This window comes from Schistocerca piceifrons, chromosome 3, assembly GCF_021461385.2.
Source record: "Schistocerca piceifrons isolate TAMUIC-IGC-003096 chromosome 3, iqSchPice1.1, whole genome shotgun sequence".
NCBI lineage: Eukaryota > Metazoa > Arthropoda > Insecta > Orthoptera > Acrididae > Schistocerca > Schistocerca piceifrons.
The window spans coordinates 454,238,176-454,310,264 of NC_060140.1; the positions used below are offsets into that span (position 1 = coordinate 454,238,176).

At 42.8% G+C, this 72,089-nt stretch overlaps 1 protein-coding gene across 1 annotated transcript; it reads left to right on the forward strand.

Moving 5' to 3' along the window:
- Positions 1-1,625: 1,625 nt before the first annotated feature.
- Positions 1,626-44,008, forward strand: LOC124788738 (neuropeptide F receptor-like). The gene is made up of 2 exons (XM_047256021.1): positions 1,626-1,715; positions 42,581-44,008. Exons 1-2 carry the CDS (start codon positions 1,626-1,628, stop codon positions 44,006-44,008), a joined length of 1,518 nt encoding a protein of 505 aa, XP_047111977.1.
- The last annotated feature ends 28,081 nt before the right edge of the window (positions 44,009-72,089 follow it).

The following is a 72,089-nucleotide window of genomic DNA, read 5'->3' on the forward strand; positions in this document are numbered from 1 at the left end:
GAATTGTAAATAAGATTATATGCAGTCTTGAAAACTCAGTTCCACTAATTTTGTTCTTTACTGATGATATTTTTGATGATGAAAGCTTCACATTGAGTTTATTTCACATTCTTTGATTCACTAATCACTAAGAAATCCTAGAAATCACGTGTTTCTTAAACGTGGAGGTGCAAAAATGGTTTATGTGAACAATTTTACATAAAATAACGGTTTTTTCCCTTTTGTCTTGATCGCAAGAGTTTTTCAACAAATTAGTCTGTTCGGGTTATGTGAAAACCATCTTCAGAACCTTTCTCCAAAATACTTTGAATTCAGGACAAATGAATAAGAAATGGTACTCGTAGCATATACTCTGAAGTGTTCAGTGGTAAAATCTACGTGACGGACACAGACAACAGTTTTACAGCACGTAACCACCAGATGACGGGTTGACATGTTACTTTCATAACAAGCTACTGGTTCTAAAGCTGTCTCTATTCCGTTTGATTCACTAGTGACTTAAGAAATCTTAGAAACCATTTATATGTTAGACGTAAAGATCCATTAGTGGTATATGTATGTAATTTTACGTTAATTTACAGTTCGGAGATAGACCATATGATACTCCCTAGGTTAGCCGAGAGCGCTAATGCGCTGCTTCCTGCACTCTGGTAGGTGCGCTGGCCCCGGATCGAATCCGCCCGGCGGATTAACGACGAGGGCCGGTGTGCTGGCCAGCCTAGATGTGGTTTTTAGGAGGTCTTTCACATCCCACTATGTGAATACCGGGCTGGTCGCGTGTCCCGCCTCATTTACACGACTCGCAGACATTTGAAATACGTTCACACTATTTAATAGGTTACAGTTGACGCAGACACCTGGGGTACACTCATTCCGTCCCGTGGGGTATGGTTTGGCGGCAGGAAGGGCATCCTGCCACCCCTTAAAATTAACTACGCCAAATCTGACCTTAGCCATGCCGACCCTGCGCAACATGCGGGCCAAGGCACTAACAAACGAAGAAGATGGACCATATGAAGTAAATAACTATTTTTTTGTCTTGTCCGCAAGGTTATTTTGAACAGAACTACCAATTTCGGCTATGCGATATCCATATTCAAAATGTTTTCTTTTTTTTTTCTCAAAATACCTTGCAACAGGACGAATGAATAATACTGGTATTCTTAGTGTATACCCTCAAGTGTTTAGTGATTAAATCTACATCTACAACATGAATGCGACGATTAGATGATGACTGGTCTTGCTGATTTCCTAATAATATGCTGGTTCTGACAATGACTTGACTCGGCTCATCTCGAAAAGGTCTGTCATAATACCATCAAATATGATTAAGACATGAGTGACGAAAAATATATTTTTCACGATAGTTCGTATGCTGGAGTTTAATAACGTCAAATTCGCCCGGTTCGTCAACTCGAACTCATTTCAATAAGCAACGAGCGCCGCAGAAGGACCCTCCCTGCGCTAAGCGGCATTCTTGAATTAGCTGCAGGCGTAGATGTGAGAACGCGCGCGTACGCACAGTAGATGACAGATCTCACAGTCCAGGTAGCATGCGTGCTGTCGACGTGTAATGCTGGCTGGAGTGTCAACGCGTAAGGCTCGCCAATGGCCAGTGTGCGAGAATGGGCGGCATGCGTAAGAGGCTTGCAGAGGACCCGGCCGGCGCCGCGCTGACAGCGGCTGATGAAGTGGCCCGGCGGCCGCGACGCGCCGTAAATTAGGCCCGGCCTGGACGCCACGCCACGCCGCGCCGCGCCGGGGTCGCATGTTGAGCTCTGCTGTGGACCTCCATGCTGTGCTGTGTTGTGTTGTGCTGTTCTGAGGCGTCGGCCGCAGCTGCCGCGCACTGGTGAGACGGCCGTCGCCGCCACACGCCTGACACTCCGGCAACCCACGTCGCAGTAGCGAGAGGCCGTACTACTGACGTTGACAGCTGCCACCTTCAAGTTGTTTCGTAATACATGCTACACATAACGTGCAAGACTTTCAACTGAAGCGTGGAACAGGGTGTCTTGATGGAATTTTAATATACTCGACACAAGTGCTAAAATAGGGTTAGCCTTTTATTTCTTCTTCTTCTTCTTATTCTGCACTTCATGGTTTAGCCAACGTTGCTTCAAAACAGATCTGACCAACGTTTCCTTAGGCTCATAGTACAACAGTGTTCTGGTGATCCTGTAATGTTATGTGTGTCTCACTGCTTTTTTTAAAGTAATTTATGCCTGATTTTATTCTGAGAAGCTCAGTAATGTATATAAATAATACCGTAAATGTGATTCAAAAAGTACTTGAAGTGAAGTGAAGCGCACCTGGACAGGAAGAAACTCTTTAGCGCGCAATGCTTGCAACGATAGTAGTTGTGCATCTTTGAGTATGGACTCAAAAAAAAATTTATTAAAGAAAAAAGAGGACTGTTAATGTGTATCTTGTGGAAAGAGGACGTGTTGCTAGGCCGTCGCTCAAACGTATTGATATTTTAGTGATAAAACCGAGTAAAGTATGTCTGAGAGTTGCCAAACATTTATGTATACAAATTTTCTGGAAGTGAAGAATAGAAATATCTTGTTTTTGGAAAAGGAGGTGAACTTCATTGGTGAAGGTCATTGTCGTCGCCGTCTATCAATCGACAGAATTGTAAGTGCACAAAGCTCACTAAAATACAGGAAAAGAAATGCTTTCTCTATAGTTTTCATTCAATAAGTAACAACCTCTGATAGTTTATTAATTACAGTCATTGGATTATGTTCTTGTACAAAAGTATGGTGATGAACTCCACTGTCAAATTTTGATGTAGCAGGACGTGTAGTTTTCAGGAAGTTTGTGTACCAAGCAATTTCCTTTTCTCACGAAAAACAGATTGCTATTTGATCTTATTTACTTACAACAGTTGTCCCTTAGGTATGAAAAACTACGAAAACTTGGGGTCAAAGCTATCCGTAATACGGCCAAGTAACTAACAGAGTCGTATTTTAAACCTTAGAGAACAATAACTTCCTCGAAATTGTAGAACGTCACCAACTGGTGCAGAAGCTGATTATTCAAGTAGGCAGCAACCAAAATTCAGGTACAAGTTACTACTTAAAGATATACAAGAAGAGACATGGGTGCAGCTTACGGGTTGCTTTTTGAGGCTGTGTTTCTCTGCAGCCAATTCAAAGGTCCGAAAATGGTTCATACTGCGGCGTCTAAGTATAATGAGAAATCAATATCATCTATACAAAAGGGGGAACACGCTATAAATTGGTTATAAACATGGATGACTTTGAAGAACACATGTCAGTCGGTAGAGTGACCCCAAAAATGGAGAAAAGGTGATTATTAATCTTTTTTCTTCAAACCTTTTCTTAACATTGCGTTAAGCGCAAGTAAATTCACTTTGAAACAGCCATCAACGTAAATTAGACGCATTAGGAGAGCTCTTCCACATAAATACGCCAAAAACTTTGTTTCAAACATGCCTCCGAGACGCATGTAATTATCGACGCTGGGGGTGGCCGGACAGATTATTAATCTAATTGCATTTTTCTTTTCTTCATTTAGGTTGCAAGTATATATCTAGTTTGTTTTCAAATACATTTTTCTACTGATTAACCCAGCCATGATCTTACTTAACATACTGTACATGTTCCATAGAGAAAAGATGGCACAACCATTACTTTGTAGAGCGTCTTTTGTATTTCTTTTCTGGTTTAGTTTTTAGGATTCTATTTATTGTACTGCATGTTTGCTAGAATATGAGTAACTAATTTACAAAAATCATTTACACATTTATAACTTCATGTTTTCCTAAGGAATTAAAACTCCTAAGCACTTCTAATACACAATCACTGATTACAATTTTGGTTCTAACATTAGATTTACCTTTTAATGCCACTGTTTATGTTTTATTTGTGGAAAGTAGAAATTTTTTTCGCTTAACATTGTAGCGCTCTTGGCAGCTCGTTTTCAGTTTTATTTATCTGATTATCAGCAAATAGCATCATCTTAAGCATAAAGTCTGACGCAATACAATTGCCTCCGATAATTTATTACACTCATCACCTAATCAAATTACCTATAGAAATCATAAACAAAACAGGCGTCAGGCGTCCAGCTGCAACTCCGCCTGACGTAGGAATATTTTTGCTATACGTTCCGTTTCCAACATGTGCACTGATCGTTGCAACTTAATGTATAAGTTTCAGTACTTTATTTTGGTGATTCGTACGTCAACTTTGAAACGTAATGTCCCATAATTTTTCCCTAGTCACTCAGTGGAATGCTCTTCAGTAATCAATAAAAGCTATATGAGTTTCATGGTGATATTCCCTTATTTTTCCTATTATCTGCTTAACTGTGAAAGTCGCATCTGTGCAAGGTTAGGTTAGGTTAGGTTAGTGTTGTTTTAACGTCCCATCGACAACGAGGTCATTAGAGACGGAGCGCAAGCTCAGGTTAGGGAAGGATGGGGAAGGATATCGGCCGTGCCCTTTCAAAGGAACCATCCCGGCATTTGCCTGAAACGATTTAGGGAAATCACGGAAAACCTAAATCAGGATAGCTGGAGACGGGATTGAACCGTCGTCCTCCCGAATGCGAGTCCAGTGTGCTAACCACTGCGCCACCTCGCTCGGTTGTGCAAGATCGTCCTTACCTAAAGCTAACTGGCTGGGATGGTGTATGAGTTGAAGTTACTTCCTAGATTACCTACTTAAACATGAGAGGAAATGAGGTCGCCGGCTGCTGTGGCCGAGCGGTTCTTGGCGCTTCAGTCTGGAACCGCGCGACCGCTACGATCGCAGGTTCGAATCCTGCCTTGGGCGTGGATGTGTGTAATGTCCTTAGGTTAGTTAAGCTTAAGTAGTTTTACGTTCTACGGGACTGATGACCTCAGATGTTAAGTCCCATAGTGCTCAGAGCCATTTGAACCAGTCTGAAATGTGGTCGCAGGAAAACGTGTGATGCAGATGCACAGAAGGATTTTGGTAGATGTGACTAAAATAAACCGTTTGAGAAACGAAATAAAATTATGAGAGACAGGATAAATAAGAGAATCAGGCTCATTCGACAGAAAAATTAGAATGCGGGGATCAATATCAATGACACTAACAAAGAGTCTTGGATAAGAAATGCCTGACGAGACTGCTCTTTCTCTCTCCGTAAATCTCAATAACAGTACAATCTTCTATTCTATTACATGTAATTTGCTACTAATATTCGCTAGTACATCCATCTTGGAGAGATTCTGGTACACTTTGTTCAATGGAATCCTATTGCCTCTTGTTAAACCTCTGTGGATGTCTCATATGTCATGTAAAGAGCACATTGTAACGAATGCATCACTACCGACGGAGATGGCACAGTTATTAGTAGCACACTGGTCTCGCATTCGAATTTTCTCGATGTCGGTGGAACGTTAAACCGAATCTTCATTCCATCTTTTTCTTATGTCATTATCTGTCCTCATAAAATGTCTAACAGTATCGTAGAATATACTAACTGCCGACATGGTATTCACGTTACACGCTAGAAATTCTTCTCTGCAGTGACCCGCTAAGATACACAACGCACAAGCCTGCAGCCTAGGAGAAATCTGCGTTACGGTGCCAGATCGATGCTGTGTACGGGTACAATGCGTAGCGGAGGCAGCTTTTGTTTGCTAATTCTGCAGTCATTAGCGGTACTTGCATGAATGCAGACCTTTAAGACGAGAGAAAAAGCACTCGACTGAAAATCTTCAAACAGTGAGTAAAGATATTTGAATATATTTGACACCAGTAGCTTTGAGGTCTAATTTACGGACACGATATAAAAGCGAAACATTAACGGACTGTCTGGAAAATGTTACGTAGAGCTTTTAGCAACTGTCATAAGTACATGACTGCCAATGAATACAGGGAATTTTCAGCGGGTTTGCTTTGCTACGAGAACCGGCGTGGAGGTTTAGGATAAGTTTCTTAACACCTTCGCAATGGCCGTAACCCTGACATTTTTCTTTCTCACAAGTTCATGTAGCGAGCTGTGGTTATTTCCAAACAACTTAGAGTCCGATTAGAAGATCATTGAGCTAAGGACTATGTTATACAATCGTCACTATTTACGTCTCAACGCTAGAAAATTACAGCGAAATATCGAAAGACCTGCAGAAGATCGAGAGGATATACACTAAACGCAGAAGTGGTCCGAAAAAGTAATGTACTGCCCATAAACAAGCAGAAAGACGTATGAATGTTTTATCACACGATTGCCGGAAAATCACTGCAGATAGTCACAACCATTAAATAGATTTAGGTGCTAACCTATTTAAAACTGAACGACGACATTAAACACACCGCTGAAAAGGCAGATACCATTTCGATGAATCATCAAAGATACAGTCCACTCACGGGAGAGGTACGTACCAAGATATTTGACTGTTTCTTATGAACTGTTCCTCACTCTGCGATTGTTACCAAGTAGAATATATAGAGGAAACAGAGACTCTCAGGAGAGGAGCAGAGCGTTTCGTTCCGTCCGTTTAGCCAGCGCAAAGTCATCATCGATACGTTTATTCAGTACCAGAGTCTGACGTCATAACAGAAGCGCTTTCCGTCACGGTATGGTGAACTGTTAAAAATTCCAAGAGTTAACGTTCCTATAAAAGTCGACCTACATTATTCTTTTACATATAACTCGCGAAAATATCACAGTGGTCAAACATAGAGATTATAGCTCATACAGAGCAAGCAGATGACCTGCCAGACTGCCATCCGTGACTGGAAGAGCAGGAGCCATTGCCAGCGGTATACGAATTACCTTGCGCCGCACAAGGATGGCTTCGGGGTACACAGGGTGTTTCAGGACCTCACCGACAAATATTGAAGGATCATAGTTCACTCAAAGATGATTCTTATTTGTTCAGAAACACATACGTTTTAGACCGCCTTTTATGATTTAAACGGATCGTCAAGATGCGCACCGCTATCTAGCGATCTGCTGCGCAGCTCCTCCTCGAAATTGTTATTCCTTGGAATCGTAGCAGTCCTATCTCTAAGACTGTGTTGTTCTAACACTATCTGTTCAGTAACGTGCACCTAATTATTTCTGAATTCAGAATTTCTTGCTGTTAGCACTCAGTGGAGTACTGAAGTATGGGCTCGGTGAGGTAATTAACACATACATCACGTTTTGCATGACCCCGGTTCTTATAACTCCTGAAGAAGGACGTTTACTGTGGATTTTATGCCACAGACACAGTCCCTTTGACTCTTCAGAGATGTCACTAACCCCGCCCAGAGATGTAAACAAACATAGATGAGCACAGTCTATTAGACGGAGGGGGTCCTACAGCCGATCATATCTAGCCATTCCACCAGGAAGGTGGTACACAGCTCTGTAATTCAACCGCGCCTGGACGGTCAATGCCTCTGTTCGATCGCGTCCGCGTTGTTACTTTGTGCTAGCAAGGGCTCTCACCAAGGGAAGTCTCCAGGCGTCTCGGAGTGAACCAAAGCGTTGTTGTTCGAACATGGAGGAGATACAGAGAGAGAGAGAGAGGAACTCTCGATGACATGCCTTGCTCAGGCAGGCCAAGGGCTACTACTGCAGAGGATGACCGCTACCTACGGATTATGGCTCGGAGGAACCCTGACAGCAACGCCACCATGTTGAATAATGCTTTTCGTGCAGCCCAGTACGTCGTGTTACGACTCACACTGTTCGCAGCAGGGTACATGACACGCAACTTCACCCCCGACATCCATGGCGAGGTTCATCTTTGCAACCAAAAAACCATGCAGCGGGGTACAGATGAGCACAACAAAATGCCGAAAGGATCGCTCAGGATTGGCATCACGTTCTCTTCACCGAAGGGTGTCGCTCAACGACATAATGGTCGGACACGATTTTGGAGGCAACCTGGTCAGGCTGAACGCCTTAGACACACTGTCCTGCTGTTTTTGGGTGGCATTATATAGAGCCGACGTACGCCGTTTGTAGTTATGGATTTCACCTTAGTGGCTGCACGATACGTGAATCCCATTCTCCGACCGTTAGTGCAACCATATCGGCAACATATTGGCGAGGCAATCGCCTTCATGGACGACAATTTGCGCCTCATCGTGCACAGCTTGTGAATGACTTCCTTCAGGATAACGACATCCCTCGACTAGAGTGGCCAGCATTTTCTCTAGACATGAACCGTATCGAAACAGCCTGGGATGGATTGAAAAGGGCCGTTTATCGACAACGAGACCCACCAACCACTCTCAGGGATCTACGCCGAATCGCCATTGAGGAGTGGGACAATCTGGACCAACAGTGCCTTGATGAACTTTTGGATAGTATGCCACGACGAATACAGGCATGCATCAATGCAAGAGGACGTGCTACTGAGTATTAGAGATACAAATGTGTACATAAATCTGGAAAACCACCTCTGAGGGTCTCACTGTATGGGGTGCAACATGCAATGTGTGGTTTTCACGGGCAATAAAAAGGGCTGAAATGATGTTTATGTTGATCTCTATTCCAATTTTCTGTACAGGTTCCGGAACTTTCGGAACAGTGTAGATGCAAGACAATTTTTAATGTGTGTATGATTATGTGTTACGGTGAGACGAGAGGAAATGGAAGAGCATTTCCATATATACGAAATTCTGATTCCTAACAGAGGACACCAACAGCACAATACCGTTGGTGGAGTATATGAGCTCTTACTGAAACAGGTAGTACACATCCTCAGGATGTTTGTGGTGACACGTGTGACGTGAGAACACTAGATTTTGAGGGTCAAGTAATACATAAATTTAGCAATGAACCTTCAAGCAGCTATGGCAACATGTTCAGTATCTATATCGAAACTATTACGGGAGCACAACTCACATACGTACTATCTTCAAAGAGTGCATATTGTAGAACCAGTTGATTACTCACATCGTAACCAATTTGGGCAGCGGTTCTTACACCTAAGAGTGAATGATGCTGCGTTTCATATATATGTTTTGTTTGCAGCCGGCCGCGGTGGCTGTGCGGTTCTGGCGCTGCAGTCCGGAACCGCGGGACTGCTACGGTCGCAGGTTCGAATCCTTCCTCGGGCATGGGTGTGTGTGATGTCCTTAGGTTAGTTAGGTTTAAGTAGTTCTAAGCTCTAGGGGACTTATGACCTAAGATGTGGAGTCCCATAGTGCTCAGAGCCATTTGAGTTTTGTTTGCAGATGAGGCCTCCCTTATACGGGACAGGTATTTGAACAGCAAGAAAAGCCACATCTGGGACTAAAACAACCCTCATGCGGTTGCGGTTAGATCGCATGAGAGAGGGTTTTCTATAAACATGTTGGCACCTAGGTTAACTAGAGGAGCTTACTTGCAGTCCCTACAGTCAGCATTTCTGTAACTGCGCAGAGTCCTCTGGTTCCAGATCGATGGAGCCCCAGTACTCTTCCGCGTTGATACACGAGCACAGCTAATTGTCGACTTTGGGTAACATTGCTTAGAACGAGGAGGACCTCTTGCTTTTCCAGAGCGTTCACCTGACTTGAAGCCCATTTATTACTTCACAGGAGTGTGGTTCACGTTACTCCAATTACCACTGTAGCTGAGCTGATAGCCCGAATCGCTGACGGACTCCACCAAATCCGACAGAATCCTGACGTACTCATGTTTGGAAGAGCATTGATACGGTGTGCAGATGTATTAAGACACGTGGCGTAGTGTTTGAACTATTTGTGCAAATTACTGTTAGAACATGGACCTCTGTCCTAACAGGTCTCTTAAGGCCCAAAATTCACCCTCAGCCTGTAGGCGTCACTGGATGCGAATGTGGCGAATGTGAGATGGTGGGCGGTGGGGGGGGGGGGGGTGGAGGTGGTGGGCGTGTGGTCAGCGTACTGCCCTACCGAGCGTTGTGTTTTCGTGACCGGAGCCGCCGCTACTTCTCAGTCAAGTAGCTCCTCAATTTTTCTCACAGAGGCTGAGTGCACACCACTAGCCAACAGTTCTCGGAAGATCCAGACGGTGACCCATCCAGGTGCTAGCCAAGCCTCACAGCGCTTAGTTTCGGTGATCTGACGGGCACCGGTGCTACCACTGCAGCAAGTTGTTGGCAGGGCGTTAGCATATGACTAATAATAATAATAAACAGCAATTTTTTCCTCTCGTATTTTACCATTGCTATAACCTTCAGAGCGCATTTAATACGATATGACCCTTAATTAGAAAACGATCCTCTTTGTGTGAACGATCAATCCTCAAGTTTCGTCATTGAGGTTCTGAAACACCCTGTAGATGTAGACGTTGTATATAGTTGCCGGCCGCCGTGGCCGAGCGGTTCTAGGCGCTTCAGCCCGGAACCGCGCAGCTGCTACGGTCGTAGGTTTGAATCCATTCTCGGAAATGGATGTGTGTCATGTCCTTAGGTTAGTTAGGTTTAAGTAGTTCTAACTGTAGGGAACTGATGACGGGGCTGATGACCTCAGATCTTAAGTCCCATACTGCTTACAGCCATTTGAACCATTTTTTATATATAGTTGTTGACGAAGGTGTAGAAATGCAAATAAGCAGCGACAGACTCGACCTTCTCACTCGACGCATCATCCATTCACTGTTTATACAGACATGAGACGTCCAAGCGAAATACTTTCTACTTTGTCAGGCCTTAGTACAAAAATTTCCTTAAGAAAACATTTTACTTAAGCTACAGTCTGTTTTGCCATACGTTTAGAACGCAGTAAGCAAACATTAATATAGTTAAAGAATACGACAAATCCTTTTTCGACGAATATATATATAAAACCTCGTGTCAAGGTATTGAGCATGCTTTAGAGCAGTCAGAAATAAGTTTCCACCACGTGAAAATCATAGGGTGTTTTACGACCAGGATACCGGAAGAAGACGTAATGATGTTTCCGATACACACATAGAAAATAGAGAAATATTTCCTACCGTAATTCTTCTACGTAACGTGCAGTGGGATACGTTACTGATCTATAGTACTGCACTAAGAAGTGCCGAAATTAGGATAGCTGGCGCCACTCACAAACAATAACTTCTCGCGCCCGACCCATCCCCCACCGTCATCCTCTCAGTACAAAGTACCCCTTTCGTTTTCTTTTAATACCCACTTCAAGGGAAGTCTCCTCTCAAATCATTGTCAGTTTCCTATGCTTTCATTCCTGAATAAAGCAAAATGTAATTTATCATGTTTTCGTTAATGATGAGTATTTCAGGAAAGTGTTCTTTTAAGTCTGATACATTTCTCTTACCGCTTCCGGATAGAAGTCAACAACCTGTGACACCACGAAACAGCCGCCAGGGCACGCACTACATCAGCGGTATCCTATTTGCGCCTCTGGCACTGGTCGATTTCTTTATACAGAATCAGGATCTGGTCACAAAATTAAGACGTCAATCAGTCACCTAACGTCCTTCATGTTCACTCCATACGTCAATTAACAATATTCAACAAAAATATATTTTCCAGATTAGACTGTGTGCTACAGTATGATAATGTCGAATATCTTTGAATAAAGAGTCTCATGAAACTACTTTCGTTTTGTGTTGCTTAATCATAAAGGCTGTAGATTTCTCGACAAGTTCCACAATATTACATTAAAATTCTTATTTCATACTGTTTATACACATATCTGTCAGCTAAGCCATCGTAGCACGCAAATAGAACGGGACAGCAGGTGCAAGTAGCGTGCGTTTAGGTTGTGCGGATCTGAGCAGGGGCTCTTCGTGTTGGACTTTGTCGAGAGGAGAGCCGTGCCCTCTTTTACTTTCAGATAGCGCGAACTGTGGCTTCACAACTTGTGCGTGGGGGCAACTTGCCAAGAACGGGAGAGCAAAATAGCAAAATAAGGAAATAATAAAAGGGGCAGTAGAAAGTGAGAGATACAACAGGTCACGGAGACGACAGAGGGTGGTGCGGGGCGGGGGCGGGGGGGGGGGAGGTAGCCTAAAGGTCGGCGCCCTGTCCAGGCCCCGCGCAGAGAGGTGAGAAGCAACGAAATGCGAGGGCGCACAATTTATCGGCCTTGCTGCAGACACTGCATCGGAGGGGGTGAGTCTCGGCAGAGCACGTGGGAGAAATGCTGCGGGAACTGGTGGCTAACAGGACGAGCTGGAACTCGCAAGAGGAGGCACGTGCCTGCAGCGCCGTCGCGTTTATCAGTTCAGATTCGCGTCGCCGGCAGAGAAGGTCCTTCCTCTGACCACCTCGATGTGACTGACATCGGAATGACAATGTTTAAAACAATGCTTGTGAGTATGTCTTCTATTGTGATACGCCGCTATGCAGAAACTTAAGCAGGAAAGTAACTTTCGCATGACGTGTCACTGCCAAGTAGAGTAGCTCGATGAATTTGCTCACACATAGAAAGCATACTTGACCTTTTAGCAACAAATAATCCTGGACAAATAGTGAGTGTTGTGACGAATTCAGGGATTAGCGACCACAAGGCAGTTGCTGCTAGGCTGAATACCGTAACACATACAACCATCAAAAAGAAACGAAAAGTTTATCTTTTCAAAAAAGCTGATAAAAATGCTCTTAAGGCCTTTTTAAGAGACAGTCTTCACTTCTTCCGATCTGATCATGTGAGTGCAGAAAAGTTGTGGAATGTTTTCAAAGTGATAGTATCAACATCAATTGAGAGATATACGTATTTATGTATCGCTTGAGCCTTTCCCACAGGTACGCAGGGTCAGCTATCATTAATCGGATGTGGCAATTAATGATAGCTGACCCTGCGTACCTGTGGGAAAGGCTCAAGCGATACATACACATATCTCTCAATTGATGTATATACCACATAAATTAATAAGTGATGGTACTGATTCCCCATGGTACACAAAACGGGTCAGATCGTTGTTGCAGAAGCAACGAAAAAAGCTTGCCAAATTTAAAAGAACGCAAAATCCCCAACATTAGCAAAGTTTTACAGAAGTTAGAAATACAATGCGTACTTCAATGTGAGATGCTTTTAATGATTTCCACAACGAAATTCTGTCTCGAAATCTGGCAGAAAACCCAAAGAGATTGTGATCATACATGAAGCACACCAGTGGCAAGACGCAATCAATACGTTCACTGCGCGATAACAACGGTGAAGTCACTGATGACAGTGCCACTAAAGCAGAGTTATTAAACACGGTTTTCGGAAACTCCTTCACCAAAGAAGACGAAGTAAATATTCCTGAATTCCAATCAAGAACAACTGCCAATATGAGAAACATAGAAGTAGATATCCTCGGTGTAACAAAGCAGCTTAAATCACTTAATAAAGGCAACGCCTCTGGTCCAGATTGTAAACCAGTCAGGTTACTCTCAGAATATGCTGATAAATTAGCTCCATATTTAGCAATTATATACAACCACTAGCTCACAGAAAGATCCGTACCTAAAGACTGGAAACGCGAGGGCTCAAGTCACATCCATACCCAAAAAGGGAAGTAGGAGTAATCCACAGAATTACAGGCCTATATCTCTAACGTCGATTTGCAGTAGGGTTTTACAACATATACTGCATTCGAACATTATGAAGAACCTGGAAGAAAACGATTCATTGATACGTAGTCAGCACGGATTCAGAAAATATTCTTCTTGTGAAACACAACTAGCTCTATACACTCATTAAGCAATAAGTACTGTCGACAGGGGATGTCAAATTCATTCTATATTTTTAGATTTCCATAAGGCTTTCGACACCGTTCCTCACAAGCGTCTTCAAACCAAACTGCGTGCCTACGGACTATCGCCTCAGGTGTGCTACTGTATTCGTGATTTCCTGTCAGAAAGGTCACAGTTCGTAGTAATAGACGGAAAGTCGTAGAGTAAAACAGAAGTAATATCCGGCGTTCCTCAAGGAAGTGTTATAGGCCCTCTATTGTTCCTGATCTATATTAACGACATAGGAGACAATCTGAGGAGCCCATTTAGATTGTTTGCAGATGATACTGTCATTTACCGTCTTGTAAAGTCATCAGATGCTCAAAATGACTTGCAAAATTATTTACATAAGATATCTGTAGGTGCAAAAAGCGGCAATTGACCCTGAATAAGGAAAATTGTGAAGTTATTCACATGGATACTAAAAGAAATCAGCTAAATTTCGCTTAAGTGATAAATCACACAAATCTGAAGTCTATAAATTCAACTTAATATTTAGGGATTACAATTACAAATAACCTAAATTGGAAAGATCACATAGATAATATTGTGGGTAGAGCAAACCGAAGACTGCGATTCATTGGCAGAACACTTAGAAGGTGCAACAGATCTACTAAAGAGACTGCTTACACCACGCTTGTCCGCCCTATTCTAGAGTACTGCTGTGCGGTATGGGATCCGCATCATGTGGGACTGGTGGATGACATCGGAAAAGTACATAGAAGGGCAGCTCGTTTTGTATTATCGCGAAATAAGGGAGATAGTGTCACAGACATGATACGTGAATTGGAGTGGCAATCATTAAAACAAATGAGTTTTTCGTTGCGACGGGATCTTCTCATGAAATTTCAATCACCAGTTTTCTCTTCCGATTGCGAAAACAATCTTTCGGTACACACTTACATAGGAAGAAATGATCATCACGATAAAATAAGAGAAATCAGGGCTCGCACAGAAAAATTTAATTGCTTGTTTTTCCCGCGCGCCGTTCTAGAGTGTAACGAGAGAGAGACAGCATGAAGGTGGTTCATTGAACCCTCTGCCAGGCACTTTATTGTGAATAGCAGAGTAATCACGTAGATGTAGATGTGAACTGATACCGAACACTACAGAACGTAGCTGAATGAAATACGCATTGTGACGAATCGAAACGACACTTTTGTTCAAAGACGATAATTAACTGAAGCTATCCTATTCATGATAGTCCCCTGGACAATTCAAAAGCGCGAACATCGTTCGTAATAGGGTGTGTGATCACAACGGAAGGCAGTGATTGCTCGGAAACGTATTCTTACACTGGCCACAACGTTGCTAAGGAGTAGTTGTGACAGGACGTTCCATTCCTCGACCAGTGCGGTAAACAACTGGTTGGTGGTCATCGGTGCCATGTGGACTTGCTGCAGTATGTCTTACCAACGCACCCATACATGTTGGAGGGTATATTAAGTTGGGGGGAACGGGCAGGCCGAATATCCTCTCGTTCCTAGCGCTGTAGGATACGTAGCGCAATGGCTTCCATAAAAGGGATGTCTGGGCAAATGCTTGCCCTAAAAGATCCACATAAGGAACGAAGGGTGTGTCACAACATCGATGGGCTGGCAAATGTATCTTTCCAAAGATTTGGAGGTCAGTACGCTCGTGCAACATTTTGCGTCGCCACACAATAACGCCTGCACCACCAAAACGTTCACTTCGTCGATGCTGAAGCTGTGGGAATATGTAATTCAGCCAGAAACAAATTATAACCTCATAAATGCTTCTTTATTGCAGGGCACTTTGTCATACTGATATAAATAGTCATCTCCTACCAACAGTTCCTCTACTGCAGGCAGAGCACCATTGTGTAAAATGTGTTTCCATAACCGCCCAGATTTAGCGTTTTCCTAAGCGAAATAAGGGGGCTTCCCGTAACCACGAAAAACATCACCGTACCGTAACACTACTTCGCCCGCACCTCGCTGTTGACGTAATGGTAGGTATCGTTCGTCAGGTATTCGTCGGACCAACACCTTCCCGTCGCATTTACAGGGGGTATAGCGTGATTCACCAAATCACTCGTTTCCAGTGGTGACTTTCTTTGCAGCACCTCCAGCGTCGCTTAGCATTGGCTATGGCAGGCGTTCTCTTCTGAATTACAGAATTACAGGTGGTTTTGCCCGCACCCCCCCCCCCCCCCCCCCCACGTTTCTTTCCTTCCTCAGTACTTCTAACACTTGCCACAAAAATTTTGTTTTTCTCTAATTTTTACAACTATCTGTTTCAACAATACAAGGAAGGAGCCTCCCAGAAGATTGTACAAGTACAGTCGGGCGTCCCCTGGGCAACGGTAAGTACCGGCAGATCCTTCCACACACTGAGCTACGTCTAAAACGACATGTATTCAGAATCTAAAACGAAGGAATACTAACAGTTACAACAACGAACACACCAACATTTTTTTAAAAAACTATCATAAATTTGTAATTTTTCAAATTTAACGGTTACAACTAGTTTGTAACTAACCATGGATGTATGCGTGCGGGTATTGGAATTGAGCAAATGCATGAATTTCATTACATATATTTACAAATTAGTTAATTGTCGAATTTTAGTTGTTTCCATCTGTATTGCTTCTAATTTATATAAAAAGTGTTAGTATTTGAAATACCACTACGCACAAGACGCAAAACGAAAATTAACACCTAAAAGTCAGTTTAAAACTGTTGTATTCGAAATGATCATCCTAAAAGCAAATACACAGGAGTAAAAATGAGCACGATTGAAATTTCGGAAACTCTTTGACAATTGCACTTTTAGTGCGACGCGTGTCCTTGAATTTGTGAAAAAAGCAGATGCACTCTGGGTCGTACTTCTGGAAAAGCAGCTCGGAGGTCCCCTTCCAGTTGCATTGGGGGCCGAAGTTTCATCTTAAGTAATGCCACTGCGGAAAATGTAGACTCACACACACTTCGTTCTTGCTAAACAGGGTAATCATTCCGTGCCTGCATCGAGAAAGTTTCAAGAGACTTCGATTTAAATTCATTTCTCAGCGTTCTGTCATTTCAAAGTTCTATTAGCTCCTCATGTTCTATTTCTGACAGGAGTCTGCTATGGTAGTATCGAACGGGTTGTGGATACAGTCATAATCGAATGAAGGCTCTGGAAATTTATCCTACAATTGTTGACGGAGCTTTCCGAGGCGTACTACGCACGTTTTCTAAGTCCGCCTACATCCAATTCTTTTTCCTTCACGAATCTATTCAGACCAAAAAACATCTCGAAGCTATCCGCCTCCATCGCGATTTTTCAGAATACGATTGTTCTCTTAAACGCAAGCAATTTCTCGCTTAGAAAGTGATGTTACTGTTTCGGTCATGAAGTGATTCATTAACATCATTCGGATCTTCAAAAGCGTTGGCCAAGTAAAACAATCGTAGAAACCATTTATCATCCAGAAAGAGAGCCGCGAATATAGGACTACGGTTCAAGAGAAAAGAAACAGTTCGTCCTTCATATCCACAGCGAAGAACTTTACTCTGAGATAATCAACGGACCTCGGTGTGCAATAGAAGCGATTCATGAGTAGAAGCCATCTCCTCTCAAAGAAAAGAAAAAAGACAACTGTTTAAAGCTCTTGCGTCTAGAAAATTTACAATACTCACTGCATTGTTCTGCCCTTACTGAGTTTAGATTGTAGTACTTTAAAAACCAGAGCTACCCTGTATATCATGCAATGAGTAAATTTTACAGAGGGAGCAGCATACACTCCCTTGAACCTCATTCTTGTTCGAGAACATCGGTGTATTTACCAACACAATTTGTTCACTATAGACTGCTGTCAACAAAAAAAGGAATTCACTATCAAGAAAATACCTTTTCCTGTAGTCCTCCCTTCAAGAGCCTTTCAAAATAGAAAGTTATTGTGCGTTTCATTTTCGTAACAGTAAGTACAAAAAGAAGAGGATGGGAAAATTTCTGATTTCAGTGTTGCAGGTCGGATATCGGACCATCAGAAAGACGTGATAGAAATTAATTTTTCATGTTACAGGCTGTTATATCAATACGACGACGACGGTGTCATCTGAGAGTTGTATCGATTTCAGACTCTGGCCAAATCTTTCTCCACGCATTTTGACAGCTACAGGAAGAACTAATTTCTCGCCAGTAAAGGGTTGTGATTAGGATTTCAGAATTAAGTAGGATGCATCTCGAATACTCGTAGAGCTCTCTTAGAAACTGATAAGTGCTTTTTCGTGAGGAAGCTGACATTTCCATTTACTTCTTGCTCATAACATCAAAAAAATTCGACGAATTTACTAACGTGGTCTGGATGTTGTTTCTGCATGTGTCTCTTTAGTTTTATAGTCTTCATGATACCGTTGGCTAAAATCAAACACACATCGTGGTCTTCCTCGTTCTTCAAAAGAATACTAGTAAATCCTAAAGTGAGATAATCAGCGTGATATTTGCGCCCTTTGGTTTTTTGTTTAAAACTAACGTTGCTGATAAGAACAGAGGAACACAAATTATTATAACTGCATACCTTCAAAGAGGAGACATTCGGTGAATCACTACCACGGGAATCTTGTTACCATTGGAGATCTATGGAAATGGCGGAATTTGTATCACTATAAATCCGGTTATCTACTTCCGCTGAACACGACTAGAATTCAAACCCTAGCTAATTAACTACCTTTTAGTTAACTTTGGAAGCCTAGCTGAAACGGTGTGGACAGTCTTTTACTGTATCCATCGATGCAAGGATTTCGCGGTCACATCGTCAAGCGGCTTACTGTCATTAGTGGCTGCTAAAAGCTTAGTATGTAGCTAAGTCTGAGGGTGATCAGTGGTACTTTCTCAGTTTTCCTGCTGATTGGGTTTACTGGTCACTTCTTGTTAGATAAGAGTAAATTAATGATGGCGAGCTTCCTAATTGAGTTCTTGGAAATTAGAGTCTGATGTTAGCAGTATTTGTTCGCTGGAAATCTTTCACTTACGTAATATGAAACGCAGGTACTGCAATGGAAGTCGGCAACCCCTCTACTACTCTCTCGCCCCGACCCCTTTGGTGGCGCCCCCCTTCTCTGAGGATGGCTAGATTACCAAGATGCTGTCCGACCACTGTACCATATCCTTATCTCCCTACGCGTAACAGTTCTGCTAGCCGGACTTCTGGAGCACTTTGGATCTTACGAGCGATTCGTTCCGCTGATTTCATTTGGTGTCCCATAACCACCAAAATGGTTCAAATCGCTCTGAGCACTATGGGACTTGACATCTGTGGTCATCAGTCCCCTAGAACTTAGAACTACTTAAACCTAACTAACCTAAGGACATCACACACATCCATGCCCGAGGCAGGATTCGAACCTGCGACCGTAGCAGTCGTGCGGTTCCGGACTGAGCGCCAAGAACCGCTAGACCACCGCGGCCGGCTCCATAACTACCCTTCTCAGTGTTCTGTGGTTCCAATCCCTCAGTAAATGAGATCTGCCTGGTCTTGGTTTAATCGTGGTTGTTCCTTCGCGTTACGTGCGGCCTAGTTGGGCAGTTTTAGGTTTGAAATGTCCCTGATGAATTTGTTACATCCATTCTGCTAGTACTGTTTGTCAACTGGAAACACAATAGTCCTCGCCTCCTTTTGTTTTGGTGTGTTCGCTTCTAGTGACGCTTAGTGGTCAGTTCTGCATCACACAGTGGTGTGCATATACTTTTGATCAGATAGTGTGCATGGGACAGTGACAAGGCAAAGTAAATGCGATATACCGTGGACAGAACATTTTCCAAATAGTGGGCAGGTATACGTTCCAAAATATGCTTAAATTTCTCAGTAATAAAACTATGTGCGGGCGTAGGATCTTTCCCGTCACGTGTAAGGTCATTCCTCTGGCCCATCACACAGTTTTAATGTTCTCGGAATTTCAGATCCCAACACACTTCGCTGCCGAGTGAAAAGATGTTTGCTGGCCGGTGTGGCCGAGCGGTTCTTGGAGCTTCAGTTTGGAACCGCGCGACCGCTACGGTCCCAGGTTCAAATCCTGCCTCGGCCATGGATATGTGTGTTGTCCTTAGGTTAGTTAGGTTTAAGTAGTTGTAAGTTCTAGGGGACTGATGACCTCCGATTTCAAGTCCCATAGTGCTCAGAGCCATTTGAACCATTTGAAAATATAATTCTGCAAACAAAACACCAGTCTGTGACTAACACTTTTTTTAAATACCCTTAAGAGCTTTTCTTCCAAGAGTCCAGGAGTGCTCGTTGCGCAAGACATGCAGGAGAGTTTTTTTGAAATTCGAAATTTGTGTGTTTAAATGTGTGTGAATTACTAAGGGACTAAACTGCTGAGGTCATCGGTCCCTAGACTTACACACTATTTAAACTAACTAAACTCATGCTAAGAACAACACACACACACACACGCACACACACACACACACACACACATGCACGTGGGAGGACTCGGACCCCCGGCGGGAGGGGCCACGCGATCCGTGCCATGGCGCCTCTAACCACGCGGCCACACCACACGGCTTTGAAGTTCGAAAAGTTGGAGAAAGACAATGGCGGAATTGAGGCTGTGTAAGGCATGTCGTGTGTCATCTGTGTGTAGCTCACTCGGATAGAACACTGCTGGGGAAAGGCAATTTCCAGCGAATCCCGACCCGGCACACAGTTTTAGACGGCGAGGGAGTTTCTGATCAGCGCACACCCTGCTGAAGAGTGCAATATTCGTCCTTAAAGATGGTCTGCTTAGAGCAACTTATCGGATATGTAACATTTGTAGAAATGCCAGAAGGCCGAATTATTGTTGGAAGTGAGGTATGAGTTACGTAGAAACATCATTAATGGGTGTTCTACAGATGATGGACGTAATATTATGTGATCCATATGGTGGAGACCGACATATTTTCGCCTGTCAGTTAGGACCCTGAATAACTGCTTGGTGGAAGACTACGAGAAAGTGTGTCATTTGTTAATTAGTCAGACAACCTTTTGCATATTTTTCCCGTACGCTTCGTCTCTAATGGTGTAAAAAAATGAATTATGGGTTTGGGAGATACAATATGGTTTCACTTTCCGTCAGTGAGAAGATCGTTGGAGATGGACTATAAGCTCAGGTTGGGTAAGGATCCTGAAATGAAATCCCATGTGTCCTTTTCAAAGAAACCTATCCAGTGTACGCATAAAACAGTTTAGGGGAACTTAGATCAGGACCACTGGACGGAGAACTGTACCGTCGTTCTCCCGAATACGAGTTCAGGGTCTTACGAAAGCAACAATCCCCTGGATTCTAGTGGAAAAAGAGCGTATTATTCTTGTCGTTTTCGTTCTTTTCTGACGCTGGTACGATCGAGGCGGTAGCAACAAGTAATAACAACTGCGACATAGAGGGGCCGGCTCTGGTTTTCGTCTAGCTTATGCCTTTGCTGTATCTAAAACTTTCTCTTCCAGCAAAACACATATCGTACTTTTTATATACGCTTCGATAAATTCGGTTTCTCCACTCAGCATGCTCACAGGACAGGATTCCTTGCGAGCATTTGTAAGACATAATGGGACAGTTATTCGTCCAGAAGGTCCTACTGGCCTTACTGGCAACGACATCAGGTGGAAGCTGTATACACATTCTCAGGTTGATAGTCTGTACGCGCTACTTCAAAACTACACTCCTGGAAATGGAAAAAAGAACACATTGACACCGGTGTGTCAGACCCACCATACTTGCTCCGGACACTGCGAGAGGGCTGTACAAGCAATGATCACACGCACGGCACAGCGTACACACCAGGAACCGCGGTGTTGGCCGTCGAATGGCGCTAGCTGCGCAGCATTTGTGCACCGCCGCCGTCAGTGTCAGCCAGTTTGCCGTGGCATACGGAGCTCCATCGCAGTCTTTAACACTGGTAGCATGCCGCGACAGCGTGGACGTGAACCGTATGTGCAGTTGACGGACTTTGAGCGAGGGCGTATAGTGGGCATGCGGGAGGCCGGGTGGACGTACCGCCGAATTGCTCAACACGTGGGGCGTGAGGTCTCCACAGTACATCGATGTTGTCGCCAGTGGTCGGCGGCAGGTGCACGTGCCCGTCGACCTGGGACCGGACCGCAGCGACGCACGGATGCACGCCAAGACCGTAGGATCCTACGCAGTGCCGTAGGGGACCGCACCGCCATTTCCCAGCAAATTAGGGACACTGTTGCTCCTGGGGTATCGGCGAGGACCATTCGCAACCGTCTCCATGAAGCTGGGCTACGGTCCCGCACACCGTTAGGCCGTCTTCCGCTCACGCCCCAACATCGTGCAGCCCGCCTCCAGTGGTGTCGCGACAGGCGTGAATGGAGGGACGAATGGAGACGTGTCGTCTTCAGCGATGAGAGTCGCTTCTGCCTTGGTGCCAATGATGGTCGTATGCGTGTTTGGCGCCGTGCAGGTGAGCGCCACAATCAGGACTGCATACGACCGAGGCACACAGGGCCAACACCCGGCAACATAGTGTGGGGAGCGATCTCCTACACTGGCCGTACACCACTGGTGATCGTCGAGGGGACACTGAACAGTGCACGGTACATCCAAACCGTCATCGAACCCATCGTTCTACCATTTCTAGACCGGCAAGGAAACTTGCTGTTCCAACAGGACAATGCACGTCCGCATGTATCCCGTGCCACCCAACGTTCTCTAGAAGGTGTAAGTCAACTACCCTGGCCAGCAAGATCTCCGGGTCTGTCCCCCATTGAGCATGTTTGGGACTGGATGAAGCGTCGTCTCACGCGGTCTCCATGGGAGAATAGCAGCCTGCATTGCTGCGAAAGGTGGATATACACTGTACTAGTGCCGACATTGTGCATGCTCTGTTGCCTGTGTCTATGTGCCTGTGGTTCTGTCAGTGTGATCATGTGATGTATCTGACCCCAGGAATGTGTCAATAAAGATTCCCCTCCCTGGGACAATGAATTCACGGTGTTCTTATTTCAATTTCTAGGAGTGTATATAGTAGGTTGATTTTGTTGTGTTTTTCAGTCCGAAGACTGGCTTCATGCAGCCCGATCTACATAGTCCACCAAATCAATATTCTCTCGCACTCTTTAATATTCGAAAGTTTTTCATTTGGTGCGTCATGTTTTCGAACATCATTCAACGGTAAATCAAGTGTGTCTCTGTTTCATTTCTTACATTTAGATGATTTCACAAAACATTCGACCAGTTTTTTTATTTTCATTAAATACAATATATTTAAGTATCGATGGGTGTTCTATTATCATTAATATTATATATCATGAATATCTTTTATTTCCGTCAATGATGAAGAAACTTTTTGTCCTTAGACAACTGGTTTCGGTCAGCAATGACAATCTTCAGCTCATTGGTGAGCGAAACAGGTAATGTAAGGACGAAAGATTTTGTGTTCAGTGACTAATATAAAAGAAACTCGTTCTACGCTACCTGGATCACTGTTTTAAATCGACGACCATGCCGCGACTTGTAATATCATGTAGACCAAGAGAAAGCAAAGACGTTTCAAATGATGCTGTGGTTTTCCATAATCAGGGCCAGAAATATTGTTATCTACCAGCAGCTTAGTAGCACATCATACGAAAATGTGTGTAAATATCTAACTATCGCAAACTTAGGAACTTGGGCAACTGTTAATACCGGAAAAGAATTTTGTCACTACTCTTTCAGTTAATTTCGCACTCCTGGACAATCATTTCCGTTTCGGTCATTCTCATTGGCTTCTCTGCCTTCAATGTTGCTGGAAAACCTTCCCTATTTAGCAAGCATCTTTGGTGGTCAGCCAGGTTTGTGCATCTCAGAGACATTCTACAGTCGACTCAGTGTAAGAAGGTCCCTGACTGCTAGTAGCTCTGTTGCCGCATTTCAGCTGGGAAGCGCTAACGGCTGCGACAGAAACAATAATCATCATTAGAGCTGCGACAACTCTAAGGCATTACCATAGAGACGTTTCCATAATCGCATTCATAGCCTCCTATGTTCTCGCAATGTCCTGAATCTAATACCTGTTTGGAAGGAAGCCATTTTTACTGTCAGATGTAACACCTATGAGTAGAACAGCTAGGTCTTCAAGAGAAAAACTTTTTGATACCCTATTTGTCTTCCTTGTGTTTTCTATCCTCTACATGTATAAAACTTAGTATTTGATTCCAAGGAAACCTTTTTATAGTTTAATAACACACCAGTGCCACTTTTTATGTGAAAAATACCTAAGTCTTGAAGAGATGAACGTGTTGACAATTTACATAGGTGGCAGTGTCTGTGACTGAAATATTTCAATTTACCCTAAAATCAGTATTAGGTTTCTACTAATTACCCTAATTTCTTTGAGGATATTAGATTTTATTTAGCAAAACTACACCTCATGCTTGTGTATTTGTTACACCGTTTCTCTACCTTTGGTTACGAAAATTTATGTAACCAATCGTGTAAATTTTAGAGAGTCATGTTTTGGTTACACTCGGACATTTGACCAGCAGTTATTTATATGCAAACGACAGATGCGTAGTGTAACACTGCCGACGTACTTACGAATGGATAAGCAGTTAAGAAAATGATTTAGTGCGAGCAGTACAGCGATTAAGTACAGGTCGTACCATATGCTGTGGCACAATTCGTGGTAATTGGTAGACAGAGCCATATGAGCGTATTGTGTTAATAAACGTAAGTTCGAAAACTCCAAGCATGTGCGGTAACGTCTCTGAACTTTGGGGGAAGACGTCGGTAGTCTGGACCGCACAAGCTAAGCAAGTTGTAATGGAGCCAATGTACTTTACTGTCAGTAAACACCGGTTTAATTCACTTACAGGTGAAAATTTGACCGCCACCAGCTTCGAAACGTTTTGTGTATCGCCTTATGATACCTTGCCAAAGGCTTGGAAAGATTCTCGGCATAGCACGGGTGACTCCAGCTGCTACTTTTGTTCGTGCTACAAGATCTGGTGGCTCTACGGGTGTCAAGTACACCATGGCTTACATGTACCCCTTGAAACAAAAATCCAGTGGCGTCAGGACCGCTGAACGAGGGTGGACAGGCTCTTCGGCCTCCACATCCAATTCATCTCTTGCCAAATGTGTAATTCAACTCTTCACGTACCATACGGCCGAAGAGTTCTGAAGCGTCATCCTGCTGGAACAACAGAGTACGACAGATGACCAAACCCGCTTCGTCCAAGAAATTCAACGTAAAAGGACCATCAACACGCACAGGCATGAGCTGTGGATCTGTGACATTGTTGTCAATGGGACGTGCCCAAGTAGCTGACATCCAGGCGACGTTGGTGTACTCAGATATGCAACTTATGAGGATTATCTTCGACCGAAACATGGTTATTACTGGTGTTAAATATGCGATCCTTCGTGTAGGTGCTCTCATTAGAGAACAGGGATCATCTTAGGAAGTTAGGATCCTTTCTACTTTGATGGATCAGCCACCGGCAGAAGTTGATACGACGAGGAAACTAATGCTGTTGTCGCATGAGTCTTTTGGAGATTTTAGCAATGGAGGTATTCATCGTGCCGAACGTGCAACGTTGCCAAGTGGCTCACACCCTGGTGCGTGCTACAGCGCAGGTACTCGTAGAAGATAGCTCTGCAAAAAGGTGACGTACAGCTTGTTCAAACACATGGAAGTACCATTGGGAGATAAGCTACGCGTTTCACGTAAACGCAACTCCAGTCTTGCAAACATGGAGTGGGCTGGGTGACGCCTGCTGGATTAGAGTACTTCATGGAGCCAGCAATCCTCTCTCGCATTCCTTTGCGATTTCCCTTGCACGAGAAGCACATCGGTATACTCTGGAGTTGTATACACGACCGCCATTATTCATTTTCGTTTCTACGATAGCCACACGATTGACTTAAAGCTATGTGCAGTATGAAACTACGGAGCACAACACAGTATTGTATTCTACTGTAGTCTATGGAAGACTTTTGAGTGCCGTATTTGTGTGTCGTGTAGCAAAGGAAGCACTACCATTGGTGAACACGCCGACCCCACACAGTACACAAAGAGTTTATCCTCTGTTGCTTGTCTGTGTTTGTTTGATTACGTGCGGTTCCGTTTCAGAGCCCATAGCACGACAACGGTCACAGAGCGATTGCAATTTACATTGCCTCATTTACTTTCTGCTTAGCTTGTGTGATTCAAACTGTCTACATTCTCTTGCACAGTTCAGAAGCGCTAGCACACAAAGTGTTTACAAACTAACGTTTCCTGCAAAATGGGCATACTTGATACCTATTTACCGACAACCACGCCATCTGAAATATCTTTTTATACAACCTGCACTCGTGTCAGCCCAGTCGACCCACCAAACGGAACGAAAAACTATGAAGATACCCATTTCTCGGGGTATGATATTGGTACACTAATAAGTGCTTCGAAGATATCCATTCGCCAAAGTGTCATATTGATACTACCCATGCAGATATAGAACATTCGAAACAGCAGTATTATTCGTGAATGGAATGTGGAAGTTCGTTGCATACTTTGCAGTTATATAAAATACCTTTGATATGTTAAGATAGCTCTCACCATATGTGTAAAAAATAAATGAATTACCTGAAATATCGATGTAGAAAACTGACGAGAAGAAATTATTCAAATAGATGTCCAGTAGACAGCATACAGATTGAGATATTGGCGGAATGTGTAATGTAGAAGTATGGGCTAAAATATTACTTTTGTATGGGAGATTTCGACGTATTAATGCAAAATATCACTAGCGGCATTCCAGAAAATATATTTGAAATACCTCATGCATAATAAATATCTCGAAAGCTACTACTGTAGTTGTATTCTTAGAAGTAGCAGGCCCGCTGCAATTATTTTCTGATGCAGTGAAATATGTAGTGCCTCAAAGCGGAATAACAACGTATGGGAGGCGTCCGTTTCGGTAGACTCCTTTGTTTTTGCCCCGTCGCACGAATCTCCAATCAAAGAACTGGGAGTTGCTGAATTCCCGCAAGCAATTTTGTCACGACGCGATATCGAATTGACGGTGAAGTTAATAAGGCTGGGCGTGTCGACCGAACAATGACAAAGGCAACACCAATTGACTTCACGCTTTGTATACTTGGTCAATACTCCGTTGATACTGTAAACTGTAATAAACCAGTTGGCAGAACGAATGTTTTAGTTATTTTTTATTCTTCCTCTGAAATGCACTAGTAAATTTAATTTTTCTGGATTTATTATTTATATTTTAATTTGTTTTGTACCGTGGTTACCGCATTCGAGTCAGTCTGTCAGAGATTAGCAATACTACCGAAGGAACAATGCAGAGGGACTAGATGATATTCGTTTAGAATTTCTAAAAATGATAACTAATGCTAACTAAACAATTATTCGTGTTATTACTGGTATCTATGAGAATGGAGACATACTATGCGACTTCTAGGAAAATCCTAATCCAAATTACCCCAAAAGTATTAACAGCAGATAAGATTACAGATCATGCGTCCATGTTGACGAACAGAATGATACACAAAATAATGGAAAAGAAGCTGAAGATCTGTTACATAATGACTGATTTGGTTTAGGAAAGGTAGAGAAACTTGAGAGGAAATTCTGTCGTTGTATTTACATTTGAAATAGGATAGAAAAAGCAAGACATTTTATATAATTTATGAAAATTCAAAGCGTCCGATAGTGTAGAACGGTATAAGATATTAAAAATCTCTCCCAAGATAAATGCAACATGACCAAGTGATGGCAATAAAAATGCTGGAAGTACTCTGATTCAAACGGGCATAAAACATGCTTGTAATTTTCCTCGTGTACTTTCCAAGCTGAATATCAAAGAGGCAATGAAAGAAAGGAAAATCGGTTCTCATCTACGAATTTACTCAGAAAGATAGATTATTGATGAGAAGATTACGTACCTTCTGTGAAAGTAAAAAGAACTGTATAACCTAATGACTGGAATAATAAACCACTGCGCGGGTATAGATAGACGAAGGACAGAAGTTTTGAGGAGCAGCAACAAACCTAGAAAAATAAGTGGCCATGTAATAGAAAACCCGAAGGAATTGTGCCACCTATAAAGGAAATTAACGCAAAACATACGAAACAGGGATACAGGAAACAGATAACCAAAGCGAAAGAGAGAATTCCTTGCTAAAAGATGTCAAATTGTATGGAAAGTAGGCTTTAATTTGGGAAATACGCGAGGGGCGTTCAGTATGTATTAAAACACTTTCTTTTTCTCTCGGCCAATTTCGGTTGAAAAGAATCTTCAAGTTTTGTGGGACATCGTGGAATATTCGCAATCCAGGACCTATAGTTTCGTGACCTTCTGACAGCTGGCGGCGCTATACATAGTCTTCAAAATGGCGTCTGTAACGGGGATGCGTTCCAAGCAGCGAACTGTCATTCGGTTTCTTCTGGCGGAAAACCAGAGAATCGCTGATATTCAAACACACTTGCCGAATGTCTGCGGAGATCTGACAGCGAACAAAAGCGCGGTGAGTCGTTGGGCGAGCAGAAGTCCTCATTCCAGCAAGGTCGCACAAACCTGTCTGATCTCCCGTGCTCAGGCCGGTCGGACGCAGCTGTGATTCCCGCAGTTGTGGTTCCCGCGGACACTCTCATACAACACCTCCATTTTCCTGCATTTATTTATTTCTGTTTATCTTATTGATATTGCTTAAGTTCCTTATGTATTCTGTATTTTCATTGATAACTGTCTCTTCTTTTAATTTGTTGTGTATCACTCTCCATTGAAGCCTTGTCTAGTACTAATTTTATTTTATTCTGTTAGTTTTGTCTATTAAGAGAAACTTGTATAGGCATGCTATTCCTATTTTGTGCTAAAGGTTTTCCTGTCTACTCCATTGTTATTCATGTACAGTTCAGTTTTTACTTTTTCATTGGAAAGATGTTACTTACTGTATGTTTCTACATCAGTCTAGGTATGTTACTTCTCTTCCAATGTTTTCCGCTAATATTTAACTTCTTTGGTGATAATACTCAGTAAATAAACTAGTAGAAGCCAACCTCGGGGAAGATCAGTTTGGATTCCGTAGAAACACTGGAACACGTGAGGCAATACTGACCTTACGACTTATCTTAGAAGAAAGATTAAGGAAAGGCAAACCTACGTTTCTAGCATTTGTAGACTTAGAGAAAGCTTTTGACAATGTTGACTGGAATACTCTCTTTCAAATTCTAAAGGTGGCAGGGGTAAAATACAGGGAGCGAAAGGCTATTTACAATTTGTACAGAAGCCAGATGGCAGTTATAAGAGTCGAGGAACATGAAAGGGAAGCAGTGGTTGGGAAGGGAGTAAGACAGGGTTGTAGCCTCTCCCCGATGTTGTTCAATCTGTATATTGAGCAAGCAGTAAAGGAAACAAAAGAAAAATTCGGAGTAGGTATTAAAATTCATGGAGAAGAAATAAAAACTTTGAGGTTCGCCGATGACATTGTAATTCTATCAGAGACAGCAAAGGACTTGGAAGAGCAGTTGAATGGAATGGACAGAGTCTTGAAAGGAGGATATAAGATGAACATCAACAAAAGCAAAACAAGGATAATGGAATGTAGTCTAATTAAGTCGGGTGATGCTGAGGGAATTAGATTAGGAAATGAGGCACTTAAAGTAGTAAAGGAGTTTTGCTATTTGGGGAGCAAAATAACTGATGATGGTCGAAGTAGAGAGGATATAAAATGTAGGCTGACAATGACAAGGAAAGCGTTTCTGAAGAAGAGAAATTTGTTAACATCCAGTATTGATTTAAGTGTCAGGAAGTCATTTCTGAAAGTATTCGTATGGAGTGTAGCCATGTATGGAAGTGAAACATGGACGATAAATAGTTTGGACAAGAAGAGAATAGAAGCTTTCGAAATGTGGTGCCACAGAAGAATGCTGAAGATTAGATGGGTAGATCACATAACTAATGAGGAAGTATTGAATAGAATTGGGGAGAAGAGAAGTTTGTGGCACAACTTGACCAGAAGAAGGGATCGGTTGGTAGGACATGTTCTGAGGCATCAAGGGATCACCAATTTAGTATTGGAGGGCAGCGCGGAGGGTAAAAATCGTAGGGGGAGACCAAGAGATGAATACACTAAGCAGATTCAGAAGGATGTAGGTTGCAGTAGGTACTGGGAGATGAAAAAGCTTGTACAGGATAGAGTAGCATGGAGAGCTGCATCAAACCAGTCTCAGGACTGAAGACCACAACAACAACAACAACTCAGTAAATGTCTGAAGATGACCTTTAAGTCGAAAACTGGTTTACAATAAAAGTAATATTGTAGAACAAAAGCAAACTGATGCTTTTCATTTATTATAATTTTGTTCTACCAAGAATCGACGGAAGATTCTCTTAATATGATAAAACACCTCGCTGCTCAACTGCACGTCTATTTTGGTAGTGCTGACACACCCGTCCACCAGTTGGAGTGCTCAAAGATGTGCGCCCGCTGGATTCCTCGAAAGATGACCATAGAAAGTAAAGATAGATCGTCTGCACCGAACTGTCAGTGGAGGATGCACTCCGCGGGAAGTAGTACAAGGATGATGGAGAGATTGGTCCCGTCGTCGACTAGTACAGTGACACCATACGTGCATACAGGCCCTCTTAGGAAAGTAGCCGAAGACCATTGCATTGAATAGAGATTATGTTGCAGACTAGAATTGTGTAGCCAAAATAGTGGGGTATAGTACGGTGTATTGGAATCTGGAATAAATCCAACGTACTTTCGCAATAAAAACATGTTTTACTACCTACTAAACGGCACTCGGTTTCTGCAAATAGACATTCAGCATGGTTAGCTAGGGTATTTTGGATTGTTGGAAAGAACTAAAAGAGGTGGATTGCCGTCTTTGAGCAGAAGACCTACAGAATGATGCAGAAAATAGGGTGGATTAACAGTGAATGAAGGGGTTTGCCATAAAATTGACTGTGAACTGATGGACAAAATTAACTAGGAGGGCAACTGGATGGTAAGGTGTATGTTAAGAAAGGAAATTATACTGTAAGTAGACAAAAAAGTTGGAAGGCAAAACAGAGAACATGCCTATTGGCTTCTGTCTCGGGGTCTTCGGCCGACGTTCATCTAATGATTTTTCTGACGTTTCGCCAGCACGAGTGGCTGACATTGTCAAAGCTTCACCCTCCATTGCCGGTGGTGAACTGGAGCCCAGCTCGCGGCCGCCAACGTCCGAGGGCTTCTCCGCGGTCATTTCTGGTGCGGTTCTCCTCTTGCTACCTGCAACGGTCGTTCGCTGCAGTACGGGAAGCCAGGATCCGTTTACCTTAAGGCTTTCCTCTTTCTTGTTAAAACTGTTCGCATGTTTTTGTATTTCTACAGCTTCTCTAAACAAGCGCGTGTGATAGTGCTTCTCTACAGCCAGAACTTCCTGTCGGCGAATTTTATTACGTGGCCGGTCTCATTCAGTGCGTGCTCTGCCACGGCCGATTTCTCCAGCTGCCCCAACCTGCAATGTCGCTTATGCTCTTTGATCCTGGTGTTAATGGATCGTCCAGTCATTCCGACATAAACTTTTCCGCATATGCATGGAATACGGTACATTCCTGACATTGCAAGTGGGTCTCTTTTCTCCTTCGCCGATCTAAGACAGTCTTTGCTCTTCCTTGTCGGTTTGAAAATCGTCTTTACGCCATGTTTGCGCAATATACGGCCGATTCTGTCCGTCACTCTGGGAATGTATGGCAGAAAGGGCGTACCCGACATTTCTTTTTCTGGTTCCTTACTTCGCCGAGTGTTTGGCTCTGTTACACTACTAATGTTATTTGTGGAGTACCCATTGCTCCTCAGAACAGTTTCCAGGTGTTGCATTTCTCGTTTGAGGTGTTGCGGCTCACATATTCGTCCTGCTCTCGTTACGAGCGTACTAATCATGCCTCTTTTCTGGCTCGGGTGGTGGTTTGACAGTTTGTGCAGGTATCAGTCCGTGTGTGTCGGTTTTCGATACACGCTGTGTCCCAGGTTTTCGCCGTCCCTTGTGACCAGCACATCTAGAAATGGCAGTTTCTTGTCTTTTTCTACTTCCATGGTTAATGTCATGTTGGCATGGAGGCTGTTCAAGTGCCTTAGGAAGTCACCGAGCTGTTCTTCACCATGGCTCCACACCACGAAAGTATCATCGACGTACCGGTACCACACCTTAGGTTTGCAAGTCACCGAGTCCAGTGCCTGTGCTTCGAATTGTTCCATGAAGAAGTTGGCCACCACTGGACTGAGAGGACTACCCATGGCGACGCCTTCCACCTGTTCGTAGAAATCACCATTCCACGTGAAATAGCTCGTGGTGAGACATGCATGGAAGAGCTTTTTGATGTCTTGCGGGAACATGGAACCGATTTGCTCCAGAGCGTCACTGAGTGGCACTTTCGTAAATAGCGAAACACAGCGTGTATCGAAAACCGACACACACAGACCGATACCTGCAAAAACTGTCAAACCACCACCCGAGGATTACGTACGAGGATTTTTATTCCGATGAGAATTGCGTGCTGTGTCCTGTTTGCCAGAAACTTTTCATATCAGTCCTCTTCGGTATGCTCGTATTTTGTTCACTGTGTGTAGTGCGGAATTGCATCGAACGTTTTGCGGAAGCCAAGGAACACGGCATGAACCTTACCTCCAGTATCTTCTGCTTTCTCTGTCTCGTGGACCAATGGGCAATAGCACTTGCAATCAACGTTCTTCCTTACTTGTTTGATAGATTCCATCTCTGTCTTCCCCCTATAGTCTTTGTTTCCTACAGCTCACTCAAATCAAATGGCTCTGAGCACTATGGGACTTAACATCTGAGGTCATCAGTCCCCTAGAACTTAGAACTACATAAACCTAACTAACCGAAGGACATCACACACATCCATGCCCGAGGCAGGATTCGAGCCTGCGACCGTAGCGGTCGCGCGGTTCCAGATTGAAGCTGCCACATCGGCTGCCACAGCTCACTCAAGTACCATCGAAGTTAATCCTTGATTTCTTAACAATTTCCTGGCACACAGCCACCTCTCGTGTTCAGCGTATTCCAGATGTCCCTCTCCCTGCCTCTTCTACGGAGAACCTCTTCATTTCCAATCAGTCACCTAATTGTCAAAATGCTGCTATAGTACCGCATCATAAACTATTCGATTGTCTTCATTTCTGGTTTTCCCACAGTCCACGACTTACCGCTACACAATGCCGTGTTCCAAACGTACAGTGTCAGGAATCTCTTTCTCATACTTAAGCCAACTATTGTACTGCTCATGAAAGTAGAAACGTCAAGGAAACATTGCTTACTTACACTATTGCAAATATAATTTCAAAAATCCATAAAAATTTCAGTAACGTATAAAGTTACTTTACTTTTTGTCTAGAATAATAAGGACTAGTTTACAAAATGACACTCTTGTCTACGCGTGTAGGAAATAATGGACTGTAGTGCTATAAGAAATTCACTAAAAATTACCCTTGTTTCCATCAACTAGTGGAAAATTCTAGAAGCATTAAGAAGTGTGAAATGAAAAAAATTCATAGAACAGTCCCAAGGCTTACATATAAGTATGTATCTCCAATGACAAAAATGGAAAGTATTTCAGGATACGGCGAGAAAATCATTAAGAAAATAATGAATTATTGTCAGATATCTGGAGGAAGAAAATAGCACATGGTGAGTAAACGAATGGCTTGGTTGATTCTGAAGCGTCAAGGAATAGTTAATTTATTTATTGGGATAAGTGTAATGCATTTGAGTCCTGTAATTTTACTGTCTTTCTTTTCCTAATCTTCCACCAAACGTTTGTATCAGTATAATCAATCGCGATGCTCAATCAATCGCGATGTTTCAGAACAGTACAATAAAAGTAGTAAGAAAAGATAATGCGCAGAGCTGATTCTCAACTTGAAGTCAATGATAACATATAAGACAAGAAGATCGAAAAACTTCGTAACCCCTTCTGTTGACATCAGGAAACCAAATGAGCGAGTCGATACTCACTGACTGAAATACTCAACAAACTGAGCTTAGAGCACAGCTCCAGTTGAACAAAAGCTAACAAATATCAAATCTCAAGTGAAACTGAAGACGAAATTTCTAGAAGTTTTGTGATTAAAATCCGAATGAGGTTGAGAGGTGGTGTTTGCCAGCTGCTCTTGAACTGCTATCTGGAAAAAGTCATAATGGAATGGAGAATGTCAGTAGGAGAAAGCCAAATCGGCTAGCGAGTTTGATTATGTTATAGAAGGGACAACCTAAAAATAGAATGTTTAGCGTTTCAGGATGACGTAGCTATTTTTTGAGACTCAATCAAAACAGCCGATAGACAAACAGAATTGCTTAAAGAACAAGCTGGAGAAAGCAAGCTTACAAATATCGTTTGAAAAAACCGATTTAAGCCAGACACTAAGGTCGTCAAAAACATAATGAAAACAAAGTATGGAAAAATTGAGAGACATAGCACGTTCAAGTATCTAGGAGGCTAATTGAATAGTACAGTTAGGAGAAAGAAGCCATTAAAGCAAGAGTGAGAAAGATGAAAAAGTCATAGCACTTCAACAAGGACGCATAACAAGAAATCAGTATCCATCAACGCTAAACTTACGCACTGCTGTACAGTAATTCGGCCGTCAGCACTTTCCGGCAGCAGAATGAATGAAACTGCGATGATAGAAACACCAGATATCACAGAAAGAAAAATAATACTGAAAATTTTAGAACCAGTTAAAGGGCAAACAGAATACACAACACGTCATAATAGTGAACTTTATACAGACGTCGAAAAAATTACAGAAATTATCACGAAAAGATTAGCTTTATAAGGTCACATCCCAAGGATGAATCCCAACAGGCTGAAAAAAGACTGTTCACCTAATTCGTTGAATTAAAATTGGATAGACGTGTATGCAAAGAAGTTTGAAGACACATGAACGAACTGCTAATTGTTACACAAGATGATGAGAAACGACTCAGAAAGAAATCACATGAGTCCAAAGGGTTGCGCGGAAACTCCATGAAGAAGACTGTAGCCACTTGAACAGAAGAATGAAGAGAGAAAAATTGAAAAACGTGGAAGAAAAGATAGTTGAAACAACCGCAGTCGACAACGGCTCATACGTTCAAAAAAACAATATAACAAGAAATAACTGAGGCATTACAACACCGTAAATGCACCAGAACACCTTAATGCTTCAATATGCCTTTCATTTAATACAGCAAAACATCTAGGTGAAATAGAAAAGAAGGAAACGAAAATAATCAAGAAAATCTTACAACTAAAGTATAGGAATAGGAAATGGAAACAAAGACGTAATACAGAAGTTTATGAAAGAATAGAAAGAATCTTAGATACAATTAGAAAGGGAAGGATTGTATTCTATATGCATTTGACTGAATGAATGAAGAAGAACTAAAGATACTTTCACTTTTTAACAGAAACCCAAAAACATCAAAGATATCGATCAAATATTTAAAGCAGACATGAGGGAAATGGAAATAACGGAGGAAAACATAGGAAAAAGAGAAAAAACAGAGCAAAAGTGAAATGTTTCAAGGGGTTACTGGAGAAAACAAAGAAGAAAACAGGCGCAATATGGACCGGAGAAGGAAGGGAAAAACACAGGAAAAGAATGAAAAACTTCTGGAAATAAAAAAAAAGGGAAAAGAAGCCATTAGTAATTTTTGTGGTCCATAATTGCAATCCTGCTACAAAAATTATATTAACGATGACAAACAACGTGGTTAGTCGTGTCTAGATGTAGTACAGCTACAGTAAGGAATTGTAATGAAATAATAATCTGATGTATCAATACGATCACGATCGTACCGAAAATAAAGAGTATTTCGTTCAAAGCCGGTCATTGCACCACGTGAATGAATGCATCGAGAAATAAATGACAGTTTCGTCACGGTGTCTCGTTATATCCTATAATACTTCACAACGATTGTACTTCAGTAATCAGCAAAATTTATAAATCTCTCTGTCGCTGTTGACAATGGTGAAGACATGAAATCCCAGTATATATTATCATGTGAATGATTACAACTCTCTGGCTGTTCATTATTGATGCAGCTTACATGATCCATTTCGGAATACGCACTGCACCTTTAGATCCATCTGACGAACCCATCACATCTCTTTCGAGTCTATTAAATATATCTATGCTGGAATAATCTGTAATCATTGACATCTGCCATACCACTTTGACAATGTAGGAAAATGACGTAAGGCAAAGCGAAAATTGGTTTCTTTTATTTTGTCTTACAATACACAGGAAAACTAAATTGACCGTCAGACGTAGGAACCAAAACTCTATTCATTGGCACGCTCGACGCTCAGAATGGCTTTCCTATGTGATGAACAAAACTAAAGTTTTTGTATAATATTAATATATGCAGCCTGAAAAGGTCTGTAACTTTTTACGGAATGTTATTGTTATTATTATTATTATTGTACCTTTCCGAAGAAACATGATTCATTGTAGCGATACAAGTATTTGATAGAAGATTAGAAAAAAGAAGAAAATGACCTGGCTAGAACGTAGCGAAAGCCGACGTCCAGTCTTCATGTTTTAGTGAGTTGTACTAACGCCTCCAGTTGACAACTTCTGCTGCGTAACACATTTAACACGCTCGGAAAACTTTAAATACCTCATTCGTAAAAATTCTTGAAAAGGGGTTGTACAGAAACAACATATGTTACATTCAAGTATGCACCACAATTATTTGAATGATGAGCCAACGCTGCGATCCATTGGGTGTCTTTCCTTTCACGGGACTGTGAGCCCCCTACGTAGTTTGACGCCTTCCTCAGTGGAAGCGCTGATAGGCTACATCTACATCCATACATAGCAAACCACCATGTGGCGTGTTTCTGGAGCCCCTGTTTTTTCCCCTATTTCCGCTTTCATTCACGACTGGAGTGTGGGAAGAATGAATGCAGGCAAAGATCCGTGTGGCCTCTAATCTCTCTGTCTCGTCGTGGCCATATCGCGAGAAGTATGAGAGAGGAAATCGGTGCATGCGCGACAGTGCACAGTACAAATATATTCCTAAACGCTGCGCGCGAAAATGCGGTTTACCAGGGAGTCATATCGCGGGCGACCATTTGTATACCTATGGGAAGAACGGGCATAATGCCACCATCCTACAGTTAAAGTTCAAAATTTAAACATTACGCACTTCCTCCAGGTCAGGCAAATTGAGAAATCGGTTGGTTCTTTTATATTAGGTTTGGGCTAGGGCTGGCCTGTGTGGCCGTGCGGTTCTAGGCGCTTCAGTCTGGAACCTCGTGACCACTACGGTGGCAGGTTCTAATCCTGCCTCGGGCATGGATGTGTGTGAAGTCCTTAGGTTAGTTAGGTTTAAGTAGTTCTAAGTTCTAGGGGACTGATGACCACAGATGTTAAGTCCCATAGTGCTCAGAGCCATTTGAACCATTTTTTTTGTGGTCTAGGGTATACCTTAGGCGGCTTATAAAAGCACCATTTGGTCATAGGCGTTTGCTGAGAAAATCCCGAGAAACGACGGTTTTTTGTTACGAAAAGTACCAGTTGTGGAGATTGACACTTCCGTACTTTCTGTTCATGGCATATTCTCGAAATATTTTCGTTATGTTCTTAAGAAAATTTTTTCGAGGAATTTCGATCCTATATGTACATCATTACCCGTCATAAATCCAGAGGATCAGAGTTACCGTACTCATGCAGAAAACAGCAAAAACCGAGTCGCGTTTATCTAAATAACTAACTTAAGCAAGAGGCTCAAATTTTATCTGTACATTCCTTAGACGTTCATCTAGAAACGCCATTTTTCCCATTTTCCAAAATCTGTGCCCGTTATCAAGATACTCCAGAAAAAACCACTGTTTTTGGGTACCAAAAGTAACACTTCTGGCTACTACCACTTGTACAATTTTGATTCATCTCAAATCGTCCAGAATTCCATGTATTCTTAAGATGAATTTCCCACGTACCCTTGAAACTTTTTACGATATCACTACCCGTTATTGAGATCTACATGTTCAAAGTTACCGCACTTATGCACGTAAAATATGCACGCAATATCCATTCAGAGCCGTAAATATAGTTTTAACTGACTTATTAAACACGTAGCAAGGGTGCTAGGGTCAATGCAAGCGTTCAGAGATTGCAAAGCCATGTTTTTAGTCAGAATATTTTCACCAATAAAACTTTAGGACACGTTGTCTCTGTGTAATGAACGCTTCACGCCAATACAAATGAGCCCGAAGTGGTACTTCAATTTAAAAAAAAAAAAAAGGTGCTAAAACGATCTTAACACTGCTGCGAAGAAATTAAACGGGATGCCATCATTATGTACAATTGGAAAAATGGCAAATTTAGTAAAATATTTGTAATAATGTTTTTTCTCTTTTAAGATACAAATCACAAGCGGGGGTTTTTCGATTAATTGCGATGGATGAGCAAAGTGTCCAGAAAAATATGTACAGCAAACGATATTGTGTCAACCTTATATTGAAAACTACTTCATAGTAGTTTCTGTACGTCAAAGTATATGAATGTGTCAAAACATATAATTAATGTCAAAACTTTTGTGACCTGCCGCATTCGTTTTATATAAACAGTAAATCTTGTGAATATGTTCTTCTTTAAAAGGATGAGACAGCATAGTGGGGAACCAGGTGCCTCAATCCTCGTTTCTCCTGCAACACCAAATAATTTTGCATGTGAACATATTCGCCCATTTCTTTGCTGAAAGAGACTAGCAGAGAGACAATGGCGGCAGAAGAGAGAGGAGACAGCGCCAGTGGGATCTAAGGAGAAAGGTATAGATAGTAACGGTCACTGCCAGTCATTGGCAGTAAAAAAGAAAGAGAGATAGATGGAGATACTAGCAGTGGGGCCAAAAGAAAGTGGAGATTATGGAAATGGAATATACAGAGGAGTGGAGACCATACATAGGCTTAGGGGGTCTGGACCCTCTCATACCGGTAGAAATTTGGAAATTTGTGTTATGTTCCTATGGGGCCAAACTGCTGAATTCATCGGTCCCAGGTGTACACACTACTTAATCTAACTTACTCTAACGACAATACACACCCCCATCCACGAGGGAGGACTCAAGCCTACGACGGGAGGGGGGGGGGCGGGGAAGGAGAGCCGTGCGAACCGTGACAACGCGCTCCAGACCACACGCGGCTGCACCCCGCGGCTTTCCTACCAGGTGGATTTGAACTCGTAGGTACAGGTGAAAGAGTTCATTTTGGAACGTAATTTTGAACGCCTGGTAAAATTAAATGTATAGCGAGGGCCCCCCCAGCGGATAGACCTAATTGCCTGGAAAAAGTCTTTTTGAGGTAACGCCACTTCGGTGACTTGCGTGTCGATGAGGACGAATTGATGATGATGATAAAGACGACCCAAATACCCGGTTCCTGAGAGGAGAAAAATCTCCAGCCCAGCGGGGAATCGAACCCGGCTCTCCTGGCATGACGCACCTTCGCACTGTCCACGCAACTACAGTAGCGAACTGAACACCTGGTGATAGCATAAAAGGTGATTTGAACCCTTCAGAGTTTTTGAGTAGCTGAGGTGTGCTGGAGACAGTGGCAGTGGCAAAGATAGACAAAAGGAGACATGTAAATAAGAGAAAAGGCATTGACAGTGGGATGTACTGTAAATCGATTGGAGAAAAAGGAGTTGATGGGAGAGGGACATAAAAAGAATATGCAGTGGCAGTAAGGGGGAAATGCTGAGTTACGTGGCTTAACTACATAGACTGGGTAAACGGATTTAAAATTCTCTGTGTTAAAAGAAAGCTAATATATCCGAATGCCAGAATTTTTGGTGAGGAAGACGGAGTAAGAATAAGGCAACTTTCCTGTCAGAGGTTTTAAAGAGGAACATAATCGTCTTTTTGTGCTCAGACATAAACATTCCGTTGTTTACTGCGTTGCAACACTGTTCTAGGCTCATACAATCTCAAAATTTAAAAAATAAACCCCTCCATGGTGCACAACGCCTTTGTCGTTGCGCCGGAATTTATTGAGTATCTTAGTAATGGCTCCGTGGCGTAATGCGCGGCCCTTCGTTCTCTCTCTCTCTCTCTCTCTCTCTCTCTCTCTCCCTCTCCCTCCCTCTCCCTTTCCCTATTTATCCCACTGAGTAAAGAAACCAGACTGATTAACAACACCCAAGGATCGGTCGAACAGGTGACAAGTGTCTTGTAAGCAGCTGCTTTCGTGGATGAATTACATTTCCTTAAGATTCTCGGACTGGCATCTGGTTTTCCTACTATTAGTTGTACGTTGTCATCCACTTTAGAACCATCCCAATCACTACTGCTGAGCATTTTATGATGGTTTCTGTTTCCAGTAGTTTGTCGCCAGTTGCTCATTGGAATAGTCTTACGAATTAGATTCTTTGGTTTGTGAGGCCATGTCATTACCTATCTCACTAAACGGATACACAGTGCACGGCACACGATCCCAGTTGCAGGCTGCCTATCGACGGCTTCAGGGCAACAAATATCTGATTTACAATATGCCATTTAATTATTGATCGAACTTAAAGATTTAAAATACTGAAAAAGTCTACTCATTAAGAGGTATAATCATATGTTACATGTTTAACACAATAAGACAAGTATTCCAGTGACGTCTTTGTAATTACAAATTTATTTACTAAAAATGAAACCACAGAAGTTAACAAATGTATCAGATGCTGGTGCAGGTGTCGGTGGAAATGAGGGAACCATCAGGAAAGTGCGCCATGTGTGGTGGTAATTTTGACTCGGGAAACGTTAAGCTGATCTCAACAGAATCGGGCGCACCGTCATACATATGGTTCTCTAAATAGTGTGAACAGATCTCCTAATCAGGGCAGTGATATATAAATTTCCACATGCTGAGTTTGTTGTATAGTGAGGTGTTCCTTTATTTCACTTGGGCCAATAAATACAATGGCATATATTTACTTCAAGTAAAATTGTGAAACATTTTTGTAGTGACTGTGGTAGGAAACCTAAAGCCCTTGCTGGATGCCACTGATTATAGTAGTAAGTCAGAAACTGCGACGTACGTAGAAGAAATCCAGTGGAGACAGCGGGGTAGGTTTATAAGATAGAAGAAAAACTGACCTCTTCTCGAACAGCCGGGAAAAGCACCAAGTGCAGACGTAGGATTTAGTATCATTTTATCCAACGTTGCCTCCATATGCAACTTCACGTAAGGAGCCACTTAGTGTGCTAGCAAATTTAGTTGCTGTGAAGCAGCACTGGAGGAAGGTGCCCTGAATCGATCTCTTCTATCAGAAGGAACCAGCAATATTACTTCCGGGGGAAGGGGGTGGAGGGAGGTAACTACCACAACCTGACAACTGACACACGAAAGTATGGACTATAAATGTCACAATTACAGGCTTAATTGGCGACTGGAGTAGGCCCGGAAACAAACACTTCTTCCGATAGACATGTTGACTACTGAGTGCCCGACGACCCAGACTGCATATATCTACGAGGATAAACCTATAACATGGCCACCGTTAATGTGACGGCAGGCCTTAGGACGACTCCCTATCAGTGACCGTAAACGTTCTAAAATCCCATGCGTGTTCCTAATACACTGGCAACCATTCACAACGCGTTCCCGGAGTTCATCATCACTGCCTGCTGGGCTGCAATAATCGAAGATTTTAAATATTCCCCCACAATAAAAGCAACGATGTCACTTTGGGAGACCTGAAGGCCTTTGTATTGGCGAGCCACGATAAAAACACTTGTTGTCGAAGATTCGCGCTTCGTACTCCCGAATAACTGGATGAAAATGCGTTGATACACCATTACGCATGTGCCACATATAATATATCCTTTCATCATAAGGAGATCAACCATAAAGTCGATTACCTTGTGTTGTAGGACATGAAGGTACACACGACCAGTAAGGCTACCAAGTAGAAAGTGTTGTCTTATCTACTGGTCTATTGGTTCAAATGGTTCAATTGGCTCTGAACACTATGGAACTTAACTGCTGAGGTCATCAGTCCCCTAGAAATTAGAACTACTTAAACCTAAATAACCTAAGGACATCACACGCATCCATTCCCGAGGCAGGATTCGAACCTGCGACCATAGCAGTCGCGCAATTCCAGACTGTAGCGCCTAGAACCGCTCGGCCACTCTGGCCGGCTTACTGGTGTATTGGTCTGTGTCTAGTAAGATTATTTGCTTCTTTCATTATTCTCTACTCACGCCCTTCGTTTGTATAAATAAGCGCCCTGTATAAGGAAGACTGTCCCCAAAATGTAGGAGTTACTTGTTTTGAAGACTGGAAGCTGGAATAATCAAAGGTTTTAAATATCCCTCCACAATAAATACAACGACTTCATGTCGGGAGACCTGCAGGCCTTAGTATTGGGCGAAACACGATAGAAATATTTGTTGTCGAAGATACGCGCTTCACACTCCCGAACAACTGATTGAAAATGCGGTGGTAGACCGTGAACCATGTGCCACGTGTAGGAAATCGTCCATATAGTCGATTAGCTTGTGTTGAAGGAATAGGAGGTTCACACGACCAGTAAGGCTGCCAAGTAGAAAGTGTTGTCACATTGGGGAAATAATCAGTGTATTGGTCTATGTTTAGCAAGATTATTTGCTTCTTTTATTATCCTCTACTCACGGCCCCCGTTTGTACCAGTAAATATCCTGTATAAGTAAGACTATCCCCAAAGTGTAGCAGTTACTCTTTCTGAAGAGAACCCAAGGGTAGACAGTCGAAACTTCTGCGATTTAGTAGTTTCAGAGTGTTTAACAACGAACGACGCCTTACAACAAAAATAATTTTATACAAACGACATTGACCGTGGGTAACTACAAACACGTAGTTGTGAATCTCTTCGGATTTTTGTGAGATAAGTTACATTTATTAAGATTAAGGGTCATCAGGCCGTCCCTGAGCAGACTGTGTGCTGACCTTCTGCTGCATATTGTGATGAGTTGTGACGGCGACTGTTGCAGAGGCGGTGCGCTCAGCGCGGGGGCAGTCGCGGCGGAGGAGCCATGGCCGAGGTGCCAGGGGTGCCGGGGCCGGTGCTGCTGCCCACGGCGGTGCCGTCGCTGCCTGGCGTCGCCCGCAACCTGTCCGTGCATATTACGCGCATCCTCAACTCCAGCCAGGTGAACCCGCACATCTTCGACCAGTACAGCCGCAACCGCAAGCTAGACGACTCGGCCGCCTTCTACGGCCTCATCGCCGCCTACTCGCTGCTCATCCTGATCGGCGCCGCAGGCAACTCGCTGGTGGTGTGCGCGGTGGCCCGGAAGCCCGCCATGCGCACGGCGCGCAACATGTTCATCGTCAACCTCGCCGTCTCCGACCTGCTGCTCTGCCTCATCACCATGCCGCTCACTCTGATGGAGATCCTGACCAAGTACTGGCCGCTCGGCAAGCAGGTGTTCATCTGCAAGATGCTCGGCGCGTTGCAGGCGACTAGCATTTTCGTTTCCACCATCTCCATCACTGCCATAGCGCTCGATCGCTACCAGGTGATAGTGTACCCTACGAGGGAGAGCCTCCAGAAAGTGGGCGCCATCGTCATCTTGGGCTGCATCTGGCTGGTGTCGCTCGTGCTCGCATCGCCAATGTTCATCTGGAGGGCTCTCAAGAACCACGACATCAACCTGCCCGACCTACCGTACATCTCGTACTGCCTGGAGGACTGGCCCGTGGAACACGGCCGCCTCTACTACTCGATCTTCTCCCTCATCGTCCAGTACCTGCTTCCCATAATCACAGTCACAGTGGCTTACTCGAGGATATGCCACAAGCTGCGATATCGCTACGTCAATTCGTCCATCGCTAACGGTAAGAGCGGCAGCGGCGACGCTAAGGCTTCCTGCTCCACGCACACGTCCGTCAGGCGCAAACCCAAAGACGACCGGCGGATGAAGCGCACCAACTCGCTGCTCTACTCGATCGCGCTCATTTTCTGCATCAGCTGGCTACCACTCAACATCTTCAACCTGGTGATGGACCTGTGGAACCCGCCGGTGCACGACGAGCAGACAATGATCATTTGCTACGCGGTATGCCACATGATGGGCATGTCGTCGGCGTGCTCCAACCCACTACTGTACGGTTGGCTAAACGACAACTTCCGCAAGGAGTTCCACGAGATCGCCGCCGCCGTCTGCCCCTGCGTCAAGATGGAGGTGGTGCGCGAGCGCGTAGGCTCGCTGCGCTCCAGTATGACGCGCCGCCGCCATCGCCGCCAGGACGACGCAGACTCCAGACCTGCCACCGGTGTTGTGGCCGGCTCCACTGGCCGCACCTCCTGTCGCCGGAGCGAAGGTAGGGTCGAGAGCGTGTGTACAAAGCAGGCAGAAGATATTTGTATTGGATATGTTATCTTTTCCGAAATAATGAGGAATGATGGGGAAACATGAAAGGAAGAGCATCGAAGATGTTATAAGGGGCAGTGGAGAAACTGGGAAAGAAGAGAATAGAAGCTGTTGATTGTCGAAGCTGTTAACTGTTGTGCTACAGAAGAATGTTGAAAATTAAGTGGAATGATAAGGTAAGGATTGGAATATATGAAAAACACTGACAAGAAGAAGAGACAGGATGGTAAACTATCTATTAACACATCGTGGAACAACTTCGATGATAAAGATTGTAGAGGACGCCAGACATTTGAATACCTCCAGCAAACATTGAAGAAGTAGTTTGCAAGTGCTTCTTTGAGATGAAGGGGCTAGCCCAGTAGAGGAATTGGGGGTGGCGGGTGGCATCAAAGCAGTCAGAAGACTCTTGACTCAGAAAGAAGGTGGAGTAAGGAAAAAAAAAAACCAGACCGCAAAAAGTACATAGTTGGGGCTAGACGCACGGAACATTCCGTTTCCGAAATCGTTAGGGAATTCAGTATCCTGAGATCTTAAAAAAGTATGGTTAAAATGGCTCTGAGCACTATGGGACTTAACTTCTGAGGTCATCAGTCCCCTAGAACTTATAACTACTTAAACCTAACTAACCTAAGGACATCACACACATCCATGATCGAGGCAGGATTCGAACCTGCGACCGTAGTGGTCCCGCGGTTCCAGATTGTAGCACCTACAACAGCTCGGCCACCCAGGCCGGACAAAAAAAGTATGCCGAGAATACCAAATGTGAGGCATTACTTCTCACTACGGACACCTTATGACACACAGCGGTGGCGTTTTTGTAGAGTTGCCATTGCCGACAGACAAGCAATACTGTGTTATAGAAGAGGGACTTTTCCGTTAGGATCGAGGGGCGGAGGGATGGGGGCACCACTCTTCTGAGTGGTTTACTGCGGACTGCCACGAATTTCTCTCCCGTGTCAACCACTTCATCTCAGAATAGCACTTGCAAATCTACGTCCTCTATTATTTGCTGGTTGTATTGTAATCTCTGTCTTCCTCTACAGCTTTAGCTTTTGACCTCTACAGCTCTCTCTAGTGTCGTGAAAGTTCTCTCCTGATGTCTTAACAGATGTTCTATCACCTGTCCTTTCTTCTTGTCCGTGTTTCCACATATTCCTTTTCTCGCTGATTCTGCCCAGAACCTCCTCATTCCTTATCATTTCACCTAGTTTTCAACAGTCGGCTGTAGACGACATCTCAAATGCTTCGATTCTTCTCTGTTTGGATTTTCCCACAGTCCATGTTTCACTATCATACAATGCTGTACTCCAGACGTACATTCTCAGAAATTTCTTCCTCAAATTAAGGCGTGTGTTTGATACTACCAGACTTCTCATGGCCAGGAATGCCCTTTTTGCCAGTGCTAGTTTGCTTTCGATGTCCTCCGTGCTCAGTCCGTCATTGGTTATTTTGCTGCCTAGGCAACAGAATTCCTTACATTCATCAACTTTGTGACCATCAATCCTCATGTTAAGTTTTCCGCTGATATCATTTCTGCCAATCCTCTTTACTTTCGTCTTTCTTCAATTTACTCTAAATCCATATTCTATACTCATTAGATTGTTCATTCCATTCAGCATACCATGAAATTCTTCTTTACTTTCACTCAGAATAGGAAAGACGTCAGCGAATCGTATCATTGATGTCTTTTCACATTAACTTTTCATTCCACTCCTGAACTTCTCTTTCATTTCCATCATTGCTTCTTCGATGTACAAATTGAACATTAAGCGCGAAAGACTACATCGCTGACTTACACCCTCTTGAATCTGAACACTTCGTTCTTGATCGTTCACTCTCATTATTCCCTCTTGTCTATTGTACATATTGTATACTACCCATCTCTCCCTATGGCTTACCCCTATTTTTCTTTGATTTTTTAACATCTTGCACCATTTTAAAATTTCGGACGCCGTACCCAGGTCAACAAATTCTATGAACTTGTATTGATTTTTCTATAGTCTTCCGCAACCTCAGAGTTGTCACTCTGGTGCATTTACCTATATTAAAGCCAAACTGATCGTCATCTAATATATCCTCAATTTTCCCTTAGATTCTTGTCCTTACGACAATCATTTCTTTATCGATTTCTTCACATTTTTCTAGAGAAGTCCATTCCCCTTCAGTTGTACTGCCTGCTGAGCTATAGTTATTGCTCTCTCGTCATCTCTTAGTAGTTCTTATTTGCTTATTGATTCTTCCTTACTAATCTCTTGAACTTCAGGCTACTGTTCATCATTATTATATTGTGATGTGAGTTTATATCTGTTCCTGCGTACGCCTTACAGTCCAGTATCTGATTCCGGAATCTCTGCCTAAAAATGATGTAATATAGCTGAAATCTTCCGTATCACCCGGTATTTTCCAGTTACACCTCCTCCTCTGGTTATTCTTGAAGAGAGTATTCGCTGTTATTAGCTGAAATTTATTACAGAATTCAATTAGTCTATCTCCTCTCTCATTCCTTGTCCCATACCGATGTTTTAGAGTAACCTTCTCTTCTACTCCTTCCCCTGCAAATGCATTCCAGTCCCCCATGACTATTAGACATTTATCTCCCTTTATGAACTGCATTTCGCCTTCAATATGCCCATATACTTTCTCTATCTCTTCGTCTTCAGCTTGCAATGTTGGATGTGTACCTGAACTGTCATTGTAGGTGTTGGATCCCTATCGATTATGATAAGAACAACCCCAGCATCGAAGTGTTCACTGTAACACATTTTTTGCTCTAACTTTCTGTTCATAACGAGTCATTCTCGCGTCATACCATTTTCTGCTGTCTTCTTTCCATTTCACTTCACTGACTCCTACTATACAGGGTGAGTCACCTAACTTTACCGCTGGATATATTTCGTAAACCACATCAAATACTGACGAATCGATTCCACAGACCGAACGTGAGGAGAGGGGCTAGTGTAATTGGTTAATACAAACTATAAAAAAATGCACGGAAGTATGTTTTTTAACACAAACCTACGTTTTTTAAATGGAACCCCGTTAGTTTTGTTAGCACATCTGAACGTATAAACAAATACGTCATCAGTGCCATTTGTTGCATTGTAAACCGTTAATTACATCCGGAGATATTGTAACCTAAAGTTGACGCTTGAGTACCACTTCTCCGCTGTTCGATCGTGTGTAACGGAGAGCACCGAATTACATAGGGATCCAAAGGGAACGGTGATGGACCTTAGGTACAGAAGAGACTGGAACAGCACATTACGTCCACATGCTAACACCTTTTTATTGGTATTTTTCACTGACGCACATGTACATTACCATGAGGGTTGAGGTACACGTACACACGTGGTTTCCGCTTTCAATTACGGAGTGGAATAGAGTGTGTCCCGACATGTCAGGCCAATAGATGTTCAATGTGGTGGCCATCATTTGCTGCACACAATTGCAATCTCTGGCGTAATGAATGTCATACACGCCGCAGTACACCTGGTGTAATGTCGCCGCAGGCTGCCACAGTACGTTGTTTCATATCGTCTGGGGTTGTAGGCACATCACGGTACACATTCTCCTTTAACGTGCCCCACAGAAAGAAGTCCAGAGGTGTAAGATCAGGAGAACGAGCTGGCCAATTTACGCGTCCTCCACGTCCTATGAAACGCCCGTAGAACATCCTGTCAAGGGTCAGCCTAGTGTTAATTGCGGAATGTGCAGGTGCACCATCATGCTGATACCACATACGTCGACGCGTTTCCAGTGGGACATTTTCGAGCAACATTGGCAGATCATTCTGTAGAAACGCGATGTATGTTGCAGTGCTCTCCGATACACACGATCGATCAGCGGCGGAGTGGTACTCAAGCGTCAACTTTAGGTTACAATATCTCCGTATGTAATTAACATTTTACAATGCAACAAACGGCACTGATTACGTATTTGCTTATATGTTCAGATGTGCTAACAAAACTAACGTGGTTCCATTTAACAAAACGTAGGTTAGTGTGAAAAAACATACTTCTGTGCATTTTTTATGGTTTGTATTAACCAATTACACTAGCCCCTCTCCTCACGTTCGGTCTGTGGAATCGATTCGTCAGTATTTGATGTGGTTTACGAAATATATCCAGCGGTAATGTTAGGTGACTCACCCTGTATATAGATTGAACCTTTGCATTTCCCTTTTCAGATTTTTCTAGATTACCTAACACATTTAAGTTTCTGACATTCCACGCCCGACTCGTAGAACATCATCCTTTCGATGATTCTTCAGTCTTTTTCTCACGGTCACCTCAGCCGTGGTAGTCTCCTCCCGAAGATCCGAATCGAGGATTGTTCCGGAATCTTTTGCCAATGGAGATATCATCACGACACTTTTCAATTATAGGCCACATGCCCTGTGGTTGCCATTGCCTTCTGCATCCTGTTTCCCACCCCAAGGACAAGAGAATGTCCTGAACCTCTGTCCACTCCTCCGCCCTATTTGACAATTCCGTTGTCAGAATGAGGTTGACTTTTTATGGCGGAAGTCTTCGGCCGCCAACTCTGATTATTAATTACGATAGTTCGGTGAAATTTGGCCTTAATGATCAATGGCAGCAGACTACTGACGCGACTACCTATGCTAACTGTGTGACACAGCCTGCAGTGCCCCTCCTGGGCTCGTGACCATATCGGTTGGACCCTAGACAACTGGAAAGCTGTAACTTGATCGGATGAATCCATGTTTCAGTTGTTAAGAGGTGATGGTAGGATTAGAGTGTGGCGCATGATCCACGGAGCTATGGACCCAGCTGACAACAAGGCACTGTGTAGGTTGGTAGTGGCTTTGTAATGTTGTAGGCTGATTTTACGTTGGATAGGTGGGTCCTCTGGCCCAACTGAACCGATTATTGACTGGACATGGTTATCTCTGTTGATCTATTAGGGATGCGGGACAGCGGCTGGTGAAGTATTTAACAACTATATTAGCTAACAGCCGAGCCGTTTTCGCCGCGCGGGGTAGCCACGCGGTCTACGGCGTCTTGTCACGGTCCGCGCGGCTCTCCCCCGTCGAGGTCCCTCGGGCATGGGTATGTGTGTCGTCCTTAGCGTTAGCTAGTTTAAGTTAGATTAAGTAGTGTGTAAGCTTAGGGACCGATGACCTCAGCAGTTTGGTCCCATAAGACCTTACCACAAATTTCCAGTTTCCGAGCAGTTTGAGAAGTTATTTTATTTTACTTTCACAGCCAGTGTCGGCAATTTTGTATGCCATCTTCAATCCCCATATGCACCTAACATTACGGTGTTATCAGTTGTTGAAAGACCTTCCAAGGGTGCACTTGGAATATGAATTCACGACATACAGATACTGATGGCTCCATATGCCAATATCGATACGATTGAGTGTCTGTTCATAACGTTCATGTGGGGCCTGAAGGTTGCCTATTGAATTGCCGAAACTGGTTGTTGTTCTGGTTGTAGAGTGCAAAATTAAAAACTTGAGTATCCATGAACATGTTGTCAGACAAGATGAGAAGTTCCATAGCCCACACATTCAGTAAGGAGACCAGCTTATAAAAGTTCCATTACGAATAAAGCGAAGCACATTTACTGTAGTCTTCTGCGTTCGATAAAAACTATTTCATCATGTTCACTTTTAGTAAAACCCTAAGGTCAGTATTATTTCATCGCTGTTCTTTTTCAGTAGCAAAAAGCTTAGAGCACGTGAAAAATATGATAAAACACGAAATTACAAAATATCTTACTAAAAGTGGTGCAAGCTCTCTTGTACATAAAGCCAATCGAACACACACACTTCTCATGACAGCGCATTTGCATAACACAGAATGGTATAGAATAGTTTTATTAAACTAATAAAAAAGTTTCAGATTAGAAAACTAGTGTAGTGACACGTGTACCTGAACATATCACACAGCGCTCTGCCTTTTTACTCTGAGCTGCATTGAACTCTCATAATACACAACATAATTTTACATGTTACTACATTCAGATGGCTTTAATCGCAGGTACATTACTAACTGCCTTTTAATTATGTTAAATCGCATCAAGAAAAATGTGTTCTTGGTGGATCTTCAATCTGCCGTTGCACTGAAACGGCGCACTTTCATTACGCACAAGTAACAACGCGGGAAATTATTTAACCACCAGTATGAGGTTTCCCATCATTTTATAAAACGAAACAGAAACAACAAGCGAATAATTTTCGAGAAATCAACTTGCTGTTGTTTTGAAACGGCATATGTTCATAGGACGTAAGTTATAACATGAAACCCACCAACTACGGGTTTCTACTGAAAGCCTCTGTGGCGACTCATGACTCTACTGAAAAGGGACAGCATGCATGTGACGTAGTTGGCTTCCTTCCATCTGAATGTTCTACGTTCAAATGCAGGTTCAGAATATCAGCCGTACTTCATATTGTTCTGCATGTTCGGAAAGACTTAGCAACGTGACGTCAGAAACTCAGCACGCTCAACGTTAACGTTCGAATGCAAGGTCCAGGTAGAGGGCTTCCAGCGAAACTTCTGCTGCGAACTCGAATCAACGAGCACGCCATCTCGGGAAAGGTCGTGATGAACTTCTCCTTTGATTGCAAGGGAACGTTGTTCATTGACTTTCTGGAACACGGCGTCACGATTAATGCACAGCTGCACGTAGTCACTGCAAGAACTGAGGTGTCTCTGCAGGTGCAAGCCCGCAGGAAAGCTGATGGACGGCATCATTCTGCTGCTGGACAATGCCTGTCTAATGGTGCCAGATTATTTCTATCACGCAGCAGAAAATTCGCTGGGAAGCCCTTACACATCCTGCATCCAGTCCTGATCTCTCACCATGCGATTTCAACATCCTTGGAGCCTTGAAAAAGGCATTCGTGGTCGTTGATTTTCTTCGGTCAAAGAGGGATAACTGCGTACAATCATGATTCCGTAAGTAAACACGAAGTTTTTTCCATGAACGCATTTACCATCTTGTCTCACTCTGGACTAATGTATTAACAGCTATTGCGATTACTTTTGAAATTGTGAACAGATTACCTATTAACTTTTTTTTCCATCTGTCTCGTTTCCTTTTGACTAACCCTTATATAACATTTCCTGACTGTTGTACTGGACGATTTTCACATTAGACAATACTACAATACTTTCCTTCATATAATTATAAGTCTATTACATGATCTATCAACTTGTTCGTTGTTGAAACCTGCTGCTCTTTGCAGACTTGTGGTTTCACATCTCTTTAGCCTGAATTGTTCATGTCTTTTCATAACATCATAGTATTAGTCTGAAGCTGCTTTAACTTCGTTCTTACCCAATCGACGTTTTAGCTTCAAATGCTCTGCATACTTTTACACTAGATTTAAGAACTCATCCTTACTCAAAAGTATTACTGCTACCTAAATTTTCAACATAATCGTACAATGCTGTTCACTTTTAATCACTAATTGTTCTGGAAAAAAAACTTATTATTTCCTGAAGGAGGGAATCCACATTACGAGGCTGTTTGACACTGATTTTTTGGATGAGAAGAGTTAATTCATATTTCGAACAGTTTTTGTGAATTTTTTTGAATAATTTCAGCCAAAGGTAACATAGTTACACTGAGATGTACGCTGAACATTGTGAGTATGGATCTCCAACTGCGTGCAGTGTAGCCATTCCGATTTTCATCTGATGTCAGAAAGGTTTCGATTGTACATTCATAACTCATTTCCTAAGAATATGAGCTTCAGTGCAGGCGAAAATAATGAAAAGTAAAAATTTGGAGGCGTTGGAACAATTAATTTCGATTTGGCGATTTTTTCTCTAATTATTCAAATAAAAATACCCTTAAAATCTAGATATCATCTCAAAAGTTGGTTCATATAATTCGTAATTTCACAACGAATCATACTATAAACTTCCATAATGATCCGGTCTATACTTTTTGAGTTAGACTGCATGAAATTGTGAAAACAGTCATTCCGAGATAAACGCGCTGAAAAATAAATTCTCGGAAACTAGGAATTCAAGGAAGTTAACAACAATGTAAAATGCTTACCTATTAATCTGCGATTCCAGCACCATACAGTAATCCTTCTTCTTCCTCAGTAGGCTTCGTTTTGCACATACAGCAATGCTTTCCGAGCTTTTCGACCTTCCTTCGATTCCGATGAACTATGTCGATTTTACCGGCTCGCGCGTTGGTTATCCATTTTTTCGGCATACTTGAAGCTTTGCGGACCTACTAGAATTCATGCCTCGCTTATGACCACCACAAGAAATGAATTTCCTTCATTGAATAAGTCCGCTGCTTAATACGATGCCAATTCAACGACTTTTAGTCTGGAGTTTAAGTGCTTAGGAGCTAATCACCAAATAATGGAATTAAAACTTTCGTTCACATTTTGTTCAAATGGCTCTGAGCACTATGGGACTTAACTTCTGAGGTCATCAGTCCCCTAGAACTTAGAACTAGTTAAACCTAACCAACCTAAGGACATCACACACATCCATGCCCGAGGCAGGACTCGAACCTGCGACCGTAGCGGTCGCGCGGATGCAGACGCAGCACCTAGAACCGCTCGGCCACTCCGACCGGCCTGACCACCTAAACGTCTGTCCAATAATTCATCCCTTGATAAATCTTCATATATTGGAAGAATTTCCCTCGGTCCTATGCTCATAAAATCTAAACGAATGCGAATTTCGCTGTGAAATTTTGACAGCGTATTCTTAGGTAGTTAAGCTAAAGGTTTATGCAGTGAAAAAAGTAGCAATTTTTGAACCTCCTACTGTTGTTTTCCCCCTTAAACAAGGTTGATGACCACCTCTTTGTTTTCCTGTAAAGCATTAAGCTGGCAAATGGTGGCAGTGAACGGAGCAGGCGCTATAGCTTCATGAACGCTAAATTGTGTTAACCGTAGACGGACGAGGCGCTATAACTTCACGAACGATAACTACTGTGAACAGCTAGCGTTCAAGGGGCTGAAGTGCCTCCTACATTCACAGCCACCGTCTAGCAGTATGCTGTGAGGCCTGAAAATGGTCTAAAAGAGACCGAATCCGGTAACCTCATAAAAAAAGTATCTTGCGGTTGTGACTGTTCATGTTCGCCATTGAATCTTCATGTATTGTGTATAATGAAGCCTAGTAGCTCCCAGTAGCTTCCCTGATTACACCGGCCAACGAATTTTTTTTAACTTTTTTACTTTGATAGCTGATATTTATAGATTTTTATGAGCTAAATCCAAAACCAGCCTTAATTTTTTTGTAACACCCATAGTTTTAGAGCAATATGCTTTTTATGATACAGTATAAAAATCCAATGCTATACGGTAAACAGTGAAATTTTTGAAACGCTTTGTTACAACATAACCATGGTTTGTATTTACAGTAAGCTACTTAAAACAATGTTATGAGTTAATATAGGTTTCACTTGTCAGCTGGAATTGGTTTGTATTTTCGTTCTCTTTTTGCTTTGAAGCTTCTTGTGTAGCATTTTCTACAATCAGTCGCTTGCTGAACTTCTCAATGAAGTGACCAACAGTAGTCTCCCATCATATAGGTGTTCCAGCTGCCTTGCTAGCGTTTCTCCACTTCAATGTCCTGGTGAAAACGCTCTCTATGCTCCTCACCAACATCTCCCATATCGTCCAGGAAGTAATCAAGATGACTGTTCAAAACGTGAACTTTCACGCTCATCCTAATGTCTTAAACTTCTTTAACATTATAGCTATAATAGAAACATATTCTGGGTCATTATCATGTCCTAAGAACTTTGTAACCACTTGCTTGAATGGTACACAAGCTTCTTTCTCATTTAAGGTCATTGTAGATTCAAATTTAACATCAAACATAAATTTTCTAACCTCAGGGCCGACAAAGACGCCTTCTTTTAGTTTAACTTCTGAAAGGTGTGGAACCTTTTGGCACAGATACTTAAAACGCGGTCCATATTTAGGTAAAGCCTTTACAAACAGTTTCATTATGCCTAACTTCATATGTAGAGGTGGTCGGAGTACGTTTTTTGGACCTACATGGATTTTGCGTAGAATGTTTTTCTCACCAAGTTTTAAAGGCTCCCTCACAGGCCAGTTCTTTCTGCACTTCCTCGAGATTAATCTGTGTATATTAATTTAGTATTGAACTTCAAGCAAATAAAACACCTCAAGAACTATCACAAACACAAGAGAAAGAAAAAATCTGCATTCTAAATCGGGAGAGCTAGGGACGTTGCCCAGGTCACAGAATTCCAAATTCACAGTGCTATTTTTCAGCTTTACATTAATTAAATATATGTGACAAAAACATTAATTACAAAGCTCTTGAGCAAATGTATTACAAACGGACACAACAATCCCCTCGGTGCCATATTATAGCGACAGCGGACGCCTTCACTGTCGTGAACAGTCTGGTTACAGGCTGTTACAGATAACTCGTAAAATCAGAAACGAACATACATGTAACAAAAGAACGATAGTTTTAAAACCACACAACACACCACCAATAAACAATTACAGCAGTCATCATTAAAGAATATTTTCGTGGATAGGAAAAAGCTTTACATTTCATTAAAACTAACTGTGAATAAAAGATACGTGGCGTCAGCTAAAGACGCTGCAATATCTATTCAGCAGTTAATTTGCTTGTGAGAAATGAAACTAGCACTTGCCTTCTTGGTTTTTGCGTAGTAGAGTCTGTGTGGTCGTCATCTGCGACCCCGGCGGAACGTCGACGAGATTCTGCTCCCGGTTTTGTTGCCCCTCATGGCAAGCAACCTTGGGCTTATATTTCAGGATGGTAATGCCCGCCCGCACACAAAGGGAGTTTCTGTTGCTTGTCCTCAAACTTGCCAAATCCTACCTTGGCCTGCAACGTCGCTGCATCTCTCCCCAGCTGAGAACGTTCGGAGCATTATGGCAGGAACCTCCTACCATCTCGGCATTTTGAGATGTAACGCGCCGGTAGGACGGAATTCGGCCCCATATCCCTCACGATATGTGGCCTTGAATGATAAAGTGTCAGGATGATCTTGCCAATGGAAAAGATTCCGGAACAGTCTCCCTTTCGGATCTCCCGGAGGGGACTGCCAAGGGGAAGTGACCATGAGAGAAAGATTGAACTACAAAACGATAATGTTCTACGAGTAGGGAAATGTAATGTCGGAGGTTTGAACGTGGTAAGGAGACGATAAAATATGAAAAGGGAAGTGTTAAGACCAGTCTAGATGCGGTGGTGGTCAGTGAAGTGAAATGAAAAGAAGACTAGAATTTCTGGTCAAATGACTACAAGATAGGATTGTTCTCGTCAGAATATATAGCAAACCAACACAGATAACATTATTTCAGGTATACATGCCGACGTCTCAAGCTAAAGATAAAGAGAGAGCGAAAGAATACGAGGACTTGAAGCGTATTTGTACGTAGTGGGGGATGAAAATCTATTAGTCATAGACGATTTGAATGCGGTTGTAGGGGAAGGAGTAAAAGAAAGGGTTACATGATATTACGGGCTTAGTACCAAGAATAAAGAGGAGAATAATTGAGTTCTGCAATAAATTTCTGATGTTGTGGTTGTGGTCTTCAGTCCTGAGACTGGTTTGATGCAATTCTCCATGCTACTCTGTCCTGTGCCAGCTGCTTCTTCTCCCAGTACGTACTGCAGCCTACATTCTTTCGAATCTGCTTAGTGTATTCATCTGTAGGTGTCCATCTACGATTTTTACCCTCCACGCTGCCCTCCAATACTAAATTGGTGATCCCTTGATGCCTCAGAACATGTCCTACCAACCAGTCCCTTCGTCTAGTCAAGTTGTGCCACAAACTCCTCTTCTCCCCATTTCTATTCAGTACCTCATCATTAGTTATGTGATTTACCCATCTAATCTTCAGCATTCTTCTGTAGCACCACATTTTGAAAGCTTCTATTCTCTTCTTGTCCAAACTATTTATCGTCCATGTTTCACTTCCATACATGGCTACACGCCATGCAAATACTTTCAGAAACGACTTCCTTACACTTAAATCTATACTCGATGTCAACAAATTTCTCTTCTTCAGAAACGCTTTCCTTGCCATTTCCACTCTACATTTTATATCCTCTCTGCTTCTACCAGCATCAGTTGTTTTGCTCCCCAAATAGCAAATCTTCTTTACTACTTTAAGTGTCTCATTTCCTAATCTAATTCCCTCAGCATCAGCCGACTTAATTCGACTACATTCCATTATCCTCGTTTTGCTTTTGTTGATGTTCATATTATATCGTCCTTTCAAGACACTGTCTATTCCGTTCAACTGCTCTTCCAAGTCCTTTGCTGTCTCTGACAGAATTACACTCCTGGAAATGGAAAAAAGAACACATTGACACCGGTGTGTCAGACCCACCATACTTGCTCCGGACACTGCGAGAGGGCTGTACAAGCAATGATCACACGCACGGCACAGCGGACACACCAGGAACCGCGGTGTTGGCCGTCGAATGGCGCTAGCTGCGCAGCATTTGTGCACCGCCGCCGTCAGTGTCAGCCAGTTTGCCGTGGCATACGGAGCTCCATCGCAGTCTTTAACACTGGTAGCATGATGCGACAGCGTGGACGTGAACCGTATGTGCAGTTGACGGACTTTGAGCGAGGGCGTATAGTGGGCATGCGGGAGGCCGGGTGGACGTACCGCCGAATTGCTCAACACGTGGGGCGTGAGGTCACCACAGTACATCGATGTTGTCGCCAGTGGTCGGCGGAAGGTGCACGTGCCCGTCGACCTGGGACCGGACCGCAGCGACGCACGGATGCACGCCAAGACCGTAGGATCCTACGCAGTGCCGTAGGGGACCGCACCGCCACTTCCCAGCAAATTAGGGACACTGTTGCTCCTGGGGTATCGGCGAGGACCATTCGCAACCGTCTCCATGAAGCTGGGCTACGGTCCTGCACACCGTTAGGCCGTCTTCCACTCACGCCCCAACATCGTGCAGCCCGCCTCCAGTGGTGTCGCGACAGGCGTGAATGGAGGGACGAATGGAGACGTGTCGTCTTCAGCGATGAGAGTCGCTTCTGCCTTGGTGCCAATGATGGTCGTATGCGTGTTTGGCGCCGTGCAGGTGAGCGCCACAATCAGGACTGCATACGACCGAGGCACACAGGACCAACACCCGGCATCATGGTGTGGGGAGCGATCTCCTACACTGGCCGTACACCACTGGTGATCGTCGAGGGGACACTGAATAGTGCACGGTACATCCAAACCGTCATCGAATCCATCGTTCTACCATTCCTAGACCGGCAAGGGAACTTGCTGTTCCAACGGGACAATGCACGTCCGCATGTATCCCGTGCCACCCAACGTGCTCTAGAAGGTGTAAGTCAACTACCCTGGCCAGCAAGAGCTCCGGATCTGTCCCCCATTGAGCATGTTTGGGACTGGATGAAGCGTCGTCTCACGCGGTCTGCACGTCCAGCACGAACGCTGGTCCAACTGAGGCGCCAGGTGGAAATGGCATGGCAAGCCGTTCCACAGGACTACATCCAGCATCTCTACGATCGTCTCCATGGGAGAATAGCAGCCTGCATTGCTGCGAAAGGTGGATATACACTGTACTAGTGCCGACATTGTGCATGCTCTGTTGCCTGTGTCTATGTGCCTGTGGTTCTGTCAGTGTGATCATGTGATGTATCTGACCCCAGGAATGTGTCAATAAAGTTTCCCCTTCCTGGGACAATGAATTCACGGTGTTCTTATTTCAATTTCCAGGAGTGTACAATGTCATCGGCGAACCTTAAAGTTTTTATTTCTTCTCCATGGATTTTAATACCTACTCCGAATTTTTCTTTTGTTTCCTTTACTGCTTGCTCAATATACAGATTGAATAACATTGGGGAGAAGCTACAACCCTGTCTCATTCCCTTACCAACCACTGCTTCCCTTTCGTGCCCCTCGACTTTTATAACTGCCATCTGGTTTCTGTACAAATTGTGAATAGCCTTTCGCTCCCTGTATTTTACTCCTGCCACCTTCAGAATTTGAAAGAGAGTATTCCAGTCAACATTGTCAAAAGCTTTCTCTAAGTCTACAAATGCTAGATCGTAGGTTTGCCATTTTTTAACCTAGCTTCTAAGATAAGTCGTAGGGCCAGAATTGTCTCACGTGTTCCAATATTTCTGCGGAATCCAAACTAATCTTCCCCGAGGTCGGCTTCTACCTGTTTTTCCATTCGTCTGTAAAGAATCCGCGTTAGTATTTTGCAGCCGTGACTTGTTAAACTGACAGTTCGGTAATTTTCATATCTGTCAACATGTGCTTTCTTTGGGATTGGAATTATGAAATTCTTCTTGAAGACTGAGGGTATTTCACCTGCCTCATGTATCTTGCTCACCAGATGGTAGAATTTTGTCAGCACTGGCTCTCCCATGGCTGTCAGTAGTTCTATTCAAATGTTGTCTACTACCGGGACCTTGTTTTGACTCAGGTCTTTCAGTGCTTTGTCAAACTCTTCACGCATATCATATCACCCATTTCATCTTCAACTACATTCCCTTCAAATTCCATAATATTGTCCTGAAGTACATCGCCCTTGTATAGACACTCTACATACTCCTTCCACCTTTCTGCATCGTTGCTTAGAACTGGGTTTCCATCTGCGCTCTTGATATATATGCAAGTGGTTCTCATTTCTCCAAATGTCTCTTTAATTTTCCTGTAGGCAGCATCTACCTTACCCCTAGTGATATGTGCCTCTACATCCTGTCGATCTCATTTTTGAGACGTTTGTATTCCTTTTTGTCTGCTTCATTTACTGCATTTTTATATTTTCTTCTTTCATCAATTAATTTCAATATTTCTTCCGTCAACCAAGGATTTCTACTAGCCCTCGTCTTTTTATTTACTTGATCCTCTGCCGCCTTCACCACTTCATCCCTCAAAGCTACCCATTCTTCTTCTACTGTATTTACTTTCCCCATTCTTGTCAATTGTTCCATTATGCTCTCCCTGAAACTCTGTATAACCTCTGGTTCAGTCAGTTCATCCAGGTCCCATCTCCTTAAATTCCCACCTTTTTGCGGTTTCTTCAGTTTTAATCTGCAGTTCATAACCAATAGATTGTAGTCAGAGTCCACATCTGCCCCTGGAAATGTCTTATAATGTGTAACCTGGTTCCTAAATCTCTGTCTTACCATTATATAGTCTATCTGAAACCTGTCGGTATCTCCAGGCTTCTTCCATGTATACAATCTTTTATTATTCTTGAACCCAGTGTTAGCTATGATTAAGTTATGCACTGTGCAAAATTCTACCAGGCGGCTCTCTTCACTATCTGAATAATTTCTTTTATCTCATCATACATTTCTTCAATGTCTTCGTCATCTGCAGAGCTAGTTGCATATAAACTCGTACTACTGTAGTTGGCGTGGACTTCGTGTCTATCTTGGCCACAACAATGCGTTCACTATTCTGTTTGTAGTAGCTTTCTCGCACTTCTATTTTCTTATTCATTATTAAACCTACTCCTGCGTTACCCCTATTTGATTTTGTATTTATAACCCCGTATTCACCTGACCAAAAGTCTTGTTCCTCTTGCCACCGAACTTCGCTAATTCCCACTATATCTAACTTTAACTTATCTATTTCCCTTTTTAAATTGTCTAACCTACCTGCCCGATTAAGGGATCTGACATTCCACGCTCCAATCCGTAGAACGCCAGTGTTGTTTCTCCTGATAACGACGTCTTCTTGAGTAGCCCCTGCCCGGAGATCCGAAAGGGGGACTACTTTACCTCCGGAATATTTTACCCAAGAGGACCCCATCATCATTTAACCATACAGTAAAGCTGCATGCCCTCGGAAAAAATTACGGCTGTAGTTTCCCCTTGCTTTCAGCCGTTCGCAGTACCAGCACAGCAAGGCCGTTTTGGTTAGTGTTACAAGGCCAGATCAGTCAATCATCCAGACTGTTGCCCCTGCAACAACTGAAAAGGCCGCTGCCCCTCTTCAGGAACCACACGTTTGTCTGGCCTTTCAACAGATACCCCTTTGTTGTGGTGGCAACTACGGTACGGCCATCTGTATCGCTGAGGGACGCAAGCCTCCCCACCAACGGCAAGGTCTATGGTTCATGGGTTCTGATAGTAAAAGCGAATTCTCTATCGAAGGATCACAAGAGAGGTAGGTATACTGGGAAAAGGCCGGGAGATACGGAAGAGTTCAGTTAGATTACATCATTTTGAGGCAGATATTCCGAAATAAGATATCGGGTTGTAAGGGATACCCAGAATCAGAGGTAGACTTTGGTCACACTTTAGTAGGGATGAAAGGTAGGCTGCCGTTGGAGAGATTATTCGGGAGAAACTAATTTTCAAGGAACTGGAATAGGGCAATATTAAGGAATGCGGATATACGCTTGAAGTTATCTGAGGCTATAGATACTTCGATAAGGAATAGCTCAGCAGGAAGTTCAGTTAAAGAGGAAAAGGGCATCATGGAAGTTGGAGGGAAACATAGGAACAAAAAAGGTAAATGCGCAATATACAAAAGATACTCCAGTTGTTCCATGAAAGAAGGAAGTTCAAAAATGTTTAGGGAAATTTAGGAATACAGAAATACAAGTCACATAGAAATGAAATAAACAGGAAGTACAGGGAGGCTAAGGGGGATTGTCTGCAGGAAACATGTGAAGAAATTGAAAGTGAAATGGTTGTCGGAAGGACTCACTCAGCAAATACAAAATTCAAAAGAAATTTTGCTGATTTTGAAAACATGGGCAGTGAAAATAACTCTGTTTAATGTTGATGAGAGAGCAGATACTTTGAAGGAGTGCACTGAAGGCCTCTATGAGGGGTAAGATTTTTCTGATGTGATAGGAGGAGAAACAGGAGTCGATAAAGCAGTGATAGAGGATCCAATATTAGAATCGGAATTTAAACGAAATTTGGAAGAGAATAGAATAAGGCAGAAGACAAATTCCATCATAATTTCTAAATTCATTGGGTGAAGGGACAACAAAACGACTGTTCACGTTGGAGTGTAGAATATCTGAGTCTGGTGATACACCATCTGACTTTCGGGAAAAAGATAGTCCACATAGTTCCTACAACTGGAAGAGCCGACAAGTTGCACAATCAGCTTAACAGCTCATGCATCCAAGTTACTGACAAAAATGGTATACAGGAGACTGGAAAAGAAAATTTAGAGTTGGTTAGATGACGATAAGTTGGGATTTAGGAAAAGTAAAGACTCCAGACAGGCAATTCTGACGTTGCAGTTGATAATGGAAGCAAGACTGAAGAAAAATCAAGACACATTCATAGGATTTGTCGACCTGGAAAAAGCTTTCGACTATGTAAAGTTGAGCATGATGTTCGAAATTCTCAAAGCAGTACGAATAAGCTATAGGGAAAGACGGGTAATATACAATATGCACAAGAACCTATAGGGAATAGTAAGAGTGGGAGACGAAGAACGAAGTGCTCGGATTAAAAAAAGTGTAAGACAGGGGTGTAGTCTTTCCCTCGTACTCTTCAGCCTATAGATCGTAGAAACAGTTACGGAAATTGATGCTGAAAGGATATAAATGATAATATTCTCTGGTGACATTGCTATCCTCAGTGGAAGTGAAGAAGAATTGCAGGATTTGATGAATGAAATGAACAGCCTAATGATTAGAGAATGTTGATTGAAGTAAGTCGAAGAACGACGAGAGTAATTTGAAGTAACATAAATAATAAAAGCTAAAAGCTTAACATCAGGATTGGTGGTCGCCAAGTGGATGAAGTTAAGGAATTCTGATAGTTAGGCAGCAAAATAGTCGACTACCGACGGAGCAAGGAGGCCATGAAAAGTAGGCTAGCACTGGCAAAAAAAGCATTCCTAGCCAAGAAAAGTCTAGTGCTATCAGATATAGGCCATAATTTGTCTAAGAATTTTCCGCGAAATTGTATTAGGAGCACACCACTGTATGGTAGTGAAACATCGTCTGTGGAAAAACGAGAAAGAAGAGAAGAGAGGCATTTGAGTTGCGCTGTTACATAAGAATGTTCAAATTAGGAGTCGGTGAGGAAAGGAGTGAATGGAAAACACTAACAGGAAGGAGGATCAGCATGGTAGGACAATCTCTTACGACATTGCGGAATAATTTCGTTGGTACTGAGGGAGCTGTAGAAGGAGGACATCCAGCAACTCTACCTGTTTCCATAAGGCAAGAGGCGGACGAAAGCATAATTGACTTTTCCAGTTTTGAAGATGTTCTTCTTGAATGTATTATCCAATTTTTCTGAAATTGTAATTAATTGTTTGTTTGCACATGTACATCGGATCTACGGATATTCGTCCCATTCGCATAACTCCTTCTTGGTGAGCCCCCTTTCTTTGTATTGGGGTGTACAATAGGAGAGCGCCCGGCGTCATGTAGTGGCATGATTTAATAGAAAATTCCAACAAATCAGAAAATTTTCAAATATTTTTGTTTTTATTTGTATTTCCATTGTCTAGAATAGAAGAGTGATAGTTATTTAGAGCATTGTACTAGAATGTTGACGCTAAACGATGTTAATCTATATAATCCACTGAACTAAAACATCGATAAGTTACCAATCAAGGTTTTTTTGGGGGGTTGTGGGGAGTCGTCAGTCTTCTGACTGGTTTGATGTGCCCCGCCACGAATTCCTCTCCTGTGGCAACCTCTTCATCTCAGAGTAGCGCTCACAACTTAGTGCTCAATTATTTGCTGGATGTATTGCTATCTCTCTCTTCTCTACATTTTTTACCCTCTACAGCTCCCTCTCGTACCGTGGAAGTCATTCGCTGCTGTCTTAACTGATGTCCTAACATACCGCCATACTCCTTGTCATATTCCTTTCCCCTCCGATTCTGCGCAGAACCGCCTCATTTCTTACCTTATCAGTCCATCTAGTTTTCAACATTCCTCTATAGCAACACATCTCAAATGCTTCGATTCTCCTCTGTTTCAGTTTTCCCATAGTCCATGTTTTACTAGCACACAATGGTTTTGCTATCACACAACGTTGTGCTCCAAATGTACATTCTCAGAAAATTATTTCTCAAATTAAGGTCTATGTTCGATACTAGTAGACTTCTCTCGGCCGGGGCATGCCCCTCTTGCCAGTTCTAGTCCACTTTTCATGTTCTCCTTGCTCCGACGGCCGTGGGCTATTTTTCTGCCTGAGAGAGAATCTTGATAACGATTCTCTCTCTGCCTAGGAAGCAGAATTCATCTACTTCATAATCATCAAATTTGATGCTAAGTTCCTCTCTCTTCTCATTTCAAATACTTCTCATAATCTTCGTCTTTCTTCGATTTAGTCTTAAGCTACATTCTGTAGTCATTGGACTGTTCATTCCATTCAGCAAATCATGTAATTCTTCACTTTCACTGAGGATAGTAATGACTTCAGCGAATCGTATCATCGATATCCTTTCACCTTGAATTTTATTTTCAGTCTTGAATATTTCCTGTTGTGCGCCCTAAAACACTAATAATCATCATCATCTTGAATCTTTCCGTTATTGCCATCACTTCTTCTTCGAAGTATAGACTGAACAGTAGGGCGAAAGACTACGTCAGTGTCTTATACCCTTCTTTATATGATTCTTATTTGACCGTTAAATGTGAAGCATATAAAATTTAGATTGAGAAGTGCACAACATTCGCAGTGTTGTACGCCTGGTACAATATCAAGAGATCATTTTGAATTCATGTCCTCATTTCCTTCTCTTTCACTCTAGGGAAGCTTGGATGTTGTGCATTATGTTTTAGCACAACGTCTGTTCTTTCTTGATGGAGGAGGTGCGCACAGTTGCGAAATGTATGAAAAAAATCAACCCGTCGCAGTAGGAGTCTCTGGCTCTCAAAAATGGCTCTGAGCACTATGGGACTCAACTTCTCAGGTCATTAGTCCCCTAGAACTTAGAACTAGTTAAACCTAACTAACCTAAGGACATCACACACATCCATGCCCGAGGCAGGATTCGAACCTGCGACCGTAGCGGTCTCGTGGTTCCAGACTGCAGCGCCTATAACCGCACGGCCACTTCGGCCGGCTAGGAGTCTCTCTCTGAGGGTTTGGCACACATCTAATTATGTACGCTGATAAGCCTAAACATTATGAAACTGTCCATCGCGACGCAGGATTTCTCCTCGTCGTGTTGTGGGCACGCGACGCGGTAACAAAATTCTGTAAGCGGAGCAGACATGAACGGGAGAACACCATAGCGAAGATATGGGCTGCAAATGGGAAAATCCATTGAGATAAGCCACTTTGACTAAGGGCAGATTATTATGAGGCAGAGCTTGTGAACGGCTGTATCGAAAATGGGGAAGCTGGTCGAATGTTCACGTGGTGCTATCGTGGGCATCTACGGAAGGAGATAGGGCAGTGACATTAGCACTGGGCGCTAAATGGTTGGAAGTCCACGACTCTTGGCAGAACGTGAGGTTCGGAGACTTGTTTGCTCTGTAGAGTAGGATAGACGGTGATCTGTGGCACCTCTGCTGAGAGAGCACGGACTAGTGTTTCGTAGCACACCTTTCCTCGTACATGGTGGAACATGGAGCTTGCATCAGACCGCTCCTACGTGTCCACATGTAAACCTAATGACATGGTCAGTTACAACTGCAGTAGGCACGGGCCCACGGAGATTCGACCGTCGATCAAAGGAAACGTCTCCACTCTTCTGGTGAATAACATTTTTGCTACACTACGTCGATGGTTGTCTCCACAAACGCCATCAGCGAGGTGAGCGGCGGCTCGAAACGTGTCAAGGACGCAGGTTGGCGGGAACAATCCGTATCTCGGAGCCATAACTGTGCTACACTGGTTTGAGGAGCATTACGGTTAATTCACACTGATGTCTCGGCAACCAAATTAGTCTGATTTAAATCCTATGGAACCCACTGACTCGCTATCGGGCGCAATTACCGCGTACGCAAATCAGGGGGCCGTTATTTACGCGAAATATCCGATCTGTATGTAGACGTCTAATCTCATATACCTCTACAAATCTACCAACAAATTATCGGATCTCTGATATGCAGAATCAGTGATGTATTACGTTCCAATGACGGAAAAACAAAGTATTAGGCAAATAGTTATCATGTTTAGGTTGATCATGTATATAGTTAATGATAATGATAGGTTAAAGGTAGATATAGTGGGGATTAGTGACTTTCGCTGGCAGGTGGAACAACACTTCTGGTCAGGTGAATACAGGGTTATGTATACAAAATCAAATAGGGGTAATATAGGAGTAGATTTAATAATGAAAAGAAAAAATATGATCGCAGATAAGCCCACGCCTGCCACAGTAGTGCAAGTTTATATGCCAATTACCTCCACAGTTGACGAAGAGATCGAAGAAATATATGCTGAGATAAAAGAAATTATTTAGATAGTGAAGGTAGACGAAAATTTGATAGTCATGGGGAAATGGAATTCGATAGTAGGAAAAGGAAGAGAAGGAAACGTAGTAGGTGAATATGGAATGGGGGTAAGGAATGAAGGAGGAAGCCGCCTGGCAGAATTTTGCACAGAGCATAACTTAATCATAGCCAACACTTGGTTCAAGAATCATGAAAGGAGAGGCCTGGAGACACTAGAAGGTTTCAGATAAATCTTATAATGGTAAGACAGAGATTTAGGAACCAAGTTTTAAACTGTAAGACATTTGCAGGTGCAGATGTGGACTCTGACCACAATGTATTGATTATGAACTGTAGATTAAAAATGCAGAAACTGCAAAAAGGTGGGAATTTAAGGAGATGGGACCAGTATAAACTGAAAGAGTCAGAGGTTGTATAGAGTCTCAGAGAGAGCATTAGGGGACGATTGACAAGAACGGGGGAAAGAAACACAGTAGAAGAAGAATGGGTAGTTTTGAGAGATGCAATAGTGAAGCCAGCAGAGGATCAAGTAGGTACAAAGACGAGGGCAAGTAGAAATCATTGGGTAACAGAAGATATATTGAATTTAATTGATGAAAGGACAAAATATAAAAATGCAGTAAATGAACCAGTGAAAAGGGAATACAAACGTCTCAAAACTGAGATCGACAGGAAGTGCAATATGGCTAAGCAAGGACGGCTAAAGGGCAAACGTAAGGATGTAGAGGCATATATCCCTAGGGGTGAGAATGATACTGCCTACAGGAAAATTAAAAAGACCTTGGGAGAAAAGAGAACCACCTGTGTCAATATGAAGACATCAGATGGGAAACCAGTTCTAAGCAAAGAAGGGAAGGCAGAAAGATGGGAGGAGTATACGGAGTATCTATACAAGGGCGATGTACTTGAGGGCAAGGTTATGGTAATGGAAAAGGACATAGATGAAGATGAAATGTGAGATATGATACTGCGTGAAGAGTTTGACAGAGCACCGAAAGATCAAAGTCGAAACAAGGCCCCGGGAGTAAACAACATTCCATTAGAACTACTGACGGCCTTGGGAGAGCCAGTCATGACTAAACTCTACCATATGTTGAGCAAGATGTATGAGATAGGTGAAATACCCTCAGACTTCAAGACGGATATAATAATTCCAGTAACAAAGAAAGCAAGTGTTAGCAGGTGCGAAGATTACCGAACTATCAGTTTAGTAAGTCATGGCTGCAAAATACCAACGCAAATTTTTTTACAGACGAATGGAAAAACTGGTAGAAGCCGCCCTCGATGAAGATCAGTTTGGATTCCGTAGAAATGTTGGAACGCTTGAGGCAATACTAACGACTTATCTTAGAAGATAGATTAAAGAAAGGCAAACGTTCGTTTCTAGAATTTTTAGACTTGGAGAAAGCTTTTGACAATGTTGAATGGAATGCTCTGTTTCAAATTCTCAAAGTGACAGGGGTAAAATACAATGAACGAATGGCTATTTACAGTTTGCACAGAAACCAGATGGCAGTTATAAGACTCGTGAGACACGAAGGGGAAGTAATGGTTGAGAAGGGGGTTATACAGGGTTGTAGCATATCCCCCATGTTATTCAATCAAACACAGAGCAAGCAATAAAGGAAGAAAAAAATTAATAATAATTAAAATCCAGGAAGAAGAAATAAAAACCGATGACATTGTAACTCTACCAAAGACTACACGTGGCTTGGAACAGCAGCTGAACGGAATGGATAGATTTTGAAAGGAGTATATAAGATGATAATCTGAAAAAGCAAAAAGAGAATAATGGAATGTTATAGAATTAAATTAGGTGATGCTGATGAAATTAGATTACGAAATGAGACACTTAAAGTAGTAAAAGCGTTTTGTTAATTGAGAAACAAAATAACGGATGATGGTCAAAGTAGAGTGGATGTAAGGTGTAGGTTGGCAATGGCAAGGAAAATTGTTTCTGAAGAAAAGAAATTTGTTAACGTCGAGTATAGATTTAAGTGTCAGGAAGTCTTTTCTGAAAGCATTTGTATGGAGTGTAGCCATATATGGAAGTGAAACAGGGACGATAAATAGTTTAGACAAGAAGAGAATAGAAGCTTCGAAATGTGGTGCTACAGAAGAATGCTGAAGATTAGATTGTTGGATCGCGTAACTAATGAGGAGGTACTGAATAGGATTGGGGAGAAGAGGAACTTGGGGCACAACTTGGAGAAGGGATCGGTTGGTAGGAAACGTTCAGATTCATCAAGAGATCATCATCTTTATCTACATCTACATCTACATTTATACTCCGCAAGCCACCCAACGGTGTATGGTGGAGGGCACTTTACGTGCCACTGTCATTACCTTCCTTTTCTGTTCTAGTCGCGTATGGTTCAAGGGAAGAACGACTGCCGGAAAGCCTCCGTGCGCGCTCAGATCTCTCTAATTTTACATTCGTGATCTCCTCGGGAGGTATAAGTAGGGGTAAGCAATATATTCGATACCCCACCCAGAAACGCACCCTCTCTAAACCTAGACAGCAAGCTACACCGCGATGCAGAGCGCCTCTCTTGCAGAGTCTGCCACTTGAGTTTGTTAAACATCTCCGTAACGCTATCACGGTTACCAAATAACCCTGTGACGAAACGGGCCGCTCTTTTTTGGATCTTCTCTATCTCCTCTGTCAACCTGACCTGGTAAGGATCCCACACTGATGAGAAATACTCAAGTATATGTCGGACGAGTGTATTGTAAGCCACCTCCTTTGTTGATCGACTACATTTTCTAAGGACTCTCTCAATGAATCTCAACCTGGCACCCGCCTAACCAACAATTAATTTTATATGATCATTCCACTTCAAATCGTTCCGTACGCATACTCCCAGATATTTTACAGAAGTAACTGCTACCAGTGTTTGTTCCGCTTTCATATAATCATACAATAAGGATCCTTCTTTCTACGTATTCGCAATACATTACATTTGTCTATGTTAAGGGTCAGTTGCCACTCCTTGCACCAAGTGCTTATCCGCTGCAGAACTTCCTGCATTTCGCTGCAATTTTCTAATGCTGCAACTTCTCTGTATACTACAGCATCATCCGCGAAAAGCCGCATGGAACTTCTGACACTATCTACTAGGTCATTTATATATATTGTGAAAAGCAATGGTCCCATAACACTGCCTTGTGGCACACCAGAGGTTACTTTAACGTCTGTAGACGTCCCTCCATTGAGAACAACATGCTGTTTTCTGTTTGCTAAAACTCTTGAATCCAGCCACACAGCTGGTCTGATATTCCGTAGGCTCTGACTGTGTTTATCAGGCGTTGTGCGGAACTGTATCGAACGCCTTCCGGAAGTGAAGGAAAATGGCATCTACCTGGGAGCCTGTATCTAATATTTACTCGGTCTGATGAACAAATAAAGCCAGTTGGGTCTCACTCGATCGCTGTTTCCGGAATCCGTATTGATTCCTACAGAGTACATTCTGGGTTTCCAGAAATGACATGATACGCGAGCAAAAAGCATGTTCCAAAATTCTACAACAGATCGATGTAAGAGATATAGGTCTATAGTTTTGCGCATCTGCTGGACGGCCCTTCTTGAAAACTAAGAATACCGGTGCTCTTTTCCAATCATTTGGAACCTTCCATTCCTCTAGAGACTTGCAGTGCACGGCTGTTAGAAGGGGGGCAAGTTCTTTCGCGTACTCTGTGTAGAATCGAAGTGGTATTCCGTCAGGTCCAGTGGACTTTCCTCTGTTGAGTGATTTCAGTTGCTTTTCTATTCCTTGGACACTCGATGTCAGCCATTTTTTCGTTTGTGCGAGGATTTAGAGAAGGAACTGCAGTGCGGTCTTCCTCTGTGAAACAGCTTTGGAAAAAGCTTGACGCATGTCATCCTCTGTTTCAATGCCATCATCATCCCACAGTGTCTGGATATGCTGTTTCGAGCCACTTACTGATTTAACGTAAGACCAGAACTTCCTAGGATTTTCTGTCAAGTCGGTACATATAATTTTACTTTCGAATTCTCTGAACGCTTCACGCATAGCCCTCCTTACGCTAACTTTGACATCGTTTAGCTTCTGTTTGAGAGATTTTGGCTGCGTTTAAACATGCAGTGATGCTCTCTTTGCTTTCGCGGTAGTTTCCTAACTTTGTTGTTGAACCACGATGGGTTTTTCCGGTCCCTCACAGTTTAACTCGGGACGTACATGTCTAAAACGTATTTTACGATTTCCTTGAACTTTTTCCATAAACACTCAACATTGTCAGTATCGTAACAGAAATTTTCGTTTTGATCTGTTGATCTCTTGCTAAACACATAAACCTTCCTCCCTTTCTTTATAGTCCTATTTACTTCCATATTCAGGGATGCTGCAACGGCCTTATGATCACTGATTCCCTGTTCTGCGAGTACAGAGTCGAAATATTGTAGGGAAGCGCGGAGAGTGAAAATTGTAGAGGGACACCGAGGCATGAATGTAGTAAACGATTGAGAAGGATGTAGGTTGCAGTAGTTACTCGGAGATGAAGAAGCTTACACAGGATAGAGTAGCATGGAGAGCTGCATCAAACCAACCTCTGTACTGAAGATCACAACAACTTCGTACCGCTCAGTGGCTTCGTGGGATTCCACTTCGTCGAATATCGTGTCTCTGACATAATCCAAACGAGGAAAGGGGACCTACAGTTTAAGGGGTAATGCGAAACACGTGCTGTATCCGGCGACTCCTCACACCTTGGTCAGGTAAAGGCTAGGTTAAAGTGAAGACTAGAAAATCTCTCGTCCGACAGAAATACCACCCCGCGACCTGTCGAATTCCAAGCACGCACTTTACCCCTAAATCACCGGACCCCATATTTAGACAAATAGTTCGTCCACAGGTTTTCGGATGTGAGTCTTCGAATATTACAATATATTACATGAATGGCCATGTCTTTTGTCTCAATTGACGTAGAAACTTAAATGTCTCACACCGTCGAGTGACTGTAGACTATAGTATGTGACACGAGCTTCAGCCTGATGTCTCTAACCATTCCTGAGAACCGTAGCGTTAACAGTCGGACAGACAGACTGCTGTAATCGAGTTTCGAATTCAAAGAGTTGGTCCACACATGGGGCACCCTCTCGTTGAGCACGATAATGCTAGGCGAAGCACGTACGCTGCGACAGCTGCAACTATCCGACGCCCTGGTTGGAATGTCAGCCATTATCCTCCATACAGTCACGAATTGTCCTCATCCGAATATCATATGCTTCCCAAATTCAAGGAACATCTTCGGGTACTCCACTTTGATAATGAAAGAACGGTGCCGGTAGAGTTTATGTTGTGGGTCCGTCTACAAACTTTCTATGTTGATGACATCACAAATTGGTCTCTCGCTGAAAGAAATGTATTCGTCGCCAGGATGACTATGCTGAGAACAAAAATGTATAATGTTAATAACGTTTGTTGTATTTAAAAAGCTTCAAGAGATTTCACATATAAAATTCGGAGGCATCACTTTCCAGCACGCCATCGTATTTTTAATACATATAAAATATTAATAAAACCATAAAAGATGCTGCTACGAGAAAAATCCGTACATAGAGTCTTACGATTACGAGCTTTTTATACTACGTACAATTATGTCAACTAGTTCCAAATAGTTAATGTTTGTCGGTCATCTAAATTACTCTAATATTTCGAAGTGTTTCTTTTTTTCATTTTTAACTTCGTACTGCTGCAGGAGACATGTCACTTATCACTTACTTCCTGGATGTAATCCTGCCTCTGCATTCCTCTACAGCTTTTACCCTTACAGCTCCCTCTAGTACTGTAGAAGTTATTCCATGACGTCTTAACAAGTGTCCTATTCTCTCCCCTATACCTTGTCATTGTTTTCCACGTATTTCTTTCCTCTCCGAATCTGAGGAGAACCTCCTCATTCCTTACCCTATCAGCACACCTAAAAGTCAACATCCTTCTATGTCAAGTAGTATCAAATGCTTCGATTCTCTTCGAAATTTTCTCGTTGTTCTCATATCTGCTATTTCTCATTATTTTCGCCAATTTTCGGTTTACTCTCTGATGATGTTCTGTACTTATTAGACTGTTCATTCCATTCAACAGTTCCTGTAATTCTTCGTCATTTTCACTGAGGATACCAACATCATCTGTGAATATCAGCCGGCCGGTGTGGCCGTGCGGTCTCGGCGCTTCAGTCTGGAACCGCGTGACCGCTCCGGTCGCAGGTTCGAATCCTGCCTCGGGCATGGATGTGTGTGATGTCCTTAGGTTAGTTAGGTTTAAGTAGTTCTAAGTTCTAGGGGACTGATGACCACAGATGTTAAGTCCCATAGTGCTCAGAGCCATTTGAACCATTTGTGAATATCACCACTCACATCCTTTTACAGTTTAATCACACTCTCGAAACTTTTTATTTCGCTCACTGCTTCATCGACGTATGGACTGAAGAGTAGATGCGAAAGACTACATTCATGTGTCACACACATATTATCCGAGCGCTTCACTCTTGGTCTTCCACTCTTGTTGTTTCATCTTGACTCATGTATTATTGCATATTACCCGTCGTTCCCATTAGCTTACCGGAATTATTCTCACGATTTCAGACATCTTGCCGTTTTAAATTATCGAACGCGTTTTCCGGGTAACAAATCCTATAAACGAATCTGTATTTTTCCTAAATCTTGGTTCCATTATCAACCGGAACGTTAGAAATGCCTCTCTGCTGCCTTTACCTTTGTTAAAGCCAAACTATTCGCC

Bases quoted from the DNA above. Each gene is read 5' to 3' on its own strand.
- LOC124788738 (XM_047256021.1), top strand. From the start codon at position 1,626: ATGGGCGGCATGCGTAAGAGGCTTGCAGAGGACCCGGCCGGCGCCGCG. The intron at 1,716-42,580 runs GTAAATTAGGCC...CGACTGTTGCAG, and splicing joins CCCGGCGGCCGCGACGCGCC to AGGCGGTGCGCTCAGCGCGG.